Below are 72,089 nucleotides of genomic sequence, written 5' to 3' on the forward strand. Positions count from 1 at the left end.
AGTCGTAGTATTCACTAGTCAGCAAGAGAGTGTCGTGGTATTGCGGGGAGTCGTAGTATTCACTGGTTAGCGAGAGAGTGTGGTGATACCGTGGGGATCCGTAGCATTCATGAGTCAGTGAGGGGGTGTCGTAGGAGTATGGGGGGACCGTAGCACTCAGTAGTCGATAAGAGTGAATATTGTTCTGCCAGGAGCTGTACTATTCACTAGTCAAAGTATGACGCAGAGGAGTTCTTAGGCTTGGGTAACCTTACCACTTGAGTCTTCTAGAACCTGGTTGCCGGACCAAGGGCAAGACTGGGGTCTCCGTATCGGTCGAGGATTGTTGTATCCCGGGTTGAGGAGGCATTATCATAATGAGAAGGAATTGGAGAGATGGTGTGTGCATAAATTTGCGAATCGCGGGTTCGGGTTGAGTATCAGATTGGAAATGAGTGGTTCCAATTCTGTTGTGTAATCAGACTATCGAGTTGAGTTTGGGAAAATTCGTGTATTGAGTAGGCAAGATAAGGTTCCAGATTCATAGATTGGTTTCATTTTGAGGGGTAATGATCTCCATCTAATGTCTCAGACCGGAGTGGGCCAGTTTTATTGGTGTGGGAAGGACCGCGAGACACATGGAACCGGTAGTTGGTAGACGACAAAGGTCGGAGGTGAGACGACTTCAGTGGGTAAAGAGAACTCTGTCACTTGTGTTTCAACTACTGGGTTGGAGTTGGCCTGGTGCTTAGTGTTGGAAGGGACATTTGAGATGAATTGGGACTTATGATTAAGGGTCTTAGAGGATCGTTACGAGCTGGCTTGAATGCTTCCTTGTCTGAGGACAAAGTTTTGAGGATCATTCTTTCAGAAGAGTTCTGATAGATGTTCAGGCGGTGGGTCCTTAGTGGGATATGACCTTTCCGTTCCTTTTGAGTTGAGATCGGGATCGATTAGAGAATCAGATTTGGCAGAGTGTTCTTAGAGTCTATTATTCGATGAGCGATTAACATGATGATATTTTCGAAGGTGGTCTGACAGAGAGACAGACCACTAGAGTTTCCAAGTTCTGGAGAGTCAGATCGAGTACCACAGTGGCAGAAAGGTCTGTCCTACTTCGGGGTCGAGAGTTCTTGTTCAGTTCAGGTGTCTTTGGAAGAGCTTGTTCTATGATATGAGGTCCTTTCAGTGGTGCTTCTCGGGTTTTTGAGTTCGATCTAGGGGTTGATATGAAGCGATTTTGAGGGTGAACTCTAATTCAAGTGCGGGAGAATTGTAACATCCCTTTTCGGATCGTTTGAGATTAGGGTTTGTGGGTTGCGACCGGGGCATGAGGAAGCCTCGGGGTTGCGAAGAGTTGCTAGAAGCGTAGCGCATCTCGTTACCTTTCCGGGGATATGAGGTACATTGGAAACAGCGTTATATCAAGGAAGCAATGAAAGTTTGAAGTTGTGGCAGGATAAGTCCCTTATTTGAGAAAGGTGGCAGGTGAGTACGCTGGGCGTACGTGTGTGTACTCATGTGCATGATTTTAAGTGGAGCCACCTAGTACGTTGGGTGTACCAGACGGTACGCTAGGCGTACTAGGCACATAATGAAAACCTAATTTTGGGTGTGTCCATATATAAACAATGAGATGGCCTCATTCCTGGCAACCATCCTCAGATTTCAAACCCTCTTAAACCCTAAACCTTCATTCATGGAGCATGTGAGTGTACTTGAGAGCCTTTAAGTGTTTTTGTGTGTTCTTGGAGTGAAGAAGAAGCTTTGGAGAAGAAGGAGTTAGAGTCCAGTCCCTTGGACCTGAGCATATTTATGATGGGAGCTTCATATAGAGGTATAAAGCTTCAAACTTTCTCACTCTTTTGATTTGTGCATCTTAGTAGAGTCTATTAGTGTTTTTGTCCCAAAATTTGGAGACTTTATGAGATTTTGAGCTCCAGAGACTTTGATCAACCCCTTTGAGTGTATTTAGTGGTGTAATGTCATAAAAATCAAGACTTGGATGTTGGAATCAAGCCATGCATGAGATATGAGCATTTTGTGATAGAAGAGTGAGAGTTTTGTGTGTTTGTGACCTTATCAGCCATGCAAAAGCTTAAAGTCACTAACTTTATGGAGTAAGATCCATTAGGGAGTGCACATCTGGGATTTGAGTTAATATCTTAACGGTTTAAGACCAAAGGAGAGAGAAAGTGTCACACCCCCAAACCGGAACGACAAAAACTTCCGGGGGTGGATGACTTCATGTTAAGTATCACAACACATGCATTGTAGTAATCAAAGTAACAACAACCATCATATTAATAATATAACGTTTACATGATGTTCCAAACATTTCATGATTTACATTATAACAAAAGATAATACATAATGTTCCGTCTTTGCAACATCTTTGAGGGTACCTGTCTACTAACGTTCCTGAGAATACACGTGGTTTGAAAAAGTTTCATCATTAAAGTTGGTGAGTTCGTAAGTATTTTGTTTTAGAAAACAGGTTCTTTGTTCTTTGTAATACATGAGGTGTTCCTCCAGAAAATCCTATATTTTCTAATGTGATGAATGATGAGTAAGATGACTCTTACTAGCTCTTCCTACGATTACTTAGTGTATACAAGTTATATACAATCCAGATCGAACAGACAATCAATTGTGCGGTTCTGCACCAAGCCCACAACCAAACAAGGAACAAGAAATGAGACGAAAATCACACATCCATTGTTTGTCGGATCCTCATTATATATAACCCTAACATATTCACTAGGTACTTATATAGTTAACTATAATAGTCCTTTGAGATATGATGAAAGTATTCCTTAAGAAAATCCTATATTTTCTTAGTAAAATGGTGACCATAATAGTTCCTTTTACAATTACTTCGTTTATACTAGCTATATATAATCTAATATCGAACGGACAATTGAATGTGTAAATCTGCCCTAAGTCCACAACCAAACGAGGAACAGGAAGTAAGGCGGAAATCACACATTCTACTGTCTATCAGATATTAATTATATATAACTCTGACGTATAAACTAAGGAATTATAGAATTAACCATTTCAGGTCCTTTATGTTATAATAGTTTGTAAATAAGTGTTAAAACTTTTGTAAATATGTTTGCTTGTAAAAATAACGAAGTTTATCCCAAAAAATCCTATATTTTCCATAAAACCGATTTGTAGTCTTAATCGTTCCAAGACCGAAATGCACAAGTAGAAATACCATACTTAATTTAATGATACCTAGTTTTATCTATGAATAAAACTAGCTGCATATATGTTTGCACTGAAAACTAGATATGAAGTTAATGCCCTCCTATGATTACTTAGTACGTATGAATTATATAAAATTGAAATCGAATAGACAATCGATTGGGTGAATCTACCCTAAGCCCACAACCAAACTAGGAACAGGAAATGAGACGGAAATCACACATCCCACTATCTACCGGACATTAATTTAATATAATCTTGATGTAAGCGATAACTAATCATAGAGTTATTTCCCTTTATGACTGTGTAGAAGTATATCTTTATGTAAATGATTAGTTAATACTTATTGTGAATATTCATTATAACCATACTAATATGACTGGTGGTCTACACGACGTTCTTTTGGCATCATAAAGTTAATGACATTTGTCACCCCTGAGCTTCCATTCCAATTGTAGCTAACAATCAGGGCGTGGGATTGTCAATCGTGTATAGATATGTACACAAACACACGCTCTCCCTCCAGGAGACTCTGGTTATAATTAGGATTTTAACGGGTACCATATTTGGTACATCAGGCGGTTCACAATCCTGTATTATCTAGTTTACATAAAGTGAAAAACCTTTTAGTAAATAACATGTAACTTTGTAAAATAATTCCTTTGTTCCATAAACTATACCAACAATAGTTTATAAGTTTATTTCCATGTTTTAACCTGGACTTTGTAAAACAACTCGTATGTTCCATAAACTATACACATTATAGTTTTATAAGTTTATTTCCATGTTTTGATAAATTTCACATTTAAATACATATTAACAGTAAGAAAACATAATAAGTAAATTATATTTTTTAACACAAGATTTCTTGTGTTTTACTTGTATTCCCCCCTAAAAACATTGAAAAAGCTTGGAAAAATATGGGGGTATGAACTCAATTGATATATATATATATATATATATATATATATATATATATATATATATATATATATGCTTTGGGCCCTTGGGTTGGGCTTGCCATTAGATTGGATAGTTGGGCCTCGGGAGAGCCTATTTATTATTGGGCCTTGGTGGGCCCAATGGGTTTTAGTTTATTGACGGGATGGTTAGTGGGCTACCTTTAGACCTAATGAGTGATAGTTTGGACGTAGTTCCTGATTGGGTTATTTGTTGGTTTGGCTCAGAGATAGAGGCATGTGCGCAACAACAACATTTATAGGGGCTATTCACTATCCGAGGTGAGTCTTCTCACAATACTTTACCTAGAGTGGTAATTCTTGTGTGACCGGAGGGTCTTATGTGTTTATATTGAGTACTGTGATATCCTGCATTATGTCTATGTGATTTATGCTGTGTATTATTTTGTGCTTACTAAGTTAGGACCGGAGCGTCCACTCGAGTTATGGGACCGGAGGGTCCTACTGAGACACATTGACCGGAGCGTCTTACTGTGTTATAGCCTTGAGTGGCCAATGAGTTATGTGTGGTATTTTGGGGAACTCACTAAGCTTCGTGCTTACCGTGTTATGTGTTATGTGTTTCAGTTTTTTCTCAGGATCGCGGGAAGGCATCGACTTGATTATATACACCAGTGAAAGAGTTTTGTTTTGAGGATCTTGGATTTTAATCAAACAATTATGGGGTTGCGATTTGTAAAATTAAATAAATGAGATTTTTGTGAAATGTGTTATGAGAATTATGTGATTTTAAATGAAAATTTTGTTTGAAAATTTACAGTGTTACACATACCCTTTCGTCCCTATGGACCGATATTTGGGTCTATCCTACCCCTCCTACCACTATCACATAATATCATGGCATACTAGCACATAAAGCAAAACAGATACTTGCATACCAGATAATTATCACAAAGACAATCATCTCTACTATAACTCTTAGTAGTGAGCCGACATTGGTGCCTTCGAACCACTTCTACTGGACGGTAACTAACCTCAAACGTCGTGTAGTAGCTGAACTGTCCTCGACTCTAGGATCAAATGCTCTCAAACTTCTATAAATAAAAATATTCTTTACCCTTTCTTACTCATAACCCCTTTAAGGGTAAACTCTGGTCAATGGGCAAAGTCAAATTCAACATCAAATTCAAAGTCAACATCCTGGTTGACTCAACTCGTCGAGTTCCATGATCCATAAAACCCTATAAATCTTGATTCAACTCGTCGAGTTCTTTCATGAACTCGTCGAGTTCCTCTTCATAACAAAGTCGGGACATTTCACTCACAACTCGCCGAGTTCCTCCTTGAACTTATCTAGTTCTTCAATCTTCCAAAACCCAGAAACCATGTCTAACTCGCTGAGTCATCTCCTAAACTCGACGAGTTTGCCCAGTAACAGAAAAGGTTGGGGGACCACGACCCAACTTGCGGAGTTGTGTGAACAACTCGTCGAGTCCCCTATAGTCTAAACCCATTCAATCGTTTCCAGTCGGGTTTAATGCTTCCAAACAATAGATCTAGTCCCCTTGGACTAAGTTAGCACGTAAAATTTCTAACTTTACATCCATGCATGGTGTCATGAAGTTAGGGCATAGGGAAGGGCCATGGATTAATAAAGTTGGAAACTTTAAGCGTCATAAGTGATGGGTTTTAGCCATAAGAACTTTCCTATGTGCGCATGCAAAACCCTAATGCTTGGATCTAGGCTTTCTAATAAACATGCTTTGAATCCAAGACTTCTAATGACTAATTAGGTTAAATAACAACATTGAAACAGATCTAGAATCATACCTTTGAGTTCCTTGTTGATCTTGAGGTCTTGGAGCTTCTAGAGTCACAAATGTCACTCCTCTAATGGCTTACAAACACCAATAGCAAAGAAGATGATTTAGGAGAGAGGAGAGGGGAGGAAATCGGCCAGGGTTCTCTTGCTTTAGGAGAGATGTCGATTTCCTTATGCCATGGGGTCTATTTATACTTGTAGACTCCTTAAGGGTTACAACCTAAACCCTAATTGGATAATCTTCTCTTAAGGCTATCCAAATCCATTCCTTAGATATCTATATAGACGATTTTAGCTATCCTAAAACTCTTAGAATTCGTCCATCCCATATCCATATGGATTTACAGTCTAAAGTTTAACTATCAAACAATTGACAGTTTATACCCCTTTATTTAATTAATCTCTTTAAGTCACCAAATTAATTCTAATTGATTCTATGACTTATATTAATCAAATAACAAATATATTATTCATTATATTATTCTCATAATATATTAATAATATTTACTCTCTCGTAATAAATCATCCTATCAAGTTGCTATGGTGAAGGCAACCCAAAAGGACCATGCACAACCGGGCCAAATACTTGCCTAATATAGTTGCAGCCTTAGACAAATCAAATCAGTTCTGACCGGGCCCGGCACATAAGTCAAATCAAATCATCGAGCGGCCGAGATATCGCTTTTACCTTCCTAGATAAAAGTTACAGATAAACTTCGACTTATATGCATTTACTTATTCATTAGCCAACTATACACAACAATACGTTTTATAACACCGAGTTACTGATGCGTTTTCGTATTATCAATGTACAATCAATTAACAAATAACAAATCATATATCTAGGTTTTAAGACCATATGATATTATCGTCTTGCAATCACCTTTTATATCGTATTCCATAAGGTGATTCCAGCAAGCGCGGGTTTATTCCAATGCTCAAAACTAGTTTATAAGCACTCATGAACGTTGCAACAATCCTTTGCTATGTCTAACACCATTTAGACATTCTACACACCAATTCATGACAATCTTCATTCATATCTACTCCCAACATATGAACGATTGTGGACCATTTGAACAATTTCTATTATTCTTAATAATCTCAATTATTCTGGAAGTCAAAACATGAAAAATGAAACAATAGCTAAACAATTAACATAAGATAGTAACATTACTCATAAATAAAACTCCTTTATTTAATCATCAAATGTCAATTACATTTATCTATTACACGTTTCTAATACTATATAATCTATGCTAATATCATCCTTCAGCCCAATACTCCTAGCATGCTGCAAGTGCTTAACCCTACTTAGTCCCTTCGTAAGCGGATCTGCTGGGTTATCTTCTGATGATATCCTCTTCACTACGAGTTGTCCTTCTTCTACACGATGTCTAATGAAGTGATACTTTCTGTCGATATGTCTTGATCTACCATGATCCCTCGGTTCCTTGGTCGAGGCAACCGCGCCTTCGTTATCACAGAAAATCTCCATTGGCTCCTTTATGGCAGGTACAACTCCAAGATCACCGATGAAGTTCTTTAGCCATATTGCCTCCTTCGACGCTTCGCTCGCTGCAATGTACTCTGATTCGCACGTTGAATCAGCTACGGTTTCCTGCTTGGAACTCTTCCATGTCACTGCTCCTCCATTTAGGGTAAAGACCCAGCCCGACTGCGAACGGTAGTTGTCCCTGTCGGTCTGAAAACTGGCGTCACTATACCCTCGCACCTTCAAGTCATCACTCCCTCCGAGGACTAAGAACCATTCCTTCGTCCTCCGAAGGTACTTAAGGATGTTTTTCACTGCAATCCAATGTGCTTTGCCAGGATTCCCTTGATATCTGCTAACCATGCTCAAAGCGAAGGCTACATTAGGGCGAGTACAAGTCATAGCGTACATGATTGAGCCAACTGCGGAAGCATATGGTACTCGGCTCATGTCTGCTATCTCAGCTTCGGTACTCGGTCTTTGAGTCTTATTCAATTTGGCATTACTTTGTATCGGTAGTTCTCCCTTCTTTGAGTTTTCCATACTAAAACGTTTTAGTACCTTCTCTAAGTAAGTATTCTGACTAAGTCCAATTAGTCTCTTACTTTTTTCTCTTACTATCCTTATTCCCAAAATGTAAGAAGCCTCTCCGAGGTCCTTCATAGCGAAGCACTTCCTGAGCCAGGACTTAACCTCCTGCAGAGTCGGGATGTCGTTTCCTATGAGTAATATGTCATCGACATATAGAACGAGGAAGGTTACTATACTCCCACTGGCTTTGACATATACACAAGATTCGTCTTCGCTTCGTACAAAACCAAACTCTTTGACTTTCTCATCGAAGCAAAGATTCCATCTGCGAGACGCTTGCTTAAGTCCATAAATGGACTTCTCAAGCTTACACACTCTATTCGGATGCTTCGGATCCACAAACCCCTCTGGCTGAGCCATGTAAACATCCTCAGCCAACTTTCCGTTAAGGAAGGCGGTCTTGACATCCATTTGCCAAATCTCATAATCATGAAATGCGGCAATTGCTAGCATCACTCTAATAGATTTAATCTTTGCAACTAGTGAGAAGGTCTCATCATAGTCAACTCTGGGAGTTTGAGTAAAGCCCTTCGCGACCAATCGCGCTTTAAATGTGTGTACGTTTCCATCCACGTCGGTCTTCTTCTTGAAGATCCATTTGCACCCAACGGTCTTACGTCCGGGCACGTAATCAACCAAATTCCAAACTTGGTTATCATACATGGATTGGATCTCGCTATCCATTGCCTCTTTCCACTTTGCAGACTCCGGGCCTGCCATGGCTTCCTTATAGCTATTAGGTTCATCAAGGTTTACTAGTGTACCATCACTAATATACGTGTCCCCTTCGGTAGTAATATGAAAGCCATAAAACTGGGGATGAACTCTAACTCTATCGGAACGTCTAAGAGGTAAGGATTCATCAATCGGTTCAACCGGAGTTTCCTCCTCGGGTTGAAAGCCAACACCAGAGGTTCCTTCATCTTTCGACTCTTGAATCTCTTCAAGTTCGATTTGCCTCCCACTGTCTCCTTGGCTCATGAGTTCTCGCTCTCGGAAAACTCCTCTCCTCGCAACGAAGACAACATTGTCCTTCGGTCTATAGAAGAGATATCCAAAGGATGTCTGTGGGTAGCCGATGAAAATACATCGCTCACTTCGAGGTTCAAGCTTGTCGTGAGTATCTCGTCTTACGAAAGCCTCACAACCCCAAACCTTGATATGTGCCAACGAGGGAGCTTTCCCTGTCCACATCTCGTGAGGTGTTTTGGCAACCTTCTTAGTAGGGACTCGGTTAAGGATATGGGCGGCAGTCTCTAAGGCATACCCCCAAAAAGAGATAGGTAGTGAAGCACGACTCATCATAGAGCGAACCATATCCAATAAGGTTCGATTACGCCTTTCTGCCACACCATTCAACTGCGGTGTCCTAGGAGGCGTCAATTGTGAAACTATTCCACACTCCTTGAGATAATCGTGGAATTCAAGACTTAGGTACTCTCCTCCTCGATCGGATCGAAGCATCTTGATTTTCCTGCCCAATTGATTCTCCACTTCATTCTTGAACTCTTTGAACTTTTCAAAGGTGTCTGACTTTTGCTTGATTAAGTGGATATACCCATATCTACTATAGTCATCGGTAAAAGTCACATAGAAGCGGTTCCCATCCTTCGTGGTTGATCTAAATGGTCCACATACATCGGTATGTATTAGCTCCAATAGACCCTCGCCCCTTTCACATGTACTCGTGAAGGGTGACTTAGTCATCTTTCCAAGCAAACAAGACTCGCATGTGTCATCTTCCTTAAGGTCGCATGACTCCAACACTCCATCCTTTTGGAGTTGGGCTATGCGTTTCTTGTTGACATGTCCAAGACGACAATGCCACAAGGATGCTTTATCCATACTAGTTGAAGAATCAATATTTAAAACATCATTTCCTAAGTTATCATCAATCATAACGGTTTCATATATTCCATTACATGGTATAGCTTCAAAGTAAAAGACACCATTTAGATAAGCCAAAATAGAACCATTCTCATTATTAAAAGAAAATATAAATCCTTGTCTATATAAACCATGAAATGAAATGATGTATCTAGCCATTTCTGGCGAATAGCAACAATTGTTCAAATCTAAAACCAAACTATTCCTAAGCACTAAAGAATACACTCCAATCTTGGTTACAGGCGACGATCTTCTGTTCCCCATGATTAGATTGATCCTTCCTTGCTCCACATCCCTACTTCTTCTTAGTCCCTGCACATTAGAACAATTGTGATAACCACAACCGGTATCAAGAACCCAAGAAATAGCATGATTAGAATCATTAGATTTGATTGTGTATATACCTGCGAAAGATGGCTTGATCTTTCCCTCTTTGATTGCTTGCAGGTAATCTGGGCAGCTTCTCTTCCAATGCCCTATCTTGTGGCAGTGGTGGCACTCTTCCTCCTTTGGGTTAGAGCAGGGCTTAGCGGGATCAACTTTGGTCCCACTAAAAGAGGCACCATCTCAGGCTTTCACCTTGCGATAGTTCTTCGATGAAGCTTTCCTCTTCTTTCCCTTCCCTTGACCAATAGCCAAGACAGGAGCAGCGGGCGGATTGGGAGTAGGTGCAACAGACTTGTCCTTGAAGTTGCTCTCACCGACCCTCAAGAGACCTTGGAGTTTGCTTAGGGTGACCTCTTCTTTGTTCATGTGGTAGGTCATCCTAAATTGGTTGTACATCGGAGGCAAAGAGTGAAGCACCATATCGATCGCCAAGTCTTCACCGAAGTCAACATTTAACTTGCGAAGGCGGTCGACATACCTTTGCATCTTTTGCAGGTGCACGGTAAGAGATTCTCCATGACCCATCTTAGCGGAAATCATGTTGGTGAAAATCTCATAACGCTCTTGTCTCTCGTTTTGGTGGTATCTGTCCAATAAGTCTTGGTGCATCTCGTACGGGTACATGTCCTCGTAGGACTTTTGGAATTCGGAGTTCATGGTAGCGATCATGATGCAATGTACCTTCGTTGCATCTCGCTCATGAGTTTCAAAGGCGGTGATTTCGGCGGGAGTATCAATTTCGGGGTTGATTTTCTCGAGCTTCTCATCGAGGACATACTCCTTATCCTCATAGCGAGCAATGGTGCGAATGTATCTTATCCATTCGCTAAAGTTCGTTCCATCGAAGGTGACCTTTTGGCAAAGGCTCATCAACGTGAAAGAACTAGCAGCAGCATTGTTTGCGTTCGACATCTACAATTAGAAAGGACAAAGATAGATTAGAATAAGAACCCTAATTATCACCCAATAAGAAAAATTAGGGCTAGGATCCAACAATAACATTTACATACTAGAAAAGGGATGCCGTAATCTAACATGCAAATAAATTGAAGGTAAGTGAATGACGATTCACTAATTCTCCATCACAAAACTTAAACTATTAGTCCTAAGTGTTTTTGAGAATTCCTAGGTTTGGATGAGATTCATTGAAACTATTCAATGGCATGTTTAAATCTCGATATGCCCCTCTTGTTTGTGACTGGGATGCCGAGGATCACAAAGGGGGTGTGAATTACCATGCAAATTCACATGGTGCCTTCATTGTAACGATCACCTATTCGATGTGCCGGTAAACCACACACGCTCCATCGAACTATGATAAACAATGAATCACCCTTTGCCACCTTCGCTTAGAACCAATTAGTGTGCCGGTAAACCACACACGCTCCACTAACTTCTTAGCAAGGTGCAAAGTGTAATTTCATGGGATTGCATCAATTCACTTTTCCTAAAGTAACTAGGATTGGGAAATTTTTAAAATATGTGTAGTTACTTTATATTTCTTATTATACTTTTAATGAGAGGATGAGGTTGCCCTATCCTACCCTTTCGGCTAACGACCCTCCACCAATCAAGCAAGCGGTAGGTGTGAGTGTACACCCATTAAGCGCCATTTTATAGGCCGCAACCTTATACCCACCTTATAGATCGGCTTCGTGAATGAGGCCTACTAACGGTAAGACTAGCATTTAGTTATACATATATATATATTATTCTAGTAATATCATATTAGTATAGGGCTATATTTTAAAACTTTTAAAATCTAGGGTTTGAAATTTAAGTTGTCTAAATTAAAACTTTTAATCACAAATATAAATTTCAAAACTTGTGGGTAAGTTTTAAACATTTAAAACATGGAGGATCAAATAACAAATAATTCCAATTAACAATTAATATCCTAATTATCTATATTTGATTTTATTCAAGATTTCTTTGAAAGATAATTACCAAAATAATTAAAATAATTAATTAATTATCATATAAGGAAATTAAATATTTTATTAGTTGATAAATACCTTTAGCTAGATCAAGATAATAGTCATATATATCAAAAATCGGATTTAGATTGATCTATTACGATTAAGGTAAGTTTCCATAAGATAATTATGAAAAATTCCCGAATCTGGCCATTCCTAACGCCTGAACTCGCCGAGTGCACAAGGGGACTCGCCGAGTCAGGCCTACTCGCCGAATCCACCTTGGAACTCGCAGAGTCCGTGACTCAGAAACCTAAAAATCGAATTTTTCAGGTTTGTTTCAGTTAATCATGCAACAATTTAAAGAAAACCAAGCTAGGCTCTGATACCACTGATGGGTTTTAGCCATAAGAACTTTCCTATGTGCGCATGCAAAACCCTAATGCTTGGATCTAGGCTTTCTAATAAACATGCTTTGAATCCAAGACTTCTAATGACTAATTAGGTTAAATAACAACATTGAAACAGATCTAGAATCATACCTTTGAGTTCCTTGTTGATCTTGAGGTCTTGGAGCTTCTAGAGTCACAAATGTCACTCCTCTAATGGCTTACAAACACCAATAGCAAAGAAGATGATTTAGGAGAGAGGAGAGGGGAGGAAATCGGCCAGGGTTCTCTTGCTTTAGGAGAGATGTCGATTTCCTTATGCCATGGGGTCTATTTATACTTGTAGACTCCTTAAGGGTTACAACCTAAACCCTAATTGGATAATCTTCTCTTAAGGCTATCCAAATCCATTCCTTAGATATCTATATAGACGATTTTAGCTATCCTAAAACTCTTAGAATTCGTCCATCCCATATCCATATGGATTTACAGTCTAAAGTTTAACTATCAAACAATTGACAGTTTATACCCCTTTATTTAATTAATCTCTTTAAGTCACCAAATTAATTCTAATTAATTCTATGACTTATATTAATCAAATAACAAATATATTATTCATTATATTATTCTCATAATATATTAATAATATTTACTCTCTCGTAATAAATCATCCTATCAAGTTGCTATGGTGAAGGCAACCCAAAAGGACCATGCACAACCGGGCCAAATACTTGCCTAATATAGTTGCAGCCTTAGACACTATTCCAACAATAAGCTCATGAGTGCCTAGATCTGAAGTTAACACCTCATGATACACTAAAATCTCAAAAATGACTTCAATATGGCCGAAAAGTAACAAAATACAACCCTAAATGAAGATCTAAGCAAAGGAAAGCCTAGGTATCAACTTTATACCTCAAATGAGTCAGAAATGTAGCTCAACTTCCGGATCTACTAGCTTTCTCTTGAATCCCCAAGATTCTCCTTCCTTCTCAAGCTTCAAAATCATCAAGAACACACAACAATGGCTCAAAAACACTCAAAGGTGGATTAAGGTTTCGTGGCTAGGGTTTGGGATGATGGAGGCTGCAAATGAGGCCACCAATTGGAGGTTAAGGTGCTTAAATAGGGTGTAAAACGCTGAAAATTAGGTTTTCACTCTGGCAACCCTACTCGTCGAGTTGAGGCTCTCAACTCGTCGAGTAGGCTTCAAGTCCCGTGTCCAAATTCCATTCCTACACGACAAGTTTGGGGCGTCCAACTCGTCGAGTCCCTTTGCAAAAATGACTGATTTGATTTAAAATACATACCATGATCTGGGCATAATAAATCTCCCCCACTTATTTTAGACTTCGTCCTCGTAGTTTGCTGCATCTGGGAATAGCTACGGTTAGTGCTCCCTCATCTCGTCTTTCGGCTCCCATGTCCATTCTGTGCACTTGCGGTGCTGCAATGGCACCTTCACTAACTCGACCCTCTTGTTCCTCAGATCCTTCATCTTCATGTTGAGGGTGGCTATTGGTCGCTCGATGTAGTTCAGGATGTCATCCACATGAATATCCTCTAGAGGCACCACTACAAAGTCATCTACCAAGCACTTCCACATATGGGAGACATGAATGGTGTTGTAGATCTGACTATGCTCGGCTGGCAAATCCAGCCTATATGCCACCTTGCCCAACCGAGATATAACCTTGAAAGGACCAATGTACCTGGGGCCTAACTTGCCCCGCTTCCTGAACCGGATGACACCTTTCCAAGGTGACCCCTTTAGGAGAACCATATCTCCTACCTGAAACTACAGGTCTGAACGGCGCTTGTCGGCATAACTCTTCTACCGACTCTGAGCAGTCTGAAGCGTGCTTCAGACCTACTGGATCCTCTTGGTCGTCTTGAGTACCACTTCGGTAATCCCCATGGCCCTCTGCCCAACCTAACCCGAGCATATCTCTGTTCTGCACTTCCTTCCATATAATATCTCAAAGGGACGACGATCGATACTCGTGTGGTAGCTATTATTGTAAGGAAACTATGCCAAGGGAAGGTAGGTATCCCAGCTGCCACCGAAGTCTATGACACACGATCACAACATATCCTCCAAAGTCTGGATGGTATTCTCACTCAGACCATCCGTCTGCGGGTGAAAAGCAGTGCTAAAGTGTAGACGAGTACCCAACTCCTCTTGAAATTTCTTTCAAAATCTGGAAGTAAACCGTACATCTCGATCAGAAATCATGGTGAATGGCATTACTTGTCGAGCTACTACGTCTCTGATGTAGATGTTGGCCAACTTCTTGGCCAGAATGCTCTCATGGATCGGAATCAAATGGGCACTCTTGGTCAATCGATCCATGATGACCCAAATCGAATCCACCCCCCGTGCGGTCATGGGAAGCTTTTTGATGAAATCCATAGTAATGTCCTCCCACTTCCACACAGGGATATCCAACGACTACGTCTTGCCGTGTGGCCTCTGGAGCTATGCCTTGACCTTCCTACAGGTCAAGCATCTCTCAACGTACCAGGCTACATCCCACTTCATGCAGGTCCACCAGTAATCAGGGTGAATATATTTGTACATCTTCATCACCTTGGGATGGATGGAAAATCTGGACTTGGGTGCCTCCTCCATCAGGATCTGGCGCACACCACCTGCGTACAGAACCCACACCTTGCGGTGAAGTGTCAACATATTGCGACTATCATAGTCGAAGGAGGAAAACTATCCCACTATATGCTCACTCTTACGATGTTCCTCATTCATAGCCTCCTGTTGGGCCTCCCGGATCTTTTCTAGAAGCGGATTCACTACTTTCATCCACAGACAGATGTCTCTGATCAGGGCTGCGAATGCCTTGTGGCTAAGAGCATCGGCCACAACATTGGCCTTCCCCGGGTGGTAGAGGATGTCACAGTCGTAATCATTCACCACATCTAGCCACCGACACTGCCTCGTGTTCAGATTTGGCTGATCCATGAGGTACCTCAAGCTCTTGTGGTCTGTGTAAATGGTACAACAAACCCCATAGAGGTAGTGTTGCCAAATCTTGAGGGTGAAAACAACCGCCCCCAACTCCATATTCTGCGTCGGGTAGTTCGCCTTTTGAGGCTTCAGCTGCCTCAAGGCATAGGCGATGACGTGCCCCCTCTACATCAATACTGTGCCCAAACCTGAGATGGACGCATCATAGTACACTACAAAATCCTCTACGCTCTCTGGTAGAGATAAAATCACCACCTCGCACAATCTCTGCCTCAACGTCTTAAACGCTGCCTGCCGCTCAGGCCCTCAGCAAAATACCACAAACTTCTTCATCAGTCGGGTCAAGGGTACAACTATCTTGGAGAAGTCTTGTATGAATCTCAGATAATAACCTTCTAACTTGAGGAAACTCCGAATCTCAAATGGAGACTTCGGAACCTCCCATCTTATCACGGGTAACGGTTGACAAGGTTCCCTAGAAACAGCACCTCGCGCAACCAGAACTCACACTTGGAGAACTTGGCATACAAGCTCTCCCTCCTCAAGGTATCTAACACCTACTGCAAGTGCTCCTCATGTTGCTCTTATGTAATGGAGTAACCCAAGATGTCATCAATAAAGACTATCACAGATCAATCCAACATCGGTCTTCATATGCGGTTCATGAGGTCCATGAACGCGACAAGGGCGTTGGAGAGCCCAATGGGCATCGTGACGAACTCGTAGTGGCTATAGCGAGTCCGGAAAGTAGTCGTCTATACATACTCATCTCTGACTCACACCTGGTGGTAGCCTAAACGCAAATCTATCCTGGAGAACCAAGATGCCGCATGTAGCTGGTCAAAGAGATCATCAATCCTCGGGAGTGGGTAACGGTTCTTCACCGTTACCTTGTTCAGCTCCAGTAATCTATACACATCCGATGTGTGCCGACCTTCTTCTTCACAAACAGGATCATCTCTCCCCAAGGTGAACTGATCAGCCTGATGAGTACCTTGTCTAACAGCTCCTTCATCTGTGTAGACAACTCCTGCATCTCGGGTGGAGCCAACCGATATGGTGCCTTGGCTATCGGAGCCACACCAGGGACTAGGTCAATCCTAAACTCCACCTGTCTCTTTGGAGGTATCCCAAGCAACTCCTCTGGAAACATGTCCAGGTACTCTTGCACCACTAGTACATCACTCACGGTCTCCTTACCCGCCTCCTAGGTATCCATAACATAGGTGACATACCTTGCGTAACCCTGTTGGAAGTAGCGCCTAGCCCTTGCTGCCGAAAACAAAGCTGGTCCAAGCTGCGACCTCTCGCCCTGAATCACCAGCTTTCCCCCACTTAAGGTCCTGACGCATACCAGCTACTGCGCACAGTCGATCACTTCCCCATTAGGACTCAACCAGTCCATGCCTATGATAACCTTGTTCCCTCTCAAAGGAATGGGAACCAAATCCACAAGATACTGCTCGTCGTACAACATCAAGACGCAATCTCTGAAAACCTCTGATGCCTGTACAGATCGATTGTCAGCAATTTCGACCTCTAAAGGACAATCCAACATGGCTGAAGACTCAGAAAACCTCTTGCTAAGTGCAAGAGAGACAAATGATCGGGTAGCCCTCAAATCTAATAACACCTGAATTAGGATATCGTTCACAAGGAACGATCCTAAATGAAGCACATAAAACATAGATCATAAATAAGATAACCGAAATGTAGTAATAGTTTGGGAGAATAAAACATACATGTCACCACATCCGGTGCAGAACACGCCTCCTCAGCGGCCAGCTGGAAGGCTCAACTCCTCACAACTAGAGCATCTGTCTTGCACAAAGTCCGACCAAGTCATAGCGTCAATAGATGGGGCTTCCAAAGTGTCACTGAATTCCTCCCACCAATCTCTAGCTCTGTCTCTCAAACATCCCGCAACATACCGGACCTTCGACCCCTTAGGGCAAAAGCTCGTCAACTGTGCAGACTCAATGCCAACAATCAACCTCCGGGCCATAGTGGGGGCCTTCACCCCGTGAAAGTCTGGCACACCACATCCCATGAAATCCTTAAAGGAGAGTGTGCGCGTCCCTGACTGGCCAGATGATATGTCACTCCTGAACGCCCCAAGGCACTCCTCCATCAGCTCGATGATCCCTTCCATGATCGACCCGAAAATCACCGAGGTCACCTCAAGTATGCCTTTTGTAATCTCAGATGCGATAAAATCGCATAGTCCATCATCAACCGGCTTGGAACCTGCACCCGAATCTGAACCTGAATCTGACCCAGACCCTGATCCTCCTGCTCCGTGACGTGTCACCACCATTCTGAAACAAACACACAATCGTCAAGGTCATACATAACCTCGAGAGGTCTCACACACTCTACAGGTTCTCTGGTTCTATCTTAGCCCTCCTTGAATTGAGTATGGATCCTCTACTTTCATTAGTATTGGCCCATACTACCTTCCACATCTATCCGTACTTTTGTCAAGGATTGCCTTGACTTCACCAAGTCCCTTTCACTACTACTACTCGTTGACTAATCTCATCATAGGCTTACCCTACGGGTAACTCTCCGAACCACTCTCCGCCATTAGCTGCATAAGAAATCCCGATTACCTTTACCTAACTGGCTCGCAAATACCACTACCTATCACTAAGACTAGATAATTTTTCGAATGAGAGGTCCTATCCTACAATGGTTGGACTCAAATAAGAGTTGCGAGATAGGTCTAGACCTAACCTTCCTAAATTATTTAGTCCTCACAATACGTAACTTAATGTATTCGTTTACTAATTAGTTAAAGATAACTAGAACTCCTAAAAGCACAAAGCAAGCAGCATTCGGGCATCGAGTTACCAAATGAAGCATATCCTATTTAGGCCATCATATTACTGACTAATTAGTTCTAGCATGTAATTCAATAAGAACATATAGCAAGCACATAAGGCATCTTCCTAGATCCTTAGCCCTAATCTAGCATGCATTTCTCATCCACATACAACAAGCATCCTTCCCAGTTCCTCAACCCTAATCTTGATGGATTATGAGCATAACATCATTCCTTTCATGTTCATGCAACCCTAATTGCTTTTGTCACACCCCAAAACTATGAACGGCGGAAACGTTCTGGGGCGGAGGACGTCATGTACAGTATCACAACAATGAAAAGTAGTAAACAAGCAACATCATCCATTGCATTAATAATATAATTATTATCCAAGTGTGTTCTGTCAAATTTTGATAAACACTAAAGCATAAATCAAAATGAAAGATGAGTCCTGAACGAGTTCCATTTTCCTTTCTCCTTGCATCGGTACCTGTCTATGATGACCTAAGGATACAAGTAATTTTGAAAGCGAGTATCAGCTTTGAAGCTGGTGAGATCATAAGTATTTTAGTGTGTTAATTTGTATGTAAGAATTTGTAAGTATTAAAAATGTATATGAACGGTAAGTATAAAAATGTTTGTAAAACAACTGTAAACGTTTAAAAAAAAACCCTAGAAATCCCTATGATTCCTACTATTATATAAGGGTGTCTCCTACTAAGACCTAACTGTTCTCAATGTAGTCTTCTACCAAGACTTAACTGTTCTAAATGTTCGTTTCTTGTAAAAGTGTGTGATTTTTCCAAGTGTAACTATCATTTACAAAATATAGTTTTTACATTAAAAGTTTAAGTGAAAATATCACTAAATATATGTACAGGGAAAATTAATGTAGTACTAAAATGTAGCGCTATAAGAACTACTGTTGTACTAACTACCTTAAACCGGATTTATATTAAGGCATCATGTGATTAATTGCACCATACTATTGACTGGTAACAACGACATACGAATGGTCGTAAAAAGAAATGACGTTTGGCACCCTGGAGACCTGCAGGTCTGGCTGTAGCTAGCAACAAGGTGTAGGATAGTCAATCCAGTATAGATCTATACGCAAACTCACGCTCTCCGTTCAAGAGACTCTGGCTACAACACGGGCCATGACATTTAAGTCATGCTCCGGTTCAAATCACAATAATTAATGTATTCATGTATATGTAATGTAATGAACTGTTCTAGCTGTAATGTACGTGCTCTCTACCTAGCAAGTATAGTAATGTACTGTAATGTTCTAGCTGTAATGTACGTGCTCTCTACCTAGCAAGTATAGTAATGTATTGTAATGTTCTAGCTGTAATGTACGTGCTCTCTACCTAGCAAGTATAGTAATATACTGTAATGTTCTAGCTGTAATGTACGTGCTCTCTACCTATCAAGTATAGTAATGTACTGTAATGTTCTAGCTGTAATGTACGTGCTCTCTATCTAGCAAGTATTGACTCATGAATGAACTGACTCATTGTATGATATCACGTTCTAGTAATGGTTCTAGTATCTTCCTAAACTACCCATATGGTAGTTTACTAGTAATCTAACTAGGACGTATGAACATGCATGTATACCCTTGCTACCCAAGGGCATTGGATGAACTGGAAGGACCTTTTATGACTATATATGTAGACATGATATATAACTAATATTTAAACGACCTTCGGACGAGTACCCGATATCCTATCAGACCACATCCAAATCGAGGAAAAGGAAACAAGGTGGATAGCCTTCCCAAGTCTTTTAAGTATTACTTATATAACTATACATATAGTGGCATGCAATTTATAATATAAAATCATAAAATAAGTTTTGTAAAACCTTTGAACATAATTATTATCTAAGAAAAGATCGACTTGATGTCAATCTATTAAACGATTTGAAGGAATGGGTTTGATAAAACAATTTAGTATAAGGAAACATTTGTTTGAATCACAATTGTAAATAAGTTGGAAATAAAACATATAGACTAAAATGTACAGTGTAATAAGGAGTTTTAAACATATAAAATGTTTATAAAAATCATTTGAAGGAAACTGTTTGGTAAAACGGCTAATGAGTAGTAAATCATTTGAATGCTGCTTATTAATCACATGTTATTGATATAATGAGTAGCATGATTCTACTTGTATCCCCCCGTAAAACATTTAAAAATAGTTAAAACATTGATTAAGGGGTATGAACTCACCTGTAGCAAGTGGATTGGAAGGAAGTATCGGATAAGTGCTTGGTGTCAAGTGAAGACTTAGACACGTACAAAGATCCTAATAACAAATAAGGATATATGTATATAAAAAATTAGTCTTGAAACAACTAATAAACAAAGTCAAGACACGCTAAGGCATGACAAACACTTTGTATAAGTGTTATAAGTGCTAAGGAGTGCATCTAAGTGTTGTAGGGAAAGGCTAGTGTGTTTAGGGTTCGAGGGTAAACTCCCTTGGATTTTATGGTTTTGAAGGTCATGACACAAAGAGTTTATGGTCGTAAACTCTAGTCCTAATGACTAGGTGTTGTTTTGTGGTTTAGCAAGCCTCTTGAAGCAATTCTACTAAGTGGTTTGGCCTTTGGAAGGGACTAGGACCTCAAAAACACTCCTTGGAGGAGTTTACGGTCTCATGGACTTTTCCCTTTGGGTTTACTACCGTAAACCCTCATGAGGAAGGGTATAGCCATGTTTTCATGCCCTTAACACAAACTGGTAAGTGTATGAGCTAGTTTCTAAGCCTATGGAAGAAAAATGATCAACTTAAACCCACTTTAGGGTGTTTACGGTTTTGGGAGATCCCCAAACCTTAAACACCTAAATTTGATGGTCTTTTATGTTTTTCTAGGCTTAAACACAATAAGGAAGGCTTTAAATATGTCAAGGATGGTTTATACATCAACAAGGACTTAGATTTGAGGCTTAGACACACTTTGGTGTCATTTATGGTGTTTACGGCCCAAGCATCTCCTTGGACCGTGAACACCTCAAGTCTTGTGTTCTTGACATATAAATGTAATACTAGCTTAAAATCACTCAAGGATGGAAGCACTTACTATTAGAAGGCTTGATTTGAGCTAAAAGGCCAAGAACACTTAGTGTGTGTTCTTGGTGTTTTGGAAAATCTAGACAAAATACATAAATGAATGGATTAAAGGATGTACAATCACTAGATTAAGTGATATACTAACTTGAAAGGGTTAGAACACTTACTAGTTTGAAGATCTAGAATAAAAACTTGGATGATACTTGAGAGAATATTTTGGAGTTTACTCTTTTGGTGTTTGGGGAGTAAACTCAATAATGAGTAGTCTTGGGGAGTAAACTCATACATAGGTATGAGTTCACGATTTTTGGGTGATTTTTCAACCAAAACATAAAAGTTTGGTCGGGAATTTCTAAGACGCGAGGTGTTTGCGGTTTTCAAAAATTAAAACCCGAGACGACACTTTCTTTCACCCGTTCATTTAAAAATAATATTAAAATAATCAAACGAACTTTATATTTCTTAAAAATAATAAATAATGACATTGACTTATGATACGAAGTGGTTGACTTTTAGGGTTTGACCGAATGGAAATTTCGGGTTGTCACAGCTTTGATCTCGGTTTTTCTAATTAAACATACAACATTGAATACCAAAGCAATAGACCCTAGATCTAGCATGTGGTAATCGATATTAACAAAAGAATAGGATTTAGATCTTACCTTGATTGTTATGTAGCAATAATAATATCAATTCCTCTTGATCTTGACTTCTGAAAGCTTAGTGCCTCAAATGTTGCACCTCTAATGGAGTCTCAAACACCATGAGCAACAAGATGAACAAGGAGAGAGGGAGGAGGCACCAAAACGTCCAAGAAACTCCAAGGAATGCTTAGCCATGTTTTGGGTGACCTAGGGGTCCATTTATACATGTGTGAGCTGCTAGGGTTTTCAGGGAAAACCCTAATTCTCTGCTTAGGCCTTAAGCAACTCATGGAGTCCCTTTACAAAGCCCTTGGACGAAATCCATATGGGCTTCGCATAGATTTCGTCCAATCCTCTTTCCAATAGGAATCCATAGCCCACAATGCAATTATCTTATAATTACAATATTAGTCGCCCAACTTTAATTAATCTCTTTTGGCCACAAAATTAATTCTTAATTAATTCTTGACTAATATTAATTAAACAATATGATTTCTCTTTTAATATATTATTCACATAATATATTAATAAATAATAATTAAACCTCTTTATCCTTGATTCATCCTATCAGTTGCTATGGTGAAGGCAACCCAAAAGGACCATGCTCACAATCAGGTCAAGTACATACCAAAATAGTTATAGGCTGAAACACCTAATCCAATAGTGTCCCACTTGGATAAGTCTAATAACTATTTTGCATATGACTACAGAACCTGATCAGCAATCGTAGTTTTCAAAAGCCGTTGTCGAACTCTGATCATATCAGAAATGTGTCCTTTAGATAAGGGATCATATATTTATCTATTCTAGATATCGTATGAACTGAGACATGGATTTTAATCATACTCTCCGTTCATGTGTTGTTTCCCGATTTCCGATTTATGACAACTCACAACAGACTACCATTGATCACATCAACTTAGTCTCGGCTTGGCCAACTGCTTAGGGTGTCATCACTAAATCATCGAGGGTCCCACATATATCGCTTTTATCCCACTTTAGGTAAAAAGAACAGATTAAATTTGACTCAATGCTTGCTTGTACCCACTCATCAAATCTTACACAACAATATGTTTTACAACACCAAGCTACTAGTGCGTTTACATATTATCAATGTGCAACCGACTTGCAGAATACAACTCACACATGTCGGTTTAAAGAATAAAAGATATTATCGTCTCACTAATCACCCATGATAAAATCCATGAAGTGATTCAAGTGAGCATGGGTTTAATCCAATCCTCAAATAATATTCATAAGCACTCATGAACGTTGCACCAAACCTTTGCTATGTATAATACACTTTAGACAATCTACAAACCAATTCATGACAATCTTCTTTCATACCTACTCCCAAAGTATGAGCGACTATGGAATGTTTGAATAATCTTATTATTCGGGAATTCAAAACATGCAAAGTGAAACACAAGAATAATATTAATACTATATAGCCTCAGACCTTTGAGTATAAATAAAACATTTTTATTTAATCACCATATTGATTACTCATTATTTGTTGTTTTGGGTAATCAACTTCTTACTTGAATTATAACAACAGTTGTCCCATACACGAAGCATGCACACTATGTTTACCTATGGTTCTTGCTTTGTGAAATAGATCAATTGAACACATTTCCAATGATGGTCATTTCACAATTCCTAATCATTAGTGTAAGAATACAAAAGTCTCGCCACTACTAGAATATGTTAGATTCTAACATTTTTTTGCAACGGTCCTTTTGTAATGTCACGACAAAAAAGTCACCAAGACTCAGCCAATGAAATTACAAAATGCTCTATTGGAGATTGTTACAAGACAATTCCATAGATGTGAAGTCTCACATTCAAAGCACATTCCTTTAAACATCCTTCTTGCATAAAAGTTTCTAATCAAGACATAAATTTTTTTAACATCCAACTCCCAATATGGAAACATTTCCATATTTGCCATATGACAACTCATTCTAAATAGAGTCTTATCTATTCATAATAAAGTCAATATGGTCCATCCATTAATATACATCCAACTGTCCACAAGCAATCAATCTTCTGCAAACCTTAGATTGTCCTTGACAGTTGTTTAATTATTTTAGTCAAATCCGGTTCTAGTCCTTTTTCCCTCTTAATACCCTAGGCATTTGGAAAATTTTAGAACGGTCAAATATTACAGCATATGCAATCGATCCTATACCAGAAGCGTATGGGACAAAATTCATAATGTCTTACATAAAAGCATGATACTTTATTAGCTATTTGCCATAATATTTCTATTTTCCTCATTCTCAAAATTCGAACTATGAAGATGGATGCTATAATCATAATCAAAATTTGAGGACGCATTTAATATATCCTTGACTAAATTTGATTAAAATTTCTCAATCTAAGATTTTAGATTTCGAAACAAAGTATACCATTCTTTCCCTTAATTATAGCAAAACAACTTTTCAACCCCTACAACCTTGCAAAGTGAAACCTTTTGTTTTCTATAATTAATATTGCTAACTTGAAACACCTAAAATATTAATCATGCTCCCACTAACATGATGATTATATTCATTCAAGCATAACAATTATGCTACAACTAGCTTTGACACATATTTAAAAATCAGCTAAACTTCTTAGAAAACAATACTTATTGACTTCCAAAGTTCATTTTCCTAATACGATATGCTATGATAAGCCTTTATCTGATCATCTCAAACTCATACACCTTTCCTTAGATAACTCACATGTGTGTCTAAACTAATTTAGAACTTATATTACTAAGTCCCAAAATGTTCAGACTAATTGCCTAATCTCACAATTCGAATTATGAAGAGGGATGTCGTAATCATAATCGAATTTGAGAATGCAATCTACATAATTGCAATCTTCTTAAAATCTCTCTTAGTGAAATTGTTTCCTCACAATCATTTTCATGAAGGAGAGAAACCTTATGACACTTAGATTTTATAGTGTATGTGCTCCTATCCATGTGAATTTGCCATAACCATAATCGTAAGATAATATTTGTGACAAATCCAAACTCCTATGGAAAAAACTTGTTCATTCTTGATTTCTTGTCATCAAGGGTCCCACCATTGCTTCCAAGTTATTTTGCAGCTCACCTATACTAGTTAATTTACTTTCATTGAACAAGGTGCTTGCCTTATACAGTCTATTGAGAACTCGTAGAACTCATATGCATAATCAACTCAATTGGATTGGCACAGAAACAAGAATACGTCAACACAAAAAGTTACAAACCACAAGTCGTGTGCTAATGTTTAATAATAGGTTTACTCTTGATTAGTTCTTGAAAATTTTCAAGATCATTTAGACTCCCACTAACCTCTTGACTTAAAAGATTCTCTTATTAAGAAAACATTTCTTGACAAACAAATATTCAAGAGTTAGTGTAGATTCTTATCAAGACAAACACTACACACAATTGGTATTAGTTGGTCTTTGTCTTATCCAAGACATCACAATTTACCAAATTCAAATGTGCAAGAGTAAGAAAAAACAATTTTCTACTTTACATTTGATGAGTGTGTTAAAACTTCTTAAGATGTGTCACTCAATTCACAATCTTGGAGTACGACTCTAAGACTTGACTTTGGAACGAAGTATGACTCATCCTTTTTGTTTAACCATTTCAACAATTTCTGATTCCACTACTTAGCCATACTAGTGCACTAAGATGTCCTTAGAGGATTAATTGTGATATGGTTTCATAATCAACAAGATGATCATAAAACACGATACAAAAGTACTCTCCTTCTTCTTAGATTGGAGAAACTTTTATCTTTTTGCCTAATTGATTCTTCTTATTCGTTCTGCCATTCATTGAAACTTTTCAATGATTCAGAATTATGCTTAATCTTGAAAGCATAACCACATTTACTAGACTATTAGTAAATTATAAGGAATAGTCTTATTGTTATTTGTGGTGGACTTGACTAGTGCACAACATTGTGTTCTAGCCCTTTAGTCCTTCACTTGACTCACATACTTGTGTGATCAAGGAATCAGTCTTAATTTCCTACGTACCAAGATTTCCATACATCACATGATTCAAATCATATGATTCCAAGCTTCTGTCCAACTAAAACTTGGGCGATGTGAATCTTTCCTTACTTAGAAAAATTATGACATTACCATAAATAACATGACTAAGAATCACATCCACTTAATATTGCTTTCAATAGAAACACACAAGCATCAATTTTCATAAATAACATTGTAAGGAGTTGTAAATAGAAACCAAATTTATTTTATTTATAAAACTGTGCTGAAAAACTCGTCCTTACAATGCATATTCAAATGAAAACTATGCTATTTTCATATTCCTAAGCAATCTATCATAACTCTAAATGTAGCAGCTTTAAATCCAATCATCGAATCATGCGATCAAAATCCATTTCTTCAAGATCAGACTCAACTCACTTCTTCCTTTAAGCTTGCTCTTTTTTTTCGATCCAACAAAACATCAAAATGTAATCTTATCACATCATGTATTAAGAATCAAAAAAATAGAAAACTTACTAGAGTTAGATAGTGGATTTTACCTAAAGCAGAGTCATACATCATGACTCTCCCATCTCTTAGATCTTTCAGGTAGTCAAGGCAGCTTCGTAACCAACGCCCCCTCTTTTGGCAGTAGAAATATATGGATTCTTTTGGAATGGTACACAAGACTATCTTAGACTCAGCTTTTCTCTTGCGTAGTGAAAACTTTTCTGAACTTCCAATGTTGCCATTTCCCATAGAAGGATGGGACATTGATTTACCAGACAAATTTGATTGACCAATGCGCCAAATCATCGCTGATTCAGTAGCAATAAGCAAATAAGTCAAATCAATGAGGGTAACGTCGTAGTCCATCATATAGTGCTCTATAATGAACTCAGTATATGATTTGGCAAGTTAGTGAAGAACAAGTCAAGTTCCTTGAGGCATCGACACCCAACATTCCCAATCTATCAATATGCAACTTCATATCCAAGACATGAGCACATACAAACTTTCCATCTTTGTGTCTTTTTGCCAATAGGGCTTGAGTGACCTTGAACTTTTAAGTCTTCGAACACGTGGGTCAGGGAGAATTATTGGAGGAAGTGGTGGAAGTGAAGCATGATTTCTGTTGAAGCAAAAAAATAAGTGACCCTCTTGAACTTCAGCTACCGCAGCCTCCAAGCCACCACAGTCAAGCAGTCTCTTCGTCAATCATCATCCGAAGTCTTTAGCACCGCAGTCTCTATCTTTATTTAGATTATTTTGTCTTTTTTGTAAAACACTCTATTGTCAGTATGCCTTGCATGGCTACTCTTAGATTGGTAAATCTATTATCTTTTGAGTCTCTATAAATAGAGCTCACTCTCATGTATTGAACACAGTGAACATCGCATCCATTTCTAATACACATCTTAAAGTTTTCTTTCTATCTTACTTATCCAATCTTCTTACTCTCATAATCAATCATCATATCTCTTCGGAGCAAGTCTCTTGTGACTTAATCACTAAGTTTGATCTCACTTATTAACTTGGTTTGAATGCATTCCTCGTTATGAATCTGCTTATGTGTATACTTGATATAATAATTGTTGTCATTTACATTTCTTTACTTTTCCGCAACTAACTCTCTAACTTCTAACTCTTAATATTATTGTTGAGCTTTTGATCCTTCGAGATTAACTATTCCACTATATACTTGTTCTAACGTTTGTTCAAGTGTGTCTCAAAGTTTTTCTCTCAACAATTTCCATTTCCACAATCCAATCATGGAATATCATCTTCATGTGGAAAACTTTTTCCAAAGGATTTAGGAAGACCATAGTTGTCAGACTTTGACATCTATAAAACTGGAGAAATTCAAGTTAGTTGATTGGAATCCTTGATATAACACCCAAATGAAATATAAAGGATAGGATCCAACACAATATCCTACAATATGGAAGAGGGATGTCATAATCCAAATTGCAGAACATTTGAAGGTCGGTAAATGACGATTTACCAAGTTCCACCATGAGAAACTAAAATGAAAATTAAGTTTTAAATGAATTGAAACTCCTAGATCTTTTGAGATTCATTGAACTTTTCAATGGCATGTTTAAATCTCGAGCATGCCCTTCGTTTGTGACTCGGATGCCCAGGATCACAAACAAGTTGTGGATAACCATGCAAATATACACGGTGCCCCCAATATTACAGTCACCTAATCGACGTGTCGGTTAACCACACACGCTCCATCGATCTATGACAAACGTTGAGTCACCCTTTTCCACCTTTGCTTAGGGCCCAATTAGTGTGCCTGTTAACCACACACGCTCCACTAACGTCTTAGCAAGGGTAAAAAGTGTAATTTCATGGAACAACACCAATTCCACATTTTTCCTAAAGTAACTAACATTTTGGGAATTTATAAAACATTTAGTTACTTCATGTTTCATTATACTTATAATGGAAGGTTATGTCCTATCCTACCCGTTTGGCTAACCACCCTCCACTAGTCAAGAGTGCGGTTGGTAAGAATGGATACACAATGGCAGTCATTTTACAGGCCGCTTCCTTAAACACTCCTTATAGACTAGCTTTGTGAATGAGGCCTACTAACGGTAAGACTGCCATTTACTCATACATATATAATATTAAACTTTTAATTCTCTATAGTATAAGGGTGTATTTTATACTTTTAAAATACTAGGTGGTTTAATTTAATAAATTAATTATTTTAATTTGATTAACCTTAAACCATATAATCATGGATTTATTAATTATCCCCTTTACTTAAACTCTTAATTAAATCAATACAACCATAAGGGTGTAATTTGAAAATTTCAAAATACTAGGGTTCTAGAATTTAATATTTCAAAATTAATACCTTTTAATTAAATTTTAAATTCCAAATCTTGAGAACAAATTTTCAATTTCAAAATTTTAGGGTTTAACTATTTAAACTTCAAAAACTAAAACTTTTAAGTTCAAATTTAAACTATAAAACCTAAAGGGTGTAAATTGAAACTTTTCAATCTAATAATAATCTTATATTATCCATATTTAACAATATCCATTAATTTTGATAAGGATAATCATTCCAAAGATAGAAAATCGATTTTAGGGAAAAAAACGACTTTTGGTAATTATCCTTAACAAAATCTGCAAAAAAAATTGAAAATCCCGTCAACAGCACCTTGGACTCGCCGAGTCCACTGATGGACTTGCCGAGCTCAGCCTACTCGAAGAGTCCACTGATGGACTCTTCGAGTAGGCTGGCGGCGCAGACAACAAAAAATTTCGACTTTTTGATCCTTTGGCAGTTCACTTTTGCATCTATTCAACTAGAAAAACGACCTAGGGTCTGATACCACTAATGGATTATGAGTATAACATCATTCCTATGGTGTTCCTGCTACCCTAATTGCTTTGATCTTGGTTTTTCTAGTTAAACATGTAACATTGAATACCAAAGCAATAAACCCTAGATCTAGCATGTCATAATCGATATTAACATAAGAATAGGATTTAGATCTTACCTTGATTGTTATGTAGCAATAACAATCTCAATTCCTCTTGATCTTGACTTCAGAAATCTTAGTGCCTCAAATGTTTCAACTCTAATGGAGTCACAAACACCATGAGCAACAACATGAATAAGGAGAGAGGGAGGAGGCACCAAAACGTCCAAGAAACTCCAAGGAATGCTTAGCCACGTTTTGGGTGACCTAGGGGTCCATTTATACTTATGTGGGCTGCTAGGGTTTTCCGGGAAAACCCTAATTCTCTGCTTAGGCCTTAAGCAACTCATGGAGTACCTTTAGAAAGCCCTTGGACGAAATCCATATGGGCTTCCCATAGATTTCGTCCAATCCTCTTTCCAATAGGAATCCATAGCCCAGAATGAAATTATCTTATAATTACAATATTAGTCCCCCAAGTTTAATTAATCTCTTTTAGCCACAAAATTAATTCTTAATTAGTTCTTGACTAATATTAATTAAACAATATGATTTCTCTTTTAATATTTTATTCACATAATATATTAATAAATCATAACTAAACCTCTTTATCTTTAATTCATCCTATCAGTTGTTATGGTGAAGGCAACCCAAAAGGACCATGCTCACAATCGGGTCAAGTACATACCAAAATAGTTATGGGCTTAGACACCTAATCCAACAAATGTAGCATGTAGTTCTCATAATCATATCGTAACAAACATGTATGGGTATCTTGGGGAAAACTTACTTAAGCTCGGCCGATTGCACGCATCACACACCTTGTGCTTTCTCAAAACTCTTTATTTTAATTTTTAGCAAAATTATTTCCTTGTAAAAATCTTTCAAACCCGCTATTTGAGTCCAAACATCCCCGAAGGTGTGTCTGAATCCCTCAAACCAAGGCTCTAATACCAACTTGTAACATCCCAAACTTTATGACCAAAAGTTACATTTATAATTTAAAAATTCATAAAATGGATTATTGAAAACATCATGAAGTTATCTCATATCATAAAAAACCATAAGTCATATGTCTCAAAACATGTCACAATATAATAATATTAGAGTACAAAATCCCAAGAACGTAATAGTGCAGAAAATCATGTGTGCGATGCGCTGCTATCGTGTCGGCTCCTTTCCCTTCAAAGAAGAAGGACCTTAAACAAAAACTAAAACTGTAAGCATACTGTCTAACATATCCGGGTACTGGACTACCCCTTCGGTCTCCTTGAACTGGTAACTGCCTAGCATATCAGGGTGCTAACCTACCCCTTCGGTCCTTTCGACCGATACCTCGCCTAGCGTATCAGGGTGTTGACTACCCCTTGGGTCCATTCGACCGGTTCCGGGGACTATTTCACCCCCTACTTTGACCATATAACATTTTAGCTCATAAACACATAATTCATATACTGCCTAGCTTATTTGGATGCTGGGCTACCCCTTTGGCCCTATCGATCGCTATTGGGGTCTATCCTACCCCTCCTACCACTATCACATAATATCATAGCATACTAGCACATAAAGCATAACCGATAGTGACATACCAGATAATTATCACAGAGACAATCATCTATACTATAACTCTTACTAGTGGCCCGATATTGGTGCCTTCGACCCACTTCTATTGCAAGGTAACTCACGTCAAATGTCGTGGAGTAGCTGAACTATCCTCGGCTCTAGGATGAACTCATCTCAAACTCCTACACATAAAAATCTCCTTTACTTACCCTTTCATACTCATAACCCCTTTAAGGGTCAACTCTACTCAATGGTCAAAGTTAAAGTCACCATCCTGGTTGACTCAACTTTCCGAGTTGGTCCATTAACTCATCGAGTTCCATGATCCATAAAACCCTGGAAATCTCGATCCAACTTGTCGAGTTTTTTCATGAACTCGTCGAGTTCCTCTACATAACAGAGTCGGAATACTTCACTCACAACTATGTCATCGTTCTCAAAAGACTCAAAAGACTCATAACTATCCTTAATCTCACAAAACTCCAAAAAATCTCAAACACCCAGGCGTAGGCTTGAAAGTTGACTTGAAACCTGTCCCTACAACCTCACATCATGCACCATTTGAAACATCACATGTTACTCCGGGCTCCAAACTCGCTTGGGTGCCCAAATTAACCACTTAACTTTTGTAGGCTTTGTGCAAGGAGGATCAAGAAGAAGAATGGTTGATCGACAGTGCCTGCTCCTTGCACATGTCCAGAAGGTTAGAATACCTTCGGGATTTCAAGCCTATTTGCAATGGTCGAAATGTTACATTCGGCAACAATGCGAATGGAATCATCTGAGTTTATGGTGTACTCACTACGGGGAACTTTTCAATTCAGAAGGTTGCTTATGTAGAAAGCCTTAAACACAATCTCATTAGTGTTGGCCAATTATGTAAGGCAGGGCATCGAGTTGAGTTTGATGATCAATTCTGTTATGTGATGACGAATGATAGAAGCCCCTGCTTGATCAAGTCATGATCCGAGGGTACCATGTATCCTCCAGATGTCTCTCTCATCATTGGAAAACCGCAACTGTGTTTTCTCTCCAAAGCTGTATCCGAAGTTAGCTGGTTATGGCACCGCAAGCTCGTTCATCTCAATTTGAACTATATCAACACCTTGGTTACTGGAGAGCTGGTCAGAGGATTACCCATTCTCAAGTTCAGCAATTACACTCTATGTCCTGCTTGTGAATGTGGTAAGCAGTCCAAAGCAAGTCACCCCATGGTGATTGACTCATCAACATCTGAACCACTTGAACTTCTACACATTGATCTCCACAGTCCATCTACCGTAGCCAGTCTTCATCACAAAAAGTACATACTAGTTAGAGTTGATGACTTCACTCGCTTCACTTGGGTATTCATCCTCAGAATCAAATCCGAAACACCTCAGATTCTCATCAACTTCATCAAAGAGATAGAACTCCAGATCAAGCTGCCTATAAGACGCATCCGCAGTGATAATGACACTGAATTCACTAATCATCCTCTCAACAACTTCTTAATGTCAAAAGGTATCTCTCATAACTTTTCAGCTCCTTATACACCTCAACAAAATGGTGTAGTTGAGAGAAGGAATCGTACTCTAGTGGAAGCAGCTAGATCCATGCTCAACTTCGCAAACCTTCCTCTTTACTTCTGGGCTGAAGCCGTAGCAACTGTATGCTTTGTTCAAAACTGAAGCATCGTGTGCAAACGCCTCAGTAAAACACCATATGAGGGTCTCAACAACCGGAAACCAAATGTTCATTTCTTTCACATCTTTGGGTGTAGATGTTTTGTGATCAATAACATAGTTCAGCTTAACAAATTTGCACCGAAGTCCGATGAAGGCATTTTTCTTGGCTACTCGACGAACAAGGTTGCTTATCGGGTACTTATCAGACCTATGAGGCTTATCATTGAAAGTTTTGATGTGAAGTTCGATGACTCTTACATCCGCAACGCCCCTCCATCTATTGACACCACTGCCATCATGGACAGTGATATTCCTGCTTCTTCAGGTCCTCTAAACCTGATTGAAGTCAATTATGATGACCTTTTTGACCCTGTTGAAACTACAAAACTATCCGAAGTTCTTGTGTCACCAACTGCTCAAGAACAACACGCTGATGTTTCTGGTCCATCTTTATCCGAAGTAGCATCTCTCCATACTTTCACCTCTCCGGTTGAGGGGGAAAGCTCTACTCTAGATCAAGCAACAACCATCGAGGTTCCAGTATTTGATGATGCTCAAGCTCCTCTTCCCAAAAGATCACTACCATCAAATGTATCTTCGGATTCGGATGATCAAATCATAGAGACAATTGACACTTGAACCGATTCAAGAATCATTTCTCTCCCATTAGTAGTCCAAGGGGAACCTTCTCAGGTTCCAGAGGAACTCCCATCAGCAATCCAGGGGGAACCTATCCAAGCAGCTCAAGAAAATTTCATTCGCGCTCCAACAAGCCAAGATAACTCTGCAGGATGTTCTCAAATCAAGGGGGAACTGCCCTTCCCATCTGAGGAAACCTCTGATATTGAAAACATTCCTTCTACCACAACCGCTGACCATCTGATGCCTCGTCTACACGTATGGACGAAGGATCACCCACCAGGTCAAATAATTGGCAATCCATCCGCATGTATCCAGACTCGATCTGCCAAAGGCTTATCTGACCATTGTCACTGCGCAACGTTCATGTCCGCAGTCGAACCCTGATCGATCAAAGAAGCATTATTGGAACCTCATTGGATTTCTGCGATGTAAAAAGAACTGGAAGAATTCGAAAGAAACAAAGTGTGGCAAATTGTTCCCATACCGCAAGGCCATACTATTGTTGGAACAAGATGGGTGTTCAAGAACAAGTTAGATGAATCTGGTGCAGTTATCAGAAATAAGGCAAGACTAGATGCAAAAGGGTATAGTCAACTGGAAGGTGTTGACTACGACGAAACATATGCTCTGGTGGTAAGAATGGAAGCAATTCGAATCTTTTTAGCATATGCTGCCCATAAAAACATCAAGGTACACCAAATGGATGTTAAAAGTGCCTTTCTCAATAGGGAATTGAAAGAAGAGGTTTACTCGTAACAACCTCCCGGTTTGAAAATATTGAATTCCCTGACCACTGCTACAAGTTTCAAAAGGAAGTCTACGGTCTGAAGCAAGCTCCAAGAGCTTGGTATGAGACTCTTTCTAAATTTCTAGTCTCTTCAGGCTACAAAAGAGGAATGATTGATCCCACGTTGTTTAGAAAAAGCAAACGGTGACCACCTTATGCTTGTACAAATATATGTGGATGATATCATCTCTGGGTCGACTGATCAAGGAGTGGTGACTGATTTTGCTAAGCTCTTGTCAAACAAAATTCAAATGAGTATAAATGGAGAGATTAACTTCTTTCTAGGTCTTCAAGTCAAACAAATTCAGCACGGGATATTCATTCATCAAGAGAAGTACACCACTGAAATTTTGAAGAAATATTATATGAACAACTGCTCCTTGGCTAAGGTCCCTATGGCCTTCAGATATAAGATCTCTGCTGATCCCTCTGGCGAATCTGTGGATCACAAGACTTATAGAGGCATCATTGGCTCTCTTATGTACATCACCGCAAGCCGACCGGACATTGTCTTTGCTACTAGTGTATGTGCAAGGTATCAGGCTGACCCAAAAGTGTCACACATGACCGCAGCCAAACAAATTCTCCGGTACCTGAAAGGAAGCAAATCTCTTGGTCTATGGTACCCCGCAGGCAATGATTTCAGTCTGCAAGCGTTTACCGATGCGGATCATGCTGGATGCAAACTTGATCGAAAAAGTACATCTGGTGGATGTCAATTTTTGGGAGGTAGACTTGTCAGCTGGTCCTCAAGAAAACAAAGTTGTGTTTCTTTGTCTATCGCATGAGCAGAATATGTGGCCGTAGCCAGTTGTTGTTCTCAGGTTCTATGGATGAAGACACAATTGTTAGACTACGGATACAGAATGCTGCTGATACCAATCTACTATGATTCTGAAAGTGCCATAGCAATTTCTCATAATCCTGTTCAGCACTCCATGACGAAACATATTGAACTACGGTATCATTTCATCAAAGACCACATTCTGAAAGGTAACATCGAACTCATCTTTGTCCCTACTCATGAAGAGATTGCTGATGTCTTTACAAAAGCACTTGACTCTACCAAACTCAATGCATTCTTACAAATGTTAGGGATGATGAATCCGGACCCCCAATTCTTCATGAATTTAAAGGTACCGTAGACCCTCTTGGTCTCCTTTGCGATTCTAGTTGAAAGACACTTATAACAGATGGTTTTGGTACATCTTGTGTACCACAGTCAATGTACCGCAACCATATGTTATATATATCTTTCATGGGTCCTTATTGCTTATTGTTACTAACCTTTTGTACAAGTGCTCTTCTCAGTTTCTCCCACTGCAGTCATCCGCAATGACAAAGAAGCCATCTGCAATGATGTGTTCATCCGCAGTCACATTAATTTATTTACAGATGGATCATTCTTTTTGAAAAACAAGAATAGTGTGCTATTTAATGATCCTTCATTAAATAAAACATTAAATAAAAAACATTCCTTTAAGAAACTGTCACATTCTTTTCTTCCAAAAACCTCATGTCAGACCTATTTTAGGTATGATGACAAAATAAAAGATTTTTCAAATCAAATCCTCTAATATGTCTTTTCCTATTACCCCAAACCATCACATCCGTTACAACTTTACTTTATCCAATGAATTTTTCTCACCCCTCCACACGTTCTCAAGATGTGATTCATCATCTGACATTTCATTAAATGCAGACCTTTTTCTGGTTAATACCAATTTCAATCTTTATCCCTTTTTGTCAATCTGTGGTTAAGATTAAAGATGCTCATTCAAAGATAAACCCAAACGTTTCCCGCTCCAATAAACCACTATAAAACCCTTTTCTTATCCACAAAGAAACTTTTACGCTCTCAAAACCCTTAATCCTTCTCTGCATTCTTCAAGCTCTTACCAACTCACCATTGGTGAAATCCGAAGCTTCCAAGAAACAAACAAAAGCCTCTAGATCAGTAAACTTAACTGGTTCAGACACTCCCTCAATTGCCTCTAGCAATTTCAGAGCAGTTTTCGAAGATCAACCCACATACAATGCTCCAACAAAACTGATGATGAAGTTCTTGAAGAATCATCCTCTATTTGGACCATTCGATGCATTCACAGACATTGTTCCACTCTCCAATCTTTACAAATGTGCTTTCTCTGCCTATCGCCCAATTGATAACCCTCAAGAAGTCCACCTAAACCTCATTAACGATTCTCTAGTCATTCTATCCAAAGAAAAGTTTCTTTCAGCTATTAACCTTCTGATTTATCCCTCCGTTAAGTTTTTCACACCATCAATGGCGGACATCACCTCAGCACTGTATCAGATGGGCTATCAGAAGCCGATCAAAGCAATTGGTGAATTCTAGAAGAACCAATTGCCTGTGGTCTGGTAGTTTGTATGTCATTTTATCATCCGCAGTCTGTCCGGCAGAACCGGAGGCACGGATAACATGGGCCTAAAGCTTTTGGATTTGGTTTGGAGTATCTACACAGGCCACAATGTGAACTACGGTCAGATCCTTTGGGGTGACTTTCTGAAATACATTCCCAAAGAGAGCCCAAGGCAAAATCCATCCGATACTTTCGCCAGATTCTGGTCTCTCTGCAGATCTGATTTGCATGCGGATGCAAAGATTGACATGGGTGATGACATTAATTTCTTCGTCACCAAAGATCTAAAAACGTACAACCCTTCCTCTGATCAAACAATTTTTAGTCCAATCCGCAGAATCCCTACTCATATTCTTTCTACCTTTGGTCTCGAGACTGCTGATGTCTTAGATCAGATTGAGGCTACGGAAGGTGTCTTCCTACCCCGCCTCTTCCATCCGCAACCTTAAACCCTGAAGGTACCGCAATCCCTTCTTCTACAACTCTTTCAAACGTCTCTCACTCCAAAAGAAGAAAAACCAAGGTTCCTACCCTTCATGGCCCCTGTCATTCAAAGAAATCTGGAACTCCTAAAAAGGATGCTCCCAAAACCTCCAAACCCTCTAAGAAAAGAAAAACTCCACCCGCAATCACAACTGTTGAACCAAGTCATCATGACTCCAGCAGTGCCTTTGAAGAGGATAACCAACCTATCTCTATGCTCAAGAAACATAAACCTGATCCCAGTAGCCAAATGCATGACCGGACCGACACCTCAGCCTCTCAACAGGCTCTGGTAGTCCTTCGGATGCCTGCACATCCATTCAACACTACTATCTTTTTCATTTTAGACTCCGAAAGTGAGTCTGGATCACAGCAAAGAGGAGAATCCCCCTAGTAGAATCCCAAAGTGATAATACTAGTTCTCGCCCTAAAGTCTCCAGGGCTTCCCAACTGCATACTTTTTCACCTGAGGAGTTAAACTCCATTGTAACGACCCAATTTTCACGTCCAAAAATTTCATTTTTATTTAAGTGATTTGCAAAACATTTGTAACAAAATATCATCCGTTCATCTTCAACTGATACACAGGTCCTGTCCTTGACTCGCCGAGTTGTATGAACCACTCGTTGAGTTCATATTCATCCGTAAGAAGATTTCCTTGGACTCGCCGAGTCTGCTCATGCACTCGCCGAGTCCCATTAACGTCCAGAACAATGGCTTAGTCTAGAACGTTGAGTCATCCCCCGGGACCCCCTAAAGCCTTTCTACACTCAATTGGGTCCTTATGACCCTCAACTAATATGGGGCAGAAGCCTAGAACACGCCGAGTCGAAGAAGGGACTCGTCGAGTTGGTCACATCCACTCACTAAATCTTCGATTTCTGATGTACAACCCTTCATCAAAAGGTAGATCTATGCTTCTACAATCGATCTAGCATGTAAAGTTACAATCTTTACGTGTTTGCATGGGACTTTGAGCTCAAAAGGTCCTTAAACAAGCTCTTTCAAAGCATGGGGTCTTCTTTGAGTGCAAGAGCCACTCCTTTCTGCCTTGTAACCCCTCTAAGGACCTAGAATCGAAACATCAACTCCAAACCATACTTGCAATCATGGTTGGTGACCAAAATGGCTTATAAAAGCCCTAAAACTCCACAAAATGGGATCTAACAAATGAACTAACAAGGTATAGACTTTATACCTTCTGAAGAATGCAAAGGATGCCCAAAATCGGATCCTTCTAGCCTCCTCTTGATCCTTCAAGCTTTTTCCTTCCTTCCTTGGTTCACAAAAACACCGAAATCACTCCAAATTCCTTAGATTGCTTCAATAACGACTAAGGTTTGCTATGGGGGCCTTCTTGGAGCAAATGGGAAGAAGGAGGCCGAGTTAAGGTGTTTAAATAGGGTGTAAACCCTCAGATTAGGGTTTTTGTCCAAACACGGCCTACTCGCTGAGTCCGGGACCCGACTCGTCGAGTCCACAGCTTATACCCTGCGTCTCATCCCGCTTCTACTCGGCGAGTTGGTCCTTCAACTCGCCGAGTCCAAGGAGAAAAATGCAAAAATAATAAAAGAATATGTACCAAGAACCAAGTGCTACAACTCTCCCCCACTTATTTTAGACTTCATCCTCGAAGTCTGCTGCTCGATCCTGAAACACCTCGGGGTAATGTTCCATCATCTCGTCCACCAGCTCCCAAGTCCACTCCGACCCCTTCCGGTGCTGCCATTGCACCTTCACAAGTTCCACTCTTTTGTTCCTCAAATCCTTCGACTTCCGGTCGAGGATTGCCACAGGTCGCTCAATGTAGTTTAGCCTGTTATCAACCTGAATCTCCTCCAAGGGTATCACTGCTGAGTCGTCCACCAGGCACTTTCGCAACTGAGAAACATGGAAAGTGTTGTGTATCTGACTGAGTTTAGCTGGTAAATCCATCCTATACACCACCTTGCCCACCCGGGCTATAATCCTGAACGATCCAATGTCCCTGGGGCCCAACTTGCCCCACTTCCTGAATTGGATAATGCCTTTCCATGGCGACACCTTCAGAAGAACCATATCCCCGACCTGGAACTCTAGGTCTGATCGGCGCTTATCGACATTGTTAGAACAAAGTCCTTTTAGGATCGTATGATTCTAAGCAGGATATTAAATAAGAACGTAATAAAGAACACACGAATGGCACTGAATATGTCGTATGATTAATGTGATAACACCTCAGAAGAGCTCGATAAAGAACTTCAATCTGTAGAGGTGTTTAGGGTTACAAGAATCTACGTAATTAACCACCTTTATCAATATACGCATACATGCATGCATATATATACTATAACCCTAACAACTAATCTAGATAACAACGAAATCAATCTAGATAGACACGGATGGACAGGCCCAATCCGGATACAAAATATAGGTGGCCCAAGACGCAACACAACCGGACTCAACAATCTCCCCCTTTGCGTCTTTGGAGCTGAAACCTCATTCTTTTTTAACAACGGGAGGCTTCTTCACAGTTTTGAACACCTTCGGTATAACTGCTATCATATGATGACGAAAAGTAATATACCAACGAAGCATGTCAGTAAAGTTCTTCTTATCAGTCACTGAGTTCTGCTTGCATCGGTGTATGATATTGATGATATGCTCCAAACAGTCCGTTGAAAACAGATGCTTATCAGCCGGAGCAAACAGAAACCCGAGTCCTTCTCCTTTCGTGAACATAACAGTTAGATTTGCTGAATCTATTTGTCCCAATTTCATCATGTTTACATCACCTGGTTTAGGCGTCGGCTTCACAGTCGGCTTCTTATTCATCACCTTTGCTATTTCTTGATCCATAGTTGCAAGCTCATGGATATAGGAGGCCAACATTCTCTTAAGATGATCTAAAATCGGCTCATACTCCCTAGGATCAAAGAGCAGAATGTTGTATAGCAGAATCCACTCATGAGGATTGAGATTAGGAAGATCTACTAGAGAGATTACAGACACCGTGTTTGCTGAACCACGGGTGATTTTGAAATTGACATTTACGAATCTCCCAGCAGGTGAAGGCTTCAGTACCTTAACTTTTACAATCTTTTGAGCACTCCAAGTTAAGTACTGCGGTTGACCATACTTCAAGTAAAAATCGATCAATTCCCTATCAACCTTCGGATGTGGATGTGGAAACTCAACAGTCGGCTCAAAGCAGTGAAACGTAAAAGCTTTTCTGGTAATAGGCATATCGAACTGCGAGTCTTTAGAGTTATCACAATCAAACGAAGCAACTGGTTCCAACCAATAAATAGAAGGAAACTCAATAGCTTGATTGATAAGTGTGTCTCTGTTCCACTCAGGAAATAAAGCCTTCTTGCATTGCAAGACATCCTCTTCTTCGTTGGTTCTCTTTTCCTACTCCTCTGCTTCATTAACCACTTTCATTGTTTCATCAAGCTCTCTGTTTGTTTGCTTTCGTTTTAGAGCATCAGATATAGTTTCATCAACATCACTTTCACTATCATCATTAATCCCTTTCTGCTTTTATTGAGAACCAGAACCCGAAGCTAAATTAACCTTCGGTTCTGTTGTGACTTTCGGTTGTTCATCTTCTGTCTTCACAATCGGTTTCGGTCAAACAAAATAACGAGCGCTACTCTCTCACCCTTGTTTTGGACGTACAACCCCCTCCGAAACACCTTTCATTTCACATAAAATTGCAATGGCAGGAAGGAGTTTGGATTGAAGATGATTTTGAATAGTCAGAGTTAAGATTGGATCATGTGCTTCAAGCAGATTAGTCAGCATGTCTTTCACATCTCCTACACACCTTTTATAAACAGCCCTTTGAACTTTCAACAAAGAAATTTCTTTCTCTGCCTGGGCCTGCTGCACTTTCTGAACATCAATTGTGGCTTGCTTTTTAGCCAAATCCTCCTTCAAGGCACCCTCTGTTGCCAGATTAGCAGCCAGAGCATCAAAACGAGAATCCACTGAGTTTAAGAAAGAAGTGGTTTATGTTTTAAGCTCAGAGTGTACAGCGTCAAACTTAGTAGTTTCATCGTGAAGGGACTTAGAAAAGGAGTCCATGGAGGATTGATAGTGAGCTGTATGAGTGTCAGCATGAGACTTTAATGACTCAAGAAAAATCTGAGTAGTATGAACAATCTCAGAAACGTCTTTGGTGGCCTGCTTACAGGTGGAGGTAGACTCATTAACTGCCTTCGCAGAATTGTCAATTGTCGGAGTATACTGCTCAATGGTTGTCTCCAGAAATGCTTTAAGAACAACACCTCCATAGGCTTCGCTGTCGGCAAGCAAACGATCCAACTTCTCATGAATGCTCTGTATTTGTTGACTTGTGAAAGGAGCATCAGTCTCATCATCGGTTTGAAGTCGGTAAGGACTGTAGTAGATTGAGTCAAATTCCTCATTGTCTCCCCCAAGAATAGCACCAGAATCAGTGGATAGGGTTGTGAAGGTAGTTTGGTATCGATTGGAGTTGTAGTCGCAGTAGTAGCCCCTGTATCAGATATATTGACTTCTACGGTGGATTTGGGAATGGTAGTGGTTGTGGATTCGGTTATAAGTGGAGAGGATAAGGATATAGTAGAAATAGGAACAGAAGTAATTGGAGGTGGGGTTGGCAAAGTTGTTGCTGGAGTGGTAAGGGGTGTAGTAACAATGGGAACAGAAAGTGGAACAGTCTGTTTCGGTGATTGGGTTGGAGTTGGAACTCTGTTGTGTTTTGGAGATTCTGGTGGAGTAGGTGATCGTGGAGGAGTAGGTTCTCTGGGTGAGAGATGACGAACCTCTTCTTCCTCACTTTGCTCATCTGCATTATCTGTGCTTGGAGGAGTGTTCCCTCTATGTCTACGAGCCATCTTCTTTATCTTTTTCGGTTTCGGTTGAGAAGTATCTCCTTCACCAGACTTGTGTTTAGAGGACTTGGACTTACGTTCCTTAGGATCCTCTTTCTTTGAAACCCTCTTTCCTCTGTTGGTAGGCTTTTCTAGTGCATCCAAAGCTGCTTGCTGCTCTGGAGACAGAACTCTCGGTCCGATAGGAGGAAGTTTCCTATAGTTAGCCAAGACATTGCTCTGTTCTGCAACACCACGATACATGGTTTCAGGAATCATTCCATAATGAGAAAACTTGAGCGGATCAGAAAGAATAATCTTCTTTGTATGGAATGTGGCAATAGAAGCAAGTAGAGCATCCTGCATGATCGGAATCTCCAAAGAGTTAATAGCCTTTCTTGTAATCAGGGTCCAAAAACGCCCACATGAAACTTCAGAATGCCATGTCGATGTATTGAGACTCTGCACCACCTGAGAGTAGATTATAGAGCCATAATCAAGATTGATCCCATTGTAGAGGTCGTAAAGAATGGCGAGAAAACCCTTGCTTGTAGTATCGGAACCACCACATCGTTCTGCCAAACCCTTAATCAGTAGAGTGAGCAAGCCATTCCACTAAGATGGTAAACATGATTTCTTCACTTTGGTGATGGTAGTCAGCACATCGGTATACCCCATCTCGTACATCATCGAAAATAGTTGAGATGTGGTAATGAAGTCTGGCGAGATAATAGAAGAATCTACTGCAAGATTTATAATCGAACAGAACTTCAACTTTGAAACGGAGGCCTTCTTGTCATGGATGTTGAAGTAGATACGATCTTTGTTTTTGTCATAAGTTGCCGTGGAATAAACTTCTGATAACAGCGACATTGGGACTGCTTCAACCTGGGTTAGGGCTAAAACCTGGGGGAATATTTTAAACATTCCACAACCTGTAGCATATATGAATCATATAAGAACGGATTAAGTTCAATGATCATATTTTGGTTAGGTATAATGGTGAGCAAGGATGATGATGTCGTGTGTTCATGTACTGAAGAGGAAGTCGCCATTGATGAATGAAGAAAATGATGAACGCTGTTTACTCGTCATTTGAGAGACTTGAATGTTGGTAAGTGTGAGAGAATTGAATGCTGGTAAAAGACAAATAAGATGTTCAGCCCTTTATATACCATTGCCTAGAGAGAGAAAATCGTGATGATTATGATGAGATCACTAAACGTCGCCTGAAAAATCGCGATGTGACAGGGTGGTTACTCCCAGATATACGTCAGCACGCATGGCTTTAGAAACCGTTCAAATTCACGCGCCTTAATCTTATCTTCAATCGGCGTTTAAACTTCCACAGTAGCCCCTCGTTTTGATACAATTAATAACCCAAAACTCAAACCAAACAGTAACCAAAATGTTGGAAAATAAAAAATTTCGTGCATAAGAGTGACAAAGATAAAGAAATAAATCAAATGTGTATGGGATGTGAGTGATGTCTTATAATTAGACATAAAGCAGAGGATTTCGGGCAAGAATCACTTCCTTCAAAGACAAGAGAGACTTGAAGTGCTTGTGTGGTTTCCCGAAAAATACGATCAACTGTTTGTTAATAAACATTTAAAGGCTTCTTTTAATCATAGGCTTAGGGTAGCTTATCTTCAACCAAACTTCGAGTTTCAACATAAAACCGAACGTTGGAAGAAGTACCTGTGAGACTGATGTGGTCTGTAGAACAGGTAGGTGGGTTTTATTGTTTTAGTGACTATAGAGAAATTAGAAATCTCAAAAAAAAAATAAACTGGATCTCTTTGGGAAGAAATGCCTTGGTAGTAGAAAATTTCATAAAAGATCACACAAAAATAAAAAGAGAGATTTCTTCAGGTAACCAGTAAGTTCTTGAATTTATAATTCCCCGTCAATTCATTTTTGGTGTTGGACATTGGGTTTCACTCAGCACGTGGTAAATGTATCTAAGATCACAAACACAGATGTTGTGTAACCATAAACCTCAGTGGTAAAGATTGAGAGTCTCAAGGGTTACGTTGGTGAACCGAAAGTAGATGGAGAATATAAGGAGGTGGCTAAAGAACTGAATGTACCTTCTGCGAGATAATCATGACACAGCAGAGAAACTATTTACTCATATGAGAAGAGTAAGGTAGCTCATATGGAAGAAACGATAGGTGTTAATCGAATCATTAAGGCCCGCTCAAGATCGTAGAGGCTTAAGACAACATGCAGCAGCATGCTTCTAGGGACCCTTAACTAGTTCATTTTGAAATTGAATCCTACCTTCCTTAGATCCACAGTCGATTATATAGGTATTTATATCACCTACGAAAAGTAAAGAAACACACCAAACAAGCCAAACAGACAATCATACGAGACAAATAAAATAAAAAAAATCAAAAAGATAAAATATTTTTGGAATTTTTGAAATTTTCTGAAAAAGAATTAAAAACAGAAAGATAAAATATTTTTGGAATTTTTGAAATTTTCTGAAAAAGAATTAAAAACAGAATGATAAAATATTATTGGAATTTTTGAAATTTTCTGAAAAAGAATTAAAAACAAAAAGATAAAATATTTTTGGAATTTTCTGACAAAGAATAAAGACAGAAAAATAAAATATTTTTGGAATTTTTTTGAAATTTTCTGAAAAAGAATAACAACAGAAAAATAAAATAATTAAGTTCAAATCAAAAGAGAGATATGTACAGAATATACAACCGAAACCTTATTTTAAATTAGTGAAGCGCAATAGACCGAGCGTTCGGTTCATTTCGGTTCCAGAAAATTACAGAGCCGAGATAGACCGAGCGATCTGTTCATTTTGGTTCCCTAAAAGTCTAGAGCCGAAATAGACCGAGCGGTCTGTCCATTTCGGTTGTCTAATTTTAATGAGAGTTTTGAGGATTCGGTACCGACTCTCCTTCCATTGTGCCCAAGCCTTGTAAGATTTTGTTAAAGGTTGCTTCTGGTAAGGCTTTAGTAAAGATGTCAGCCAGTTGATCAGCAGATCGTACAAAGTGTACTTCCACGTTCCCATCTTCTATATGATCCTTGATGAAATGATAACGAAGTGCAATATGCTTGGTTTTTGAGTGTTGCACTGGATTATGACAAATCCTAATTGCACTTTCAGAGTCACAATAGAGAGGAATCTTCTTCATACTTAGTCCATAATCTCTTAGTTGACTTTGAATCCAAACCACTTGGGACGTGCACGATGCTGCAACAATATATTCAGCTTCGGCTGTGGATAACGAAACACAGGTTTGTTTCTTGGAGTGCCAACTAACAAGTTTCCCATCAAGAAATTGTCATCCACCTATAGTACTCTTTCTGTCCAGTCCACATCCTCCTAGATCAGCATCAGAGAAGGCTTGGATAAAGAATCCAGATCTTGCAGGATACCAGAGACCGAGAGATGAAGTTTTCTTCAGATATCGATAAATGTTCTTCACAACAAGCATGTGAGGTTCTCTTGGATTGGCTTGAAACTTGGCACAGTAACAAACAGAAAACATAATATCTGGCCTACTAATTGTTAGATACATAAGGGACCCGATCATTTGACGATAGAGTGTTATATCCACAGCAGGTTTCTCCAAAGATGGGGTTAGCTTGGTGCCAAATGCCATAGGAACCTTCACTTTTGAGTCACCCTTCATTCCAAATTTTTTCAGTAAGTTCTTGGTGTATGCTTCCTGGTTTATAAAGATACCTTCTGGTCCCTGTCTTATATTCAAACCAAGGAAAAAGTTAATTAGACCCATTGTGCTCATTTCAAATTTAGTCTCCATCAACTTCCTTAATTCAACTGTTAAGCTAGGATTCGTGGAGCCGAAGACGATATCATCAACATAAATCTGAACAATCATCAAATGTTCGCCTTCCTTCTTACGAAAGTAGGTTGGGTCAACCGAACCTTGTTTAAATTTTGACAGTTTCAAGAAGCGAGTTAGCATTTCATACCAGGCTCTCGGTGCTTGTTTTAGCCCATAGACAGCTTTATCCAGCACATAGCAGTGATCTGGGTATTTTTCATTCACAAAACCTGGCGGTTGCTCAACATAAACGGTTTCTTCTAATTCTCCATTTAAGAAAGCGCATGTGACATCCATTTGGAAAACTTCAAAGTTCTTGTGAGCAGCATATGCAAGAAAGATTCTCACAGATTCTAACCTTGCCACTGGAGCAAAGGTTTCTTCATAATCTATCCCTTCTTCTTGACATTATCCATTGACAACCAACCGAGCCTTGTTACGAATGACATTCCCTTCTTTGTCCAGCTTATTTCTAAACACCCATTTCAGCCCGAGAACAGAAGCATCTTTCGGTGTAGGAATCAACCTCCAAACTCTCTTGCGTTCGAACTCATGGAGCTCATCCTGCATTGCTTGAACCCATTTTGAATGATCAAGTGCAACATTTACAGTTTTCGGCTCAATTTTGGAAATAAATGAATTGAACATACAAAATTCCACTTTAGAGAATAATGCAGTTTTTTTCGCCTTTAGTTGAGATCGAGTAAGAACACTTTCTGAGGTTTCACCAATAATCTGTTCTTTGGGATGGTCTTTTGTCCATTTTACTAACGGAGGATAGCTTGGATCATATTCTGGATTCAATTCAGCTTCTACTCCCATGTCAACATCTGACAAATCACCCTCACCTTCGTCAGTAGAACTATCAATTTCTTTCTCCTTCTCCCCCTCGACTGGCGAAGTGAAATCTCTGTTAGTATCAGAGTCTGCACTTCTGGTGGAAGTTGGTTTCTCCCCCTCTATTTGCTTGTCACTTGGTTGTTTTGGATCAGTGTTTGCCCTATCAGTCGAACCTGTAGATGTAGGGGATGAACTTGAATTCTCCCTCTCAACAGAAACTTCGGTTGTCTTGGAAGTGGTAGTGCTCTCCCCCTGGAATGTTGAATCTTTGTCTGGAGAGCCTGTTGAGGACTTAGTACTTGGTGGTTCGCTTTCCATCTCTTTAGTAGCTTCGTCTATGATCTTCTTGAGATTATCGAGTTTGTTATCTGCTGCCGTTTCCTCTGAATGAATTGCCTTTTCTGGTTCATCGAATAGCCGAATGTATTCCTCAAACAGGTTGGATATTGGAGCCGAGACCTGTCCAGATTCAGGGAATATGTCTCCTAAGGCACTTTCAGTCCTTTGAACCTTCTACATATAATTGTCATTGAAGGTGACATAATAAGTCTCTTCAATTGTTTTGGAACACTTATTCGACACCCTGTATGCTTTTGATGACAGAGAGTAACCCAGAAATATGCCCTCATTGGCTTTAACATCAAACTTATTTCGGTTCTCTTTAGAATTAAAAATAAATCACCTTGAACCGAAGATATGGAAAAATTTGACATTCGGCTTCCTAGTGTTGATGATCTCATAAGGAGTTATGGAGAATCGCTTGTTGAGCAAAGACCAATTCTGGTTATAGCATGCAGCGGAAATTACATCAGCCCAGAAGTATAAAGGTAGGGACGCGAAACTTAACATGGTTCTGGCTGCTTCACATAACGAGCAGTTTCGTCTTTCAACAATCCCATTTTGCTGTGGTGTATAAGGGGCCGAAAAATTATGAGTTATCCCCTCATCAGCCAGAAAGTCCTCAAAATCCTTGTTCTTCAATTCTAGACCATTGTAACTTCTGATGTTTCTGACCGTTTTCTTTAGTTGTACTTCTATTTGCTTGATGAATGCCTTCAGTTTGGGAGTAGCATCTGATTTCTGCTTAAGAAAGAAAACCCAAGTGAAGCGTGAAAAATCATCTACAATAACAAGAATGTACTTACTTCTACCGATACTCTCTATAGCAGAAGGTCCACATAAATCAATTTGTAATAGTTCAAGTGCTTCCACTATCTTAGTATTGATGCGTGTAGGGTGGATTCTTCTGCTCTGTTTACCCATCTCACATGTTGTACATAAATGCTCCTTTTCGAATTTGAAAATAGGAAGGCCTCGAACGTGATCACCAATCACTAATTTGTTATTGTCTTTGAAATTCAGGTGTTATAGACGTCGATGCCATAACCCGCTTTCATCAGTGTTTGCCTTTGACAGCAGAAAGATAGCTAGTGTCCCTTGAATTGGGTTAAGATTCAGAGGGTACATCTCTCCCTTTCGTGCAGATTTCAATAGTACCTTCTTGGATTGTTTTTCCACTATCTCAGACCCCTCATCATCGAATGATACCTTCAAACCCGTGCCTACAACTAATTGCGACACGCTGATGAGATTGTGTTGCAATCCTTCTACATAAGCCACCTTTCTGATCGAGAAGTCTCCATTAGTTATCATGCCGTATCCTTTGATTGTTCCATAGGAATTGTTTCCAAACTTCACAGACCCACCATCTTTCAGGGAGGAAAACTCTCTTAGCTCCTCCTTCTTTCCTGTCATGTGACGCGAGCAGCCACTGTCTATATACCATTCGTCGTCAAACTGCTCGTCACTGATTACCTGCAAATTCAAGCAGATTTAGGAACCCAAAGTTTCTTGGGTCCTGGTGAGTTTTTCACAGAGAAAGGAATAACTGCAGAAACATTAACTAAAAAGGTTCGTTTAATGAGAGTGGTTTGAACTTTTCTTTTAATGGTATACACCTTGATTTTAGTTTTGTCTTCTTTAAATTTTAGTGTATCAGTTGGGGTTGATTTTGATGGTTTAGGATTTTTAGTTTGATACCTAGGTTTAGTAGAGGATTTCTTATTTTCCTTCTCAGAATCTGATACTTGCTTTCCATTTCCTTTGATGTCCTTTAAAGAATTTGGTTCAACTTGGGATTTGGAGGATCCATTACTAGGATTGGGACCGAATATGGGTTGTGAGCCAAATCTAGATTGAGGACCGAATCTAGGTTGTTAGTCGAATCTAGGTTGAGGACCAAATCTAGGTTGTGAGCCGAATCTGGGTTGAGGACTGAATCTAGGCCGAGGACCAAAAGTGGGTTCAGGACCGAGACATGACTTTCGGTTCTGGGATTTGGAATAGTAGGAATTTGGACTAAAATTTTCTTTCAACTTTTCCTTTCCCTTGTCCATGGATCCTTTCCTGAAAGGCTCATAGTTGGGATTTTGAGAATTCCGATTCTTTTTCCTTTCATTCAGATTAGTGGCATATCTCTGATTTCTCAAGCGTTTCTGTTCAGCTAGCTCCTTCTGAGATTTGTGAATATTGAAGTTGGACTTTGGTTTCTCCTTCTGAGTTGCAGTTGTCTTTCCTTTCTTTTTAGATTCTGTACTCTTCTTAGTTTGAGCTTTCGGTTCTTCCCTTTTGATTGGAACATCATGTTCAACCACTGGTTCCTCAGGAACATCTTTGGTTTCACTTGAGCTTGGAATATTAAAACTGGAGGGTTTATTGATGGGCTTTGGTATGTATCTACCTTTGACTCTCCATGTGGTTTTATCAGATAGTCCCACAGTTTCGCCTGCGGTTTCAATAGGAGCAGACCAGAAATAGTCTTTGCATCCTTCAGCGTTATCTTTGTCAACTAAGATTCTTAATTCTGCCGTTTGCCTTTGAGTGACCCCAGTCATAGCATATACCTGATTTGGAACGGTCTGAACCTTTTGATAGACCATGGCCTTTTCCTTTAGTTTTGGTTTCTGCTCTTTTGACAGACGAGCAAACTTAACGGAGTTTTCTGATATAAGGGGTTTTTCATTCTCGGTTTCATGTTTCATAAACTTCGAGCAATCAACTTCATCTTCTACTGAGATTTCACTCATCTCGCTTTCCGCATCAAATTCAGGCGAATTATCTAAGTTTATTTTATTATCTCGAACAATTCTGGCATCTGACAGATCGAATGTTTGTAGAGTTTCAGTTTTAATCTTTTGCCTATCATTTTCATCTAAGATATTTTTCAACATACTCTTATGTTCTTTAGAATCGATGAAGGTTTCTATCTTATTCAAACCTAGCCTATACGAACTTGATTTCTCTTCAGAGGATACTTCTGATACACATTCTGCTATAACTTCATCTTCCTTAAATTCAAAAAAGGGCAAAATCATTTTATGAATTTTCTTGCCAATTTCACAGCTTGAATGTAATTGAGCAATGTTAGTATAAAGACGCTTCGCAATTAAACAGAAAACATTTCTTTGTTTTAATATCTTTAAATTGTCTCTTTGCAAATAAATACATTCATCCCTAGTTCTAACTAACTCTGCTTCCTTCTGCTCAATCCACATTCTCCTTTCCTCACTTTTTGAAGACACCCTGCCGAGTTGGTCAGTTAGGTTAGAATTTGCTAAGCGGGTTTGCATGAGGCTACTACTTAGGTTAGAATATTTAAAATTTAATTCATTTAATTCTTCTTGATATTCAATTTTTGAGATTTTAAGAGACTCAAGTATAGAATGTACCTTTTTGATCAATCGATCACAGTCGTTGATCTTCTCACTCACCGGCTTGGCCGCAAAGAACTTGTTATCTGTCAGCTTCGGTTCCGTATCTGCAATTTCGGTTGATGGACCAGCAGTGACGATAAAGCACTTTCCACCCGAACCTTCATTCTTTGCCACATATGCCTTTCCATGAATGGGTCTTCTAACCTCTTCGTTTTCCGAATCGGTTGACCAGACTTCTACGCTACCAAATTCATCTTCCCCAGCATTCTCCTGTATGATTAAGGCATTCATTGAGTTGTTGGACGCCTTTTTCTTCTTAACCTCTTCTAATTTTCGCATATAATACGCCTCATCATCTTCACCTTCTATTTTCTCGGCCATCTTTCTCAACATGCAATCTTTGGCAAAATGGTTCTTGCTGTGACAATAGTTGCAGTCGTATCCAGAGTCTCCCGCAAGCTTGCTCTCCTTTTTCTCTTCATCCTTTAAAGAGGAGACTTTTGGTTCATCCTTCATCTTTTCAGAACTATAACTTCCTTGCCAGTTTCGGTTCTTGCTGACGGGAAATTTTCTCCTTGCAAATTTCTTTGGATTTGTGACCATCAAGGCATACTCCTCACTTGTAAGGTCGTATTCTGACATGTATGTCTCTTCTTCTTCTTCTGCATTACCTTTTCCTTTAGAAACAAGAGCCAATGATCCCACACCAGAGATCACTTTCGCTTCCTTGGTTACAATACTTTCATGAGACTTTAGTATTCCTACTAGTTTTGCCAGCGAGTACGATTTGAACTGTTCATGTGCCTTCACTATGGAAACCACAGCCATCCATTCTGGTCTTAGCCTGTTCATGAACATTACTTTCTGCTCAATCAGCTTTCTCTCTATCCCATGCTTGATCATCTTACTGACGAGATGATTGAACCGATCAAAGGTCTGTACAAGCTTCTCTTCAGGTTTCTGGTTGAAAACTCCAAATTCTGACAGCAACAGAGTTTGAATGGAGTGTTCTAGGTCTTCATCAGTTGAGTAAAGTTCCTTTAACCTATCCCAGATCTCTTTAGCAGTTGTGCATGAACCTACTAGCCGAAAGGTATCAGATTGCAAGGCAAATCTTATCATTCGCATGGCTTTAACGTTACACAAGATCTTGTCCTTCTCATCCTGTGGCATCTTTTCAACATCTGTCACCAGCTTGTTGTAATCCGTTTGCGTCTTAACAGTCGTGTTAGTCCCCGAATGCACAAACGGTCCACGAGTGATAGCTTCCCAGATGAGATAACCATTGTCTTCAGCTCCAACTACGTAATCTTCAAAGTGATGAGCCCATACTTCGTAGTCTTGAGTATAGAGTATGGGTACTCTGGTTGTTGATCCGATGCTGTTTGAGATGTTTATGGGGTTTGTATGCGAATCATCGTGAGACATGGTGAGCTGCTAGAATCAAACCTGTAAACTTGAGATTAGGGTTTTATGAAAAACAAAGTTGTCGTCGTTATGAAGACGACGACTTCTATTTATACGATAAAAGCAGAAACCCTAACGTATTATGAATACAGAAGTAATGTGTATTGATCACACAATCTCCTGCTCTGATACCAATTGTTAGAACAAAGTTCTTTTAGGATTGTATGATTCTAAGTAGGATATTAAATAAGAATGTAATAAAGAACACAAGAATGGCATAGAATATGTCGTATGATTAATGTGATAATACCTCAGAAGAGCTCGATAAAGAACTTCAATCTGTAGAGGTGTTTAGGGTTACAAGAATCTACGTAATTAACCACCGTTATGAATATACGCATACACGCATGCATATATATACTATAACCCTAACAGCTAATCTTGATAACAACGAAATCAATCTAGATAGACACGGATGGACATGCCCAATCCGGATACAAAATATAGGTGGCCCAAGACGCAACACAATCGGACTCAACATGCATAGCTTTTCTGCCGGCTTTGAGCAGTCTGAAGCCTGCTCTGGACCTGTTGAATCTTCTCTGTCGTCTTGAGCACTGCCTTAGTGCTCCCCATTATCCACTGGCCAACCTCGCCCTAACATATTGGGTTCCTGCACTTCCTCCCATATAACATATCGAAGGGAGGACAATCAATGCTCGCATGATAACTATTGTTATAGGAGAACTGTTCCAATGGAAGGTAGGTATCCCAACTACCTCCGAAGTCTAATACGCATGCCCACAGCATATCCTCCAGGGTCTGGATGGTCCGCTCACTCTGACCATCCGGCTGCGGGTGAAAGGCGGTGTTAAAATGTAGACGAGTACCCAACTCGTCATGAAACTTCCTCCAAAACCTGGAAGTGAACCGCACATCCCTGTCTGAAATTAGAGAAACTGGAACACCGTGCCGCGCCACCACCTCCCGAATATAGATGTCGGCCAACTTCTCAGCCAAGATGCTCTCCTGAATCAGGATAAAATGGGCGCTCTTGGTCAATCGATCGACGATGACCTAGATCGAATCAACTCCCCGTGCGGTCCTGGGAAGCTTGGTGATAAAATCCATCGTGATGTCTTCCCATTTCCACAGTTGAATATCCAATGACTGCATCTTGCCGTGAGGTCTCTGATGCTCGGCCTTGACCTTCCTGTAGGTCGAGCACCGCTCCACAAACCCAGCGACATCCCGCTTCATGCAGGGCCACCAATAGTCCAGATGAAGATCCCTATACATCTTCGTCGCCCTGGGATGAATGGAGAACCGAGATTTGTGCGCCTCCTCCATCAGAACCTGGCACACACCCTTGTGATATGGCACCCACACCCTACGGTGTTGTGTCAGTAATCCTCGGCTGTCATAGTCGAAGGAGGAAACCTGCCCCACGTTCCGCTCGCTCTTCCGATATTCCTCCTTCATGGCCTCCTTCTGGGCCTCCCGAATCCGCTCCAACAACGGAGACCCCACTGTCATCCTCAGGAAAATATCCCTGATCGGCGCTGCCTTGCGGCTAAGTGCGTCAGCCACCACATTGGCCTTACCCGGGTGATAAAGGATCTCGCAATCGTAATCCTTTACTACGTCCATCCACCGACGCTACCTCATGTTTAGATTCGGCTGATCCATGAGGTACCACAAACTCTTATGGTCCGCGTAGATGGTACAGCGAACCCCATATAGGTAATGACGCCAAATCTTGAGGGCGAATACACCAGCCCCCAACTCCAAATCATGTGTCGGGTAGTTCACCTTGTGAGGCTTCAGCTGCCTCGACGAGTAGGCGATGACATGCCCTCTCTGCATCAATATTGCGCCCAAACCTGAGATGGACGCATCACAGTATACAACAAAATCCTCCATGCCCTCTGGCAGGGCTAAGATTGGCACCTCGCACAATCTCTGTCTCAGTGTCTCGAACGCGGCCTTCTGCTCAGGTCCCCAGCGAAAGACCACGACCTTCCTGGTTAGCCTGGTCAGGGGCACGACTATCTTGGAGAAATCCTGGATGAATCTCCGATAGTATCCTGCTAATCCTTGGAAACTCCGAATCTCAGATGGAGACTTCAGAACCTCCCATCTCATCACGGCCTCCACCTTGGCCGGGTCCACTAAGATCCCATTCTGGTGTACGAGATGCCCAAGGAACTACACCTCCCGCAACCATAACTAACACTTGGAGAAATTAGCATACAAGTTCTCCCTTCTCAAAATCTCCAGAACCTCTCGCAGATGCTCCTCGTGCTCCTCCTGCATCTTGGAGTAAACCAAGATATCATCAATAAACACTATCACAGATCGGTCTAACATCGGTCTACAAACGCGGTTCATGAGGTCCATGAATGCGGCATGAGCATTGGTGAGGCCGAAGGGCATCACCACAAACTCGTAGTGGCCATAGCGCGTCCAAAATGTTGTCTTCTGCACATCCTCCTCTATGACCCTCGTCTGATGATATCTTGAATGCAGATTAATCTTGGAGAACCAAGATTCTCCATGTAGCTGGTCAAAGAGGTCATCAATCCTCGGGAGTGGGTAATGGTTCTTCACCGTCACCTTATTCAGCTCCCGGTAATCTATACACATCCGATGCGACCCGTCCTTCTTCCTCACAAACAGAATTGGGGCTCCCCAAGGAGAGCTACTCAGTCTAATGAATCCATTGTCTAATTGCTCCTGCAGCTGTGTAGACAACTCCTGCATCTCGGGAGGAGCCAACCGATAAGGTGCCTTGGCTATCATAGCCGCACCAGGGACTAGGTCGATCCTGAACTCCACCTGCCTCTTCGGAGGTATCCCTGGTAACTCCTCGAGGAATACATCCGTAAACTCTCGCACTACAAACATATCACCCACTGTCTCCTTACCCGCCTACCGGGTATCCACAACATAAGTGACATATCCTACATAACCCTGCTGAAGGTAACGCCTAGCACTTGCTGTTGAATATACCATTGGTCCTTTTTGTGGACTCTCACCCTGAACTACCAACTCTCCCCCACTTGGGGTCCTGATCTGAACCAGCTGCTATGCGGAATCTATCACTGCCCCATTGGGGCTCAACCAATCAATGACTATAATCACCTTGTTCCCTCTCAACGGAATAGCAACCAGGTCCACCAGATAACGCTCCTTGATTAATCTCAGCACACAGTCTCGGAATACCGTTGATGCTCGGATCAGCAATCTCTACCTCTATAGGGCAATCCAACATGCCTGAAGACGCAGGAAACTTCTTGCTAAGCGCAAGAGAGACAAATGATCGGGTAGCCCCCGAATCAAATAGTACCTGAACTGGGATACCGTTCACATGGAACGATCGTAAACAGAGCACATACATAACATATCAAAAACAAAAGACATAACATATCAAAATCATAGCAGCGCATCATAAAGCACAAAGATGCTGCTGGAATGCCCGACTCCTCACCACTGGAGCCTCTTCCTTGCCCTGCCGACCATCAGTGATCCGCAGGGTAACTGGAGCTGGTGCCTTCACTGGCACTGATGCTGCTGTCAACTGGGGGCAGTTGGCCTTCTTGTGGCCCCTCTGGTTGCAGTGGAAACATAGCAACTCAGACGTCTGAATAACCGGTGCAGGGAAAGTACAATCCCTGCCGAAATGCCCCGTCTTGCCGCACTTGTAGCAGCCCGACAATCCCAGTCTACACACCCCCTCATCTGGCCTGCCGCATTTCCTGCAGCGGCCCGGTCCCGACTCGCCTTTCGTCCTACCATCTGATCCCTTAGGCTTCTTCCCCGAAGCCCCAGTCGTTTGAACCTCCTCTATCTTTCTTTTCCTAACATGCTCCAGATCAATCTCCCTCCCCCTTGCCCTGGCAATCATGGAATCCAGGGTAGGGCACGCTGAAAAACTAACATGCTCCCGAATGTCGGCCCGTAGCATTTCGTGGTAGCGGGTCCTCCTCATATCCTCATCTCCCGCATACTGGGGCACCAACAATGCCCTCTCCCGAAACTTGGCGGTGATCTCTGCCACTGTCTCCGTAGTCTGTCTCATGTCCAAAAACTCCCTGGCTAGCTGTTGAAGCTCTACAGCTGGCGCAAACTCTGCTCGGAACCGGGTCTCAAAATCTGACCATGTCATAGCCTCAATAGCCGTGGCTCCCAGAGAGTCACCAACCGACTCCCACCAATCCCTGGCCCGGTCCCTCAAACATCCTACTGCGAATCGTACCATCGACCCCTCGGGGCAGAAGTTGGTTAGCTGTGTGGACTCAATGTCTGCAATCCATCGTCTGGCAGCAGTGGGGTCCTTCGCCCTATGGAAATCCGGTGCACCACTGCCCCTGAAGTCCTTAAAGGATAGTTTGCGGGATCCTTACTAGCCAGATGCCATATCACTCCTGAACGCCCTGAGGCGATCCTCCATCAGGTTGACTCTCCCTTCCTTGATCGACCCGAAGATGATGGGGGTCGACTCAAGGATGACTCTAGTGATCTCTGACGTGATAAACTCGCGTAGCCTCTCATCTACTGGCTCGGAACCTGATCCCGAACCCGATCCCTCTCCTTAATTGCCAATTACTGGCCTCTATCGTAGTACGACCATTGTGCAAAACATAATACCAATCGTTAGTGATGCCGATATTCCTCGAGGGATCACATCCACCACAAGTTTCCTGGTCTTGTCTCAACATTCTTCAATCTAGGTATGGATCCTCTGCTTTCAGTAGTACGGGCCCATACTACCTTCCACATCTATCTATACCTTCCTCAAGGACTGCCTTGACTCCACCAAGTCCCTTCTACTGATTCTCTGCTATTCCCATACTAGGCTCACCCTAGGGAAAATCTCTAACTCCACCCAAACTGGTCCTCAGCTGCTGAAGGCCTCCTTGTAATGCCAATTAGCCATTACCTAAATACCATCACATGTGAAGAGGCTCAGATCCTTCGAGTAACAGACTCGTCCCTACAAGGGTTAGAGTCAAACAAGAGCTGCGCAATAGGGCCAACTCCAGCACTCTGAGATTATTCAACCCTGATCACATGTGACGTGACGTATTCACCTAATGCCTAACTCCCATCACTCGGAGTCCCACAAAGCACAAAGAAAGCGGCATTCGGACGCAGGAAAACTACTCAAGCAAATCTGTCCTCATAATGAGAAGCTGAACTAGCATATAATGCAGAGCTCATACTACCATGCATAACCTAAACAGACTATCCTACTACTGTCTACTCAATACTACCGTGCAATTCTCATAAACTGAAGCACATAAAGCAGGAACCTAAGGCATCATTCCTAGATCCTTAGTCCTATTCTAGCATGCTGTTCTACTGAGACTGATAAACATAAGATAACTGGTAAGGGTACTATGGGGAATACTTACTTGAGCTCGGCCGGTTGCGCACATCACACACTTGTTCCTTCTCAAAACTCTTTTGTCTAAGATTTTAGAAAGTCATTTTCTTGTAAAAATCTTTTAATCCCTTACACCCCCGAAGGTGTGTCCGAATCCCTCAAACCAGGTCTCTGATACCAACTTGTAACGACCCAATGTTCACGTCCAAAAATTTCATTTTTGATTAAGTGATTTGCAAAACATTTGTAACAGAATATCATCCGTTCATATCATTTAATAAAACATGTCTCGTATCTGAAAAACCGAATCGTAAAAACATAATAACATGAGAGTACAAAATCCCAGAATAGCTCATAGTGCAGAAAACATAGAGTGTGTGAATGATGTGCCGCTACCACGCCAGCTCCTTCCCCTTCGCTGAAGAGGTACCTGAAACCAAAACTGTAAACTGTAAGCACGAAGCTTAGTGAGTTCCCCCATCGTACCACATAACAAATGAATCACATAGCATACATACTCTCGGGCAATTCTGGGGTGCCCGACCTACCCAGTACGACCGTTCTGGGGTGCCGACCTACCCATGCGGCCATTCCGGGGTGTCGTCCTACCAATGCAGCCATTTTGGGGTGCCTTCCTGCCCATGTCGAGCCATTCTGGGGTGCTGACCTACCCGTCGGTCCTAACAACCGAACTTGGGGACTATTCCCCTCCTCCTACCACTATCACATATAACATATCATGTCAGCATATAAACATACTATCACGTACTGTCAGACATATCTGGGGTGTCTGGCCTACCCTTCGGTCCTAACAACTGAACTCTACTACTATCATATATAACATATCATGCCAGCATATAACATATCAGGTAGTAACAAAACTAAATGATATCACAAAGACTATCATCAAACATACAACTCCTACTGGTGGGCCGACATTGTTGCCGTAAACCCACCGCTACTGGAAGGTAACTCACCTCGTAGTAGTTGCTGATCAGTGCGGGAATCCTCTGACTGCTGCCGCTGCTGCTTCAGAAATCCTCCGGCTATAATTCCCACAAAACACTTAGTCGTACATTGCTAACTATTCTTAAGGTAAAATGATCATTTTACCCCTCACCAAATCAAAGTCAAAGTCAACTTCCAGTTGACCTGACTCGCCGAGTTGGCTCGCCAACTCGCCGAGTCCCTATCCTTTCATTTGACCTTATGTCTCTACTCGTCGAGTTAGGCGATGACTCGACGAGTTTTCCTTCTAAATGTTCATCGACTGAATCCTCATCCGACTCGCCGAGTTGTATGAACAACTCGTCGGGTTCATCTTCAACTGATACACAGTTCCTATCCTTGAGTCGCTGAGTTGTATGAAGAACTCGTCGAGTTCGTCTTCATCCTTAAGAAGATTTCCTTGGACTCGCCGAGTCTGCTCATGCACTCGCCGAGTCCCATGAACTTCCAGAATAATGGGTTAGTCTAGAACGTTGGGTTACCCCCGGGACCCCCTAAAGCCTTTCCACACTCAACTGGGTCCTTATGACCCTCAACTGATATGGGACAGAAGCCTAGGATTCGCCGAGTCCAAGAAGGGACTCGTCAAGTTTGTCACATCCACTCACTAAATCCTTGATTTCTGATGTACAACCCTTGATCAAAAGGTAGATCTATGCTTCTACAATTGATCTAGCACGTAAAGTTACAACCTTTACGTTTTTACATGGGACTTTGAGCTCAAAAGGTCCTTAAACAAGCTCTTTCAATGCATGGGGCCTTCTTTGAGGGCAAGAGCCACTCCTTTCTGCCTTGTAACCCCTCTAAGGACCTAGATCCGAAACATCAACTCCAAACCATGCTTGTAATCATGGTTGGTGACCAAAATGGCTTAGAAAAGCCCTAAAACTCCACAAAATGGGATCTAACAAATGAACTAACAAGGTACAGACTTTATACCTTCTGAAGACTGCAAATGATGCCCAAAATCGGATCCTTCTAGCCTCCTCTTGATCCTTCAAGCTTTTTCTTCCTTCCTTGGTTCACAAAACACCAAAATCACTCCAAATGCCTTAGATTGCTTCAATAACGGCTAGGGTTTGCTATGGGGGTCTTCTGGGAGCAAATGGGACGAAGGAGGCCAAGTTAAGGTGTTTACATAGGGTGCAAACCCTCGGATTAGGGTTTTTGTCCAAACAGGGCCTACTCGCCGAGTCCGGGACCCGACTCGTTGAGTCCACAGCTTATATCCCGCGTCTCATCCCGCTTCTACTCGAGTTGGTCCTTCAACTCACCGATTCCATGTCCAAAAATGCAAAAATTATAAAAGAATATGTACCAAGAACCAGGTGCTACATCTATCCTCTTGAACGTTACCCAAACACTACAAACACATTCCCATCCGCAGGGCACTTCTTCCGCATATGCCAGAACTAAGTCGAGGCCAAACTTGACAACGGGTCAAGGAGACCGATTAAGCTCAGGAAATCCTACTCAGCTTTCATTAGAAACTAGTGGCTTAGGCACGGTGAGCACAAACGTGCAAGGATCTGTGAACCCAAGAGACACGTTGGTGCGATTTACAGGAATTGACGGTGAAGACTAAAATGATTCATGGAGGAAATATCAACCCTCTAACAAGACTGAAGCCAAGAAATATCCCGCTTTTTGTAGGGCATTTCAAGCTCGTAAGGATCAACAAGTCAAACAACAGCAGCTCAAGGAACAAGAGATTCAAGTTGTGGCCAAGTATTGGGTAGATGCCATAAACAATGCCAATACCGTAGCCACCATCATCAAGGTTCAAGACTGGATGACCGCAATGGCCGAAACAGTTCAGAAAGCTAAGGACGTTGTTGCTGCTCAACTTATCTCTCAAGCTCCCCCCCTCTCCCACTACTGCAGGTTCACAAGATGACGAACCTGAAATTGAAGTGAGCTCTGCTCCCATTTTTTGCTTCGATGATGATGAACCACAAGAGGTAAACAAATCCTCTCCTTCTGATGACGATCTGATGATGTTTGATGAAGATGAAGAATCCAGTGGTTCTCATCACTCCACTACTAAGCCAAAGGAGAAGAAGAAGAAGAAGAAGAAGTAGGCAGTCACAAGGAAGGAATTTCTCAGTCTTCAGACTAAGGTTGATCAAATCTTAGTTGCGGTCAAGCCAAATCAACCGCAACCAGAAGACATTCTTTGACCGCAGTCCCTGATGGAAAGAATAGAAAGACTGGAAACCATAGAGAGAATGGCTGCAGAGCGTATCTCTTTGAAAGTCGAAATGGGAATCAGATCACTTGACAATAATCGTCAAGCTGATCACAAGGAATTTATGGTTGCTGTAGAACGCCTCATCTCTGAGGTTACCGCAATCAAAATCGATCTCGAAGCAGCCATTGCGGATCAAGCATCACACTCTGAGAATTTGATTGCTGAGACTCATATTGCTTATGAGTCCGCAATCTCCATTCTCCAAACAACAATCAACAGAATGCAACGATCTCTATCTACCAACTTCCATGGGCCAGAAATTCTTCAACTCACCAAGGAAATTCATAAACTACTCTTCAATCCCTCCATTCCCAATAATCAAAAATTGGCAGAAGCTCTCAAAGCACAATTTCAAATGGTGTTTGACAAGGTAGATGGCCTTATTCAATGGCTTGAGGAGGCTCCGGGTCTGAACTCCTCAAGAGGGGAAGTGAAGAAGTCCATCTTTCCAAGAAATTCCTCTCACATCATCAAACTCCCCCAGTCTCTACTGAAAAAATTCCCACAGCACAACCATCACCGCAACCTGAAAAACAACCCTCACCGCAACCATCTCATCACACTCCACCTCACAACTCCCCTCTTCATGTTGAAAATACTCCTGAAAAACCAGAGACTCCCCCGCACTTCAAGAATCTGGAGGAGTATATGTCTTCTCCGAGCTCAAATGACTCTCCTGCCACTGCTCAAAGAAAAAGTGATTGGAGAGCAGCCAAGCTTGCTGAAGAAGTATGGATACTTTGCGGATTTGACACGGTTATGAATGAGTCCCTGATAAACTCTTGGGTCAATCCCCATAGAAGATTTCTATATGATGACTACGTCCCTCATCTTACCTCTGTGGAACCCCACTCAGAAGGTTACTGGGATGTCCCAATCTCACCAAATGCCAGATACTTCACTGTTTTTGAGCAGTTCGACCGCAACCTTCCTGACGAGAAAAGACTTCCAATAGAATTTGATAAACTTAACCAATTCTATGCTAAGCATGCCTCTCCCGTTGAACATATATGGTCTAACGATAGACCATCCGCAGTAAAAAGTTACAAGATTCGGAAGTTTATGAAGGTTGAGTTCATCCAATACACCTTGACCAGGAGGGAACACGACTACATCCGCACCCAGGCTTATTTTCCAAGTATGAACCCTGAAGAAGTCTTTCTCATCGCCAAGGTTTTTCAGTACAAGTCTAAGATGCATTCGAAGATGAAGATTGCACTTGAAAGGGCCAGTACCTTTCTTAAGGAAACAGTCTGCGACTTCGCCAGGATCGACGCAGACATTCACCCCACCATCTCCAAGATAGTCGATCTGCCACCGTTTAACCCCGCACTGATGCCTACCGAAGGCTTTGAAGAAAGAACTTTGGGTACAACCAACTATCCTGAGCTAGGAGTCATTTTCAAGAGAAATACAGACAATGTCAAATACTTCATCTCTATGAATGCCATGCATCGTCTCACCAGAAAACAACTTGACATCTGCCAAAACGCAGTTGAAAAATCCAAGCATGCCACCGCAGAGGTCAAGTTTGAAATACTTAGAAGAATTAACTAGTTGGAGAACATCAGGAAGTTTTGGTGGATCCTGATCAAGTTCCTTAAACTTGATAGCTGATCAGAGTTAAAGAGGTCACCTAGGGGGAAATTGTTGAAGCAAAAAAATAAGTGACCCTCTTGAACTTCAGCTACCGCAGCCTCCAAGCCACCGCAATCAAGCAGTCTCTTCGTCAATCATCATCCGAAGTCTTCAGCACCGCAGTCTCTATCTTTATTTAGATTATATTTGTCTTTTTTGTAAAACACTCTATTGTTAGTATGCTTTGCATGGCTACTCTTAGAGTGGTAAATCTGTTATCTTTTGAGTCTCTATAAATAGAGCTCACTCTCATGTATTGAACACAGTGAACATCGCATCCATTTCTAATACACATCTCAAAGTTCTCTTTCTATCTCAGTTATCCAGTGTTCTTACTCTCATAATCAATCATCATATCTCTTCGAAGCAAGTCTCTTGTGACTTAATCACTAAGTTTGATCTCACTTATTCACTTGGTTTGAATGCATTCCTCGTTATGAATCTGCTTATGTGTATACTTGATATAATAATTGTTGTCATTTAAATTTCTTTACTTTTCCGCAACTAACTCTCAATCTTCTAACTCTTAATATTATTGTTGAGCTTTTGATCCTTCGAGATTAACTATTCCACTATATACTTGTTCTAACGTTTGTTCAAGTGTGTCTCAAAGTTTTTCTCTCAACAATTTCCATTTCCACAATCCAATCATGGAATATCATCTTCATGTGGAAAACTTTTTCCAAAGAATTCAGGAAGACCATAGTTGTCAGACTTTGACATCTATAAAACCGGAGAAATTCAAGTTAGTTGATTGGAATCCTTGATATAACACCCAAATGAAATATAAAGGATAGGATCCAACACAATATCCTACAATATGGAAGAGGGATCCGTAATCCAAATTGCAGAACATTTGAAGGTAGGTAAATGACGATTTACCAAGTTCCACCATGAAAAACTAAAATGAAAATTAAGTTTTAAATGAATTGAAACTCCTAGATCTTTTGAGATTCATTGAACTTTTCAATGCCATGTTTAAATCTCGAGCATGCCCTTCGTTTGTGACTGGGATGCCCAGGATCACAAACAAGTTGTGGATAACCATGGAAATATACACGGTGCCCCCAATGTTACAGTCACCTAATCGATGTGCTGGTTAACCACACACGCTCCATCGATCTATGACAAACGTTGAGTCACCCTTTTCCACCTTTTCTTAGGGCCCAATTAGTGTGCTGGTTAACCAATTCCACATTTTTCCTAAAGTAACTAACATTTTGGGAATTTATAAAACATTTAGTTACTTCATGTTTCATTATACTTATAATGAAAGGTTGTGTCCTATCCTACCCGTTTGGCTAACGACCCTCCACTAGTCAAGAGTGCGGTGGGTAAGAGTGGATACACAATGGCAGTCATTTTACAGGCCGCTTCCTTAAACACTCCTTATAGACCAGCTTCGTGAATAAGGCCTACTAACGGTAAAACTGCCATATACTCATACATATATAATATTAAACTCTGAATTCTATATAGTATAAGGGTGTATTTTATACTTTTAAAATACTAGGTGGTTTAATTTAATAAATTAATTTTTTTAATTTGATTAACCTTAAACCATATAATCATGGATTTATTAATTATCCCCTTTAATTAAACTCTTAACTAAATCAATAAAACCATAAGGGTGTAATTTGAACTGTTCAAAATACTAGGGTTATAGAATTTAATATTTCCAAATTAATACATTTTAATTAAATTTTAAATTCCAAAACTTGAGAACAAATTTTGAAACCTTTCAAAATTTTAGGGTTTAACTATTTAAATTTCAAAAACTAAAACTTTTAAGTTCAAATTTAAACTATAAAACCTAAAGGGTGTAAATTGAAACTTTTCAATCTAATAATAATCCTATATTATCCATATTTAACAATATCCATTAATTTTGATAAGGATAATCATTCCAAACATAGAAAATCGATTTTAGAAAGAAAAAAAAAAAAAAAAAAAAAAAAAAAAAAAAAAAAACGAGTTTTGGTAATTATCCTTAACAAAATCTGCTCAAAAAATTGAAAATCCCGTCAACAGCAGCTTGGACTCGCCGAGTCTACTGATGGACTTGCCGAGTTCAGCCTACTCGAAGAGTCCACCGATCGACTCACCGAGTCCACTGATGGACTCGCCGAGTCGGCGACGCAAACAACAAAAAATTTCGAGTTTTTGATGCTTTGGCAGTTCACTTTTGCATCTATTCAACTAGAAAAATGACCTAGGCTCTGATACCACTGATGAATTATGAGCATAACATCATTCCTATGGTGTTCATGCAACCCAAATTGCTTTGATATAGGTTTTTCTAATTAAAAATACGACATTGAATACCAAAGCAATAAACCCTAGATCTAGCATGTGATAATCGATATTAACATAAGAATAGGATTTAGATCTTACCTTGATTGCTATGTAGCAATAAAAATCTCAATTCCTCTTGATCTTGACTTCTGAAAGAATAGTGCCTCAAATGTTGCACCTCTAATGGAGTCACAAACACCATGAGAAACAGCATGAACAAGGAGAGAGAGAGGAGGCACCAAAATGTCCAAAAAACTCCAAGGAATTCTTAGCCACATTTTGGGTGACCTAGGGGTCCATTTATACTTGTGTGGGCTGCTAGGGTTTTCAGGGAAAACCCTAATTCTCTGCTTAGGCCTTAAGCAACTCATGGAGTCCCATTAGAAAGCCCTTGGACGAAATCCATATGGGCTTCCCATAGATTTCGTCTAATCCTCTTTCCAATAGGAATCCATAGCCCACAATGAAATTATCTTATAATTACAATATTAGTCCCCCAAGTTTAATTAATCTCTTTTAGCCACAAAATTAATTCTTTATTAATTCTTGACTAATATTAATTAAACAATATGATTTCTCTATTAATATTTTATTCACATAATATATTAATAAATCATAACTAAACCTCTTTATCTTTAATTCATCCTATCAGTTGTTATGGTGAAGGCAACCCAAACGGACCATGCTCACAATCGGGTCAAGTACACACCACAATAGTTATGGGCTTAGACACCTAATCCAACAAATGTAGCATGTAGTTCTCATAATTATATCGTAACAAACATGTATGGGTATCTTGGGGAAAACTTACTTAAGCTCAGCCGATTGCACACATCACACACCTTGGGCTTTCTTAAAACTCTTTATTTTAATTTTTAGCAAAATTATTTCCTTGTAAAAATCTTTCAAACCCACAATTTGAGTCCAAACACCCCCGAAGGTGTGTCTGAATCCCTTAAACCAAGGCTCTGATACCAACTTGTAACATCCCAAAATTTAAGACCAAAAATTTCATTTATAATTTAATAATTCATAAAACGGATTATTGAAAACATCAGGAAGTTATCTCATATCATAAAAAACCATAAGTCATGTGTCTCAAAACATGTCATAATATTATAATATTAGAGTACAAAATCCCAAGAACGTAATAGTGCAGAAAATCATGTGTGCGATGCGCTGCTATCGTGCCAGCTCGTTTCCCTTCGAAGAAGAAGGACCTTAAACAAAAACTAAAACTGTAAGAAAAAATCTTAGTGAGTTCCCCCATCATACAGCATACCATACAATAATCATACAGTCTAACATATCCGGGTACTGGAGTACCCCTTCGGTCTCTTTCAATTGGTAACTGCCTAGCATATCAGGGTGCTGACCTACCCCTTTGGTCCTTTCGACCGATACCTCGCCTAGCGTATTAGGGTGTTGGCCTACCCCTTGGGTCCTTTGGACCGGTTCCGGGGACTATTTTTCCCTATGCTTTGACCATATAACATTCTAGCTCATAAACACATAAGTCATATACTGCCTAGCTTATTCGGGTGCTGGGATACCCCTTGGGCCCTATCGATCGCTATTGGGGTCTATACTACCCCTCCTACCACTATCACATAATATCATAGCATACTAGCACATAAAGCATAACCAATAGTGACATACCAGATAATTATCACAAAGACAATCATTTATACTATAACTCTTACTAGTGGGCCGACATTGGTTCTTTCGACCCACTTCTATTAGAAGGTAACTCACGTCAAATGTCGTGTAGTAGCTGAACTATCCTCGGCTCTGGGATCAACTCCTCTCAAACTCATACACATAAAAATCTCCTTTACTTACCCTTTCATACTCATAACCCCTTTAAGGGTCAACTCTGGTCAATGGTCAAAGTTAAAGTCAACATCCTGGTCAAAGTCAACATCCTAGTTGACTCAACTTGCTGAGTCGGTCCATCAACTCATCGAGTTCCATGATCCATAAAACCCTGGAAATCTCGATCTGACTTGTTGAGTTTTTTCATGAACTCTTCGAGTTCCTCTTCATAACAGAGTCGTAACACTTCACTCATAACTCGTCGATTTCCTCATTGAACTCGTCGAGTTCTTCAATCCTACAAAACCCAGAAACCATGTCCAACTCGTTGAGTCATCTCCTAGATTCGACGATTTTGCCCAGTAACAGAAAAGGTTGGGGGACCATGACCCAACTCGCCACGTCGTATGAACAACTCGTCGAGTCCCCCGGAGTCTAAACGCATTCAGTCGTTTCTAGTTGGGTTCAATGCTTCCAACCCATAGATCTAGTCCCCTTGTACTAAGTTACCACGTAAAGTTGCTAAGTTTACATCCATGCATGGTTTCATGAAGTTAGAAACACTAAAACTAAGCTATATAAGGGATCTAGGGCATGGGGAAGGGCCAAGGCTTGATAAATCTAGCAACTTTAAGCCCCATAAGCTCATGAGTGCCTAAATCTGAAGTCAAAACCTCATGATACACTCAAATCCCGAAAATGACTTCAATATGGCCCAAAAGTAACAAAATACAACCTTAAATGAAGATCAATGCAAAAGAAAGCCAAGGTATCAAATTTATACCTCAAATGAGTCAGAAATACAGTTCAACTTCTGGATCTACTAGCTTCCTCTTGAATCCCCAAGCTTCTCCTTCCTTCTCAAGCTTCAAAATCACCAAGAACACACAACAATGGCTCCAAAACACTCAAGGTGGATTAGGTTTTCGTGGATAGGGTTTGGGGTGATGGAGGCTACAAATGAGGCCACCCTATGGAGGTTAAGGTGCTTAAATAGGGTGCAAAACCCTGAAAATTAGGGTTTCACTCTGGCAGCCCTATTCGTCGAGTTAAGGCTCTAAACTTGTTGAGTAGACTTCAAGTCCCGCATCCAAATTCCATTCCTACTCGACAAGTTTAGGGCCTCTAACTCGTCGAGTCCCATTGCAAAAATGACTAATTTGATTTAAAATACATACCAGGATTTAGGAATTAAAACAGGTATCACCCAGTCTATACCAACAAATGGTCCACGCCTACGGGTCTCACCCCATCAAAAGGTACACAGGTCTAACCTCATCTTGGATCCCAATGGCCCTCCTCCTATTACTTCAAAATGCTTTGCGAAAATATTGTCCGCCTTGCCCAATATACGAATTGATCCTCCTTTATACCAACGACCACCTCAACGATGGTTGTAAGGGTCGAAGTCTTGTAAAGAGTCGAATAGTGTTTAGTGTATTTTCGTATGTAATGTATTTACTAAGTCACTTTTGTACGAAGCGTAATGGTTCCAGACTTAGTATTTTTTGTACTCTCATGTTCCCTATAAATAGGGACTGAGCTTTGGTTTAGACTAGCGAGTTTTCCAAAATTCGTAGTCTATGTTTTGTAACTGAGCTTGTTGAGAGTAATAAAACTTCAAAGACTTATTTACTTTTTGAGTTAATAACATTGATCAATCTTATTCTTAATTGATTTCTCGTATACAATTTCTTTACAATGGTCTATCTCAGTCTTCCGAATACTATGATCCCCTCGCTGACTTAGAACATTTTCACAACTGTCTAGTATCCTGATGAATGCTATGGTTACCTCGTAGTCTTACAACACTTCAATATTTCCATGGTTACTGCCCATGGTCTTACCACACCTCTACCGTACCAATCAAAATTGACCTGAGTCGAACCCGCATCCGACTAAATCCCAATTAGATGTTTGGGTCACACATCCGACAAGAACGATAAATGTAAGTCCCCAAATCGCTATGTATCAATCGGCTTTCACCATGATGGTGTGGAATCCCAATCAAGTGAATGATGCAAGATATAATATGGAATAAGAACAATATGATTATGTTGGATTTGGTGTCTAAGCCCATAACTATAAATGGGATGTACTTGACCCGATATTAGCATGGTCCTTTTGGGTTGCCTTCACCCGTGCAATTTGATAGGATGGACTTTTGAGAATAAAGATATTTATGATTTATTAATATATTACAAGTATAATATATTAATATATGAAATCATATTATTTAATTAGTATTGATCAAGAATTAATTTGGAATTAATTTTATGGTCAAAAGAGACTAATTAGATTTATGGGGATTGATTATGTAAATCAATCATTCTTGTAGTGTGGGCCAACGATCCATGATTATGTAGATGGGCTAAACTAATCCATGGATAGTCCATGGAGGTTAAACCCATGGAGCATGAGAATATGGAAAGTCATGGGTTATTAGGGGTTACAAAGTGTAACCCTAGCATGTACAACACTATAAATAGAACCCTCATGAGCCAAAATCGGTTATACCATCTCTTTTGAGATAAGTAACTTATTCTCTTAAGCCTCCTATTGCATATTGGTGTTTGTGAACCATTCGAGGCATCACACTTGAGGTGCTCAAGCTTTCAAAGGTCAAGAACTCTACCCTACTCAAGAGGTAAGCATACAAACTAAGTTTTATTATATAGCTTCAATTGTATGCTAGCTAGGGTGAATGCTTTGGAAAAACAAAATGCATGCATAATTAGTGAAAACATAGATCTAAAGCATATAGGGTTGCGTGTGCACCATTGGAGTGTTATAGTGCTCAAAACCCGACAATGGGATCAGATCCTATGATTGTTTTCTATTATATTTGATGCTTACTAGTTTTTCAAAGCTGAAAAAGTCGAAATTTTGGACTCTGACTGATTAACTCGCCGAGTCCATGAACTGAATCGACAAGTCCATTCAGTAACAGAGCAACTTTCCGAGTCCAATTCATGCACTTGACGAGTTGAAGGCTTTGTTTGCAGAATTTCGAGTTTCTTGGCCTGGTTTTGATTGGAACACTACCACAAACTGTTTTGGATCATTGAAAATGTTTTTTTATGATATGGTAGTGCTTGTACTCATCCAACCACAAGATAATTGTCAAAGTTTGAAAATAATTGTTGTTTTTATATGATAAACAAAATTGCTTTCAAATTGCTGACATGAAGTTATCTTGATTATGAGTTTAGTTAGATCTTAGATTATGTGATAATTTTAGTTGTTAGAAAATGATCTAGATTGATTTTATGACCTCCATAACTTGTCCTCAAGTTATGTAAAATGAAAGGTCTCATACATTAAAATCCAATAAAACTCATAAGTTATGAATGTGAAGAGTTTTGACAAGTTTCAAAACTTGCCCTCAAGTTTTGGAATTTGTAAAGTCTCATCAATGAAACTTTAATTCCAAACCCTAGAGTTTTAAAACATAAAATTCAACCCTTATACTTTTTAATATTATATGTTTAGTTATATATATATATATATATATATATATATATATATATATATAAGGGGGTATAAGGTTACTTCCTATAAAATGGCAGTTTAATGGCTGTTCACTCTCACCCACCGCTTCCTTGACTGGCGGAGGGTCGTTAGCCAAACGGGTAGGATAGGAAATTAATTCTCCCTCATTAAAAGTATAATAATATGTAACATCCTAAAAAAATACGAACCAAAAATTTTTGTTTTAATAATAATAAAAATCATATACTGATCGACATATCATAAAACCATATGTCAAATGTCCCAACTCATAATAAAATGTCGTGAAATAATTGTGTCAAAACAAACTATGAATCAAAACAAACTCCCAGGATTAAGACTGAAGCCAAGGTGTGTGCGATGCCATCATCCTGAGCTCTTCCCTTTACTTGCGGAAGTACCTGAAACCAAAACTGAACTGTAATCACGAAGCTTAGTGAACTCCCCCAAACTACCACATAACATACAATAACATATAAGCAACTACTGGGCCTTGCCCACTGCATCGGACCGAAGCCCGGAAACTGCATCGGACCGATGTCCGGAACTAACCAGGGCCTTGCCCTCTGCATCGGACCGAAGTCCGGAAACTGCATCGGACCAAAGTCCGAAACTAACTAGGCCTTGCCCTCTGCATCGGACCAAAGTCCGGAACTGACTGAACATAGTATAACATAATCACAACTACTAGCATAAACACATATACTGCATACTGCTTTAGACCGAGGTTCGAAAGACAATCATAAACCCATGCTTGAATCACAAGGACGTCAAGCACACCGAACTACTACATCAGACCGAAGTCTGGAACTACTGCTAACTAAACGGGTCGGCGTTGTGGCCGTAGACCCGTTCCTACTGGAAGGGAACTCACCTTGTAGCCTAGCTGCTGAAAGAACTACTCCGAAATTTGTTTTCTGTGGCTCCGGTTACACCCCGGCTAAAATTTCCATAAGTACCCTCAATCAAATACTGATAAATATACTGAGGGTAAAATGACTATTTTAACCCCGGTCAAAGTCAACTTATTGGTCAAAGTCAACATTCACTTGACCTGACTCGTCGAGTTGGGTCACCAACTCGTCGAGTCCTTACTCTCACTTTCTTGCTTCTGCTCGCTACTACTCGTCGAGTTTGGCATAGACTCGACGAGTTCCTATTCGATACTAACACTCAGTCAATCTGCATCCGACTCGCCGAGTTGTATGAACAACTTGTCGAGTCCTCCTTCAACACATGAATACTCTGACCGTGACTCGCCGAGTTGTATGAACAACTCATCGAGTCTGTTCTTGAGGCATGAAGATTTCCTTGGACTCGCTGAGTCAGGGCATTGACTCCCCGAGTCCTTCCATGAATGAGTCTAACCTCCAGCTCACTGAGTCCATCTCTTACTCATTGGTTCCACTCGGCATACCTCGAAAAAGGGAAAACAGGGGACTCGTGACTCGACTCGCCGAGTCTGAAGAACGTCTCACCAAGTCGTATACATGCAATCACTATATACTCGATTATGCTTGAAACCAGTTCATTCCATTCATAGATCTGGGTTCTTAGGGCTTGTTTAACACGTAAAGTTTCTAACTTTACGTGTAAATAAACACCAAAGGAAGGTTTTAAGGCTCAAAGCACACTATAAGAGTAGATCTAGGGCTTTCATGCAAAATGGCTCCATAAAGGTATTAGATCTAGGCTTCTGGAACTCAAACATAGCTTGATCCGAAGGCTAATCATCTCAGTGTGTCCTCTATGCTACTACCAAGCCAGGAAATGGTTCGAGAATAGTTTTAATGGTGTTCCAATGGGGATTTAAGCATAGAAACAGAAAATGGGTCGAGTTATACCTTACTATACTCCGAAATGCCACAAAGATCTTCGATCTCCTTCTTCTCCTCTTGATATACCTTCCTTCTTCTCTCAAGATCTTCAAAGAATCACACCAAAACACACAAAATGCTAAGAGAGTGAGAGGGTTTCGAGAAGGATGCTCTGGGGGGTGATGGGGGCTGACTTGAGGTCCCAAAAAGTTGATTAAATATGGTGCAAACACTTGAAATTAGGGTTTCATCCAGACTGGCGGACTCGCCGAGTCGCCAACTTAAACGTGCTCAATATCCCAACTCTACTCGATGTGTCTGGCTACTGACTCATCAAGTTCCTCCTGAAAAATTGAAAAATAAATATTTAAATAACATACCAAAATTTGGGGTGTTACAACTCTCCACCACTTATCTCAGACTTCGTCCTCGAAGTCTGCTGCTGCTGAATATGGAAACAACTCTGGGTAATGCTCCCATATCTCCTCCTCGGACTCCCACGTCCACTCTGAACCCTTCCGGTGCTGTCACTGCACCTTTACTAACTGAATCACCTTGTTCCTTAGGGTCTTCACCTTCCGATTTAAGATCGCAACTGGTCTCTCGACATAATTCAGGTTGCTATCAACCTGAATATCCTCAATGGGTACTA

The sequence above is a fragment of the Lactuca serriola genome, chromosome 8, assembly GCF_051521515.1.
Source record: "Lactuca serriola cultivar US96UC23 chromosome 8, Lser_US96UC23_V15, whole genome shotgun sequence".
Classification (NCBI taxonomy): Eukaryota; Viridiplantae; Streptophyta; class Magnoliopsida; order Asterales; family Asteraceae; genus Lactuca; species Lactuca serriola.